At 38.5% G+C, this 72,089-nt stretch overlaps 1 long non-coding RNA gene and 1 pseudogene across 1 annotated transcript; one reads left to right on the top strand and one right to left on the bottom strand.

The window, feature by feature from the left end:
• Nucleotides 1-42,499: 42,499 nt before the first annotated feature.
• On the bottom strand, nt 42,500-59,319 carry LOC147524603 (non-functional NADPH-dependent codeinone reductase 2-like; annotated as a pseudogene).
• LOC147524604 (uncharacterized) lies at nt 47,846-48,962 on the top strand. Its single transcript, XR_015197040.1, has 2 exons — nt 47,846-47,979; nt 48,707-48,962. It is a non-coding gene; the product is annotated as an uncharacterized LOC147524604 (long non-coding RNA).
• Nucleotides 59,320-72,089: the final 12,770 nt, after the last annotated feature.

The following is a 72,089-nucleotide window of genomic DNA, read 5'->3' as shown; positions in this document are numbered from 1 at the left end:
TTGAGATGAAACCCGATCCAGAACTTAAAAATTTAATCGAATCTCTAACTAAAAAGGTAGAGGCTATTTCTATTCAACAAAAGCCTATTCCTGTCATGAATGTCAACTCCAACCCATGTAATTTCTGTTTGAGTTCTGAGCACCCTGACTCCTATTGTCCTCTCGCCTATGAACAACAACAAGTAGAGCAAGATAATGTTTGCTCCATTAATAACTATCCTATTCCTAATGCCCCATGGAGACAACATCCCAACTTTAGTTGGCGAAACAATCAACAAGTTACAACTTCAGTCTTTAATAACCAAAATGTTAGGCAAGCAAACAACTATAATCAAGCTCCACCTAGGCAAGGACAGGGACAAGGTCATGGAACTTATAATAATTATAACAACCAAAGCCGCTTGACCACGACAAGGTGTAGCACAAGGTCGAGAATAATTATAATAGTTATAATACCAATAGAGGTCTCGTTCGGTTAACAATAGTAACTATCAAAACCCACCCATAAATAATCAACGTGAGATAGTTCCAGTCGCACCACCTGTGACTACTACACCTACACAACCGGACCGTATCGACGTCTTTATACAGGTTACCCAACAACTTTTCCAATCAATGACTCAATCAAACTAACAGATATTACAATCCATAAATCAGGGCATACAACAGTTAGCCCAAGAGAAAGCCCAACCAAAAGGCGTGTTTCCAGGACAAGCTATACCAAACCTTAAAACAACAAACACAGCCTTTGAGGTAAACGGTAATACTAGTACGGAAACAACAATAGTAGGTGACCTGAATGCCATCACCACTCTCCGTTCGGGAAGAGTGGTTGATAACAAAGTAACTATGCCTATAGTTACCCCATCAGTACTCCCTACATCGGATATCGAACTAGATACCGAAGTAGAAACTGAAGAGCCTACCACTGTAGAGGTACTAGTTAAACCACAACCTAAGAAACAGAAAGCCAAGGTTACACATCAAGTCGAGCCATACACTAAATATAGAGCTAAACCACCGTTCCCTAAAAAATTAGCCATGCTAACCAGGGATACAAACTTTGACGAGATTAGGAACGTTTTCAAGAATCTAACGATAAACCTTCCTTTTCTCGAAGCTATTAAAAAGCTACCTAATCACGCTAAGTTTCTTAAAGAGTTGTGCACTACTAGGCGTAAAACCAACATACCTAAAGATGCCTTTTTAACTCAACAATTCCCAACTTTATCCGAAAATAATGGAATTGTTAAGTACAAGGACCCTGGTCGTCCTACTGTAAAATGCACCTTAGGAGATTCCCACACGATGACCGCTTTATTAGACCTGGGGGCGAGTGTTAACTTACTCCCGTATTACTTGTATAAACAAATAGGTCTACAGGAAATGCAACCTACAAAAATAACGTTGCAATTAGCGGACAGGTCAATTAAGTATCCTAAGGGTGTAGTGGAAAACGTGCTTGTTAAGGTTCAGGATTTCTACTATCCTGCTGATTTTGTTCTCATCGATACAGAAGTCGCTAATGACTCTGTACCGATCATCTTAGGGCAGCCCTTTTTAGCAACTGCCAACGCACTTATTAATTGCCGCGATGGTAAGATGTCCTTATCTTTTGGCCATCTCACAGTTGAGGTAAATATTTTCAAGATGATGAAACAATTACCAGATTCGTCTATAGATGGGGAGGTTAGCATGATCGAGAGCTTAGCTCAAGATTATTTTAACAACACATTTCCTGAAAGTAATATGTACAAATTCCTTTCCTTTGGAAAGTCAAATTTTGTAAATGACTCCTACTTAGAGGAAGTTAACACCATCCTTGAGTCCACACAAGTTGTAGACCGCCGGTTGCTCCTTATATCGAAAGTAGTATGAAGACTTGCTACCTAAGCAAGTCTTCATTATGCAAAATGAAGACCCCGAAGAAACATCTAGTGATTTTCCTTCCACTCGATTAGCAAACCCCTTCCCCGAGTTAAAATATATACAACTTGATCCGGATGGTAATCATCCGGTAATTATATCTTCTCTGTTATCTAAGGATGAAGAGACACGTTTAATCCGGGTGATTAGGGAACATCGGTCTGCGATTGGTTGGTCCCTAGCTAACATTAAGGGAATTGACCCTAATGTTTGCACTCATCGTATCCATTTGGAGGATAACGCGAAGACTTCTCGCGAACCTCAGCATTGCTTGAACCCTGCCATGAAAGAGGTGGTTAGGGAAGAAGTCTTACGATTACTAGATGCGGGTATCATATACCCAATCTCTAAAAACCAATGGGTCAGCCCCATTCATGTAGTTCCTAAGAAATCAGGAGTTACCATGGTTCGTAATGGAAAGGGTGACTATGTTGTCACACAAGCTCCTATGAAATGGAGGATCTGTATTGATTACAGACGTTTAAATGCTATGACACAAAAGGATCACTTTCCTTTACCTTTTATAGATCAAATGCTTTCGAACGCCAAAGGTGGTCATGGTTTTATTGTTTTACGGATGGCTACTCGGGCTATTTTCAGATTATTATTGATATTGATGACCAAGAAAATACTACCTTCACATGTCCCTTTGGAGCGTATGCCTATAAACGAATGCCTTTTGGCCTTTGTAATGCTCCCCGAACCTTCCAAATGTTGTATGCTTCATATATTTAGTGACATGGTAGAGCTTTTATGGAAGTTTTCATGGATGATTTTTCTATCTATGGAGACTCCTTCATAGACTGTTTGTCTAACCTGTCTAAGGTTTTGACAAGGTGTGAAGAAAAGAGTCTCGTTTTAAACTGGGAAAAGTGTCATTTCATGGTGAAAAAGGGCATAGTACTAGGTCACATTGTATCTAGTGATGGCATCGAAGTAGATAAGGCCAAACTAGATAAGATAGCGACTCTACCTAAACCACGGACTGTCCGTGATATTAGAGCCTTTCTAGGCCATGCGGTTTTTAGGCGATTTATCAAAGACTTCTCGAAAATAGCTAGGCTTTAACTAATCTGAAACTTTTGATTTTAATTTTAATCGTAGCGTGCTTTTGAAACTTTAAAAGCCTAACCTCTCGCACCAATTATACAGCCTCCCGATTGGTCTAAACCTTCGAACTCATGTGTGATGCTAGTGACTATGCAGTTGGTGTAGTCTTGGGACAAAAACTAGATAATAAGTCCACTTTGTCATTTATTATGCTAGTAAAACATTAAACAATGCTCAACGAAATTATTCAACTACTGAAAAAGAATTCTTAGCCGTCATTTATGCTTTAGATAAGTTTAGGTCCTTATTTAGTTGGTTCTAAAACTTTAGTTTACACGGACCATGCAGCCGTTAAGTACCTTCTTGCAAAGAAGGATGCTAAGCAGATTAATCCGATGGATCCTTCTCCGCAAGAGTTCACATTAGAAATAAAAAGGACAAAAAAGAGGGGTCGAAAATGTAGTTGCCGACCACCTATCTAGACTCACAAACGGCGATCGGTGATTCGAGTCCATACCGGACTCTTTTCCCCGATGAGCATCGTATGCCATTTTTAGCACCATGGTATGCTGACATTGTAAATTATTTAGCGGCTGATGTTATGCCTTATAATTGGTCAAGAAACGAACGTAAGAAGTTTTTGGCCAGAGTTAAGTTATACTACTGGGATGAGCCCTACCTTTTTAAGTATTGTGCGGATCAGATTATTCGTCGTTGTATTCCCCAGTGGGAATATAATGAAGTTCTATCGTTCTGCCATGACAAAGAGTGTGGTGGACATTTTAGTGGGATGAAAACAGCCGCTAAAGTTCTTCAATGTGGATTTTATTGGCCTACCCTTTTTAAGGATGCCCAAGTGCATTGCAAGACGTGTATTCGTTGCCAACAACTTGGGCGAATTACGGAACGTAATATGATGCCATTAAATCCAATCTTGATAGTAGAAATTTTCAACGTCTGGGGCATTGATTTCATGGGTCCTTTTCCAATTTCCCACGGTTTCATTTATATTCTAGTTGCCGTGGACTACGTGTCTAAATGGATAGAGGCCCTAGCTTGCCGTAGCAATGACCATAAGACCGTGGTATTTTTTATCAAAGAATATATTTTCTCTCGGTTTGGCATTCCGAAAGCTATCATTAGTGATGGTGGAACACATTTTTGCAACAGAGTTGTTGCATCCCTAGTGAAAAAGTATGGAGTTATACACAAAGTAGCAACTCCTTATCATCCACAAACTAGCGGACAAGTAGAAGTTTCTAATAGGGAAATCAAAAAGATTTTAGAAACAACTGTAAACCCTGATAGGAAAGACTGGTCAAAGCGTTTATCGGATGCCTTATGGGCGTATAGAACTGCTTTCAAAACTCTTATAGGTATGTCTCCCTTTAGACTTGTTTTTGGGAAACCATGTCATTTGCCCATTGAATTAGAGCACCGTGCTCTATGGGCTATCAAAAGCTTTAACTTCAATATTGATGAGGCAGGTGTCAAACGCAAGTTGCAATTGAATGAGCTTGAAGAAATCCATAGCGATTCATACGATCTAGTGAAGGATTATAAAGCTAACATGAAACGTGTTCATGATAAGCATATCTTGCGCAAAAAGTTTGTGGTCGGTCAAAAGGTTTTGCTTTACAACTCCCGTCTACATATTTTCCCAGGAAAACTAAAAACCCGTTGGTCTGGCCCCTTTCTGGTTACTGAAGTCACCCCTTACGGGGCAATCACCTTGGTAAATCCAAACGACAACAATACCTTTCAAGTTAATGGTCAACGGTTAAAACATTTTCACGAACTTCTGTCCCCTGATGTAGAGGAAGTCCTTTTACAGACCCCTCGCCTATGAGGATCGACCCTTTGTCATTTGGTGTACTTACTTTCATTTCCATATACTGATAAGTGCACCATTCAGGTAACCGGGCCCTCCCTATGGAGTGTGTGGTTGTAAGTACCGGATCCTAAGTTCACGGTTAACATAATTCACGTTTTCCACTTTTGCATGTTTTCTCGGTTTTTGAGTCATGTTCCTCTAATGGGTTGAATTATGTATTTATTGTTTTTCGTGTTTCTTATAATAAACAAATTAAAATAAAATTAAAATTCTTAAAATCATAGAAATAGCAATCCAACAAGTCTTGGGAATCTGACTTTAAACGACCCACGTTGTAAACAAATTTTGTGTTTAAAAATTCGTTTGGGGGTGGGCAGTCAATCTTTCCATCGGGATTGCTCGAACTTTCCATTGGTTTTGTTTAGGCACATTACTTGTAGTTTAATTGGGTTGACTTAATCTAAACTTAGATTTCTTTCGTTCGCATAACTTACGTCACACACGCACTTCGAGGCGTTCTTCCACCCTCTTATACGTCACCCATGGTTGGAATTGAGTGTTTTATGGATCGTTGGATTGGAAATTCTCTACTGATCATTTCCATAACTCATTCGCCAAAATCGGGCCAGTAACGAAGCGGCAAATTGAGTTTGAATTTGCGCGAAAAATCGGAAATTTCAGAATTCAAACTAGGCTTGGGCCCAAACCGCACGCACGACGGTGCGTCACCTTCCTTCCCAAACCGCACGCACAGTGTTTCCACTTTCATCCCGCCGGTTACAAGTTAAATAAAATTTTGGAAACCAAAATAAAAAAATAAATATAGAGAGAGGGAAGAAAACCTAACTATACCTACACCAAGGAAATCATATCCACCTAAATCTTCTCTAAACAATCATCACCACCAACCCAACTTCGAAAAACAGCCAACAATTATAGTTTCCACCACCACCACCACGGCCACCAACGCCATTTTTAGTAGTTTTCTTCAAAACTCGCCTCCCCCACAGTCTACAAACCATTAGTAGTCTAAGAAATTTCAATGGCGCTACGACGTAGAATTTTTGTCGAACACGCGTTTTGCCGGCGATTTTAAGCCATTTTACTGCGGAGATGTTCAAGAGACATTGAACGGACTGTTGTACTCAACCGAGGAGTTCTATCACTATGATTTGGTAGAACAGTTTTATAAAAAGCGAGAATTGGAAGGGATAGGATTTTCATAAAGTTAGGAGGAACGCCGGAGAGAAGTAACGAGGCAGGTTGTTAGGAATCATTAGGAATTACGCTTTGAAAGCAACCTAGTAATCGACAATTTAGGAATCCCATTATACCGGAGTTCCCGCTTTGATGAAGGATACCGTCGTGGAGGGTGAATACAATCCGACATCCCATTCGTCCCGCCGATCACCGAGAACCAATCAACCGGGTCAGTAGCTCGGTGGATTGGTAGAACGCCCCTGAAAGACAAAGTCGATGATATCGGCCTACAATGTCCGCGCGTTCTCGGATTTTGCAAACAAAGAAGTATAATTTCTGCATCCTTGATTTAATGTTTAATGTGATTCGAGGAGTGGGGAAGAGTTTAGCGCTCTTCCCCGTATTGATCACTAAGATCATGCTCTCCTTTAGAGCTGTCGCAAGATCTGCTCCTATTAAGATCAAATTGCATTCTAATGCAAGTATCTATCTGGATTGCATCCAAGAGACTTGGCCGTTGTCCGAAGAAAAATGGATGAGTCGGAGGATGAAAGGGAGGATATGACATGTCCGGATGAAGATGCATTAGAGAAGTGTAATTCTAATGTGGAACGATGCAAGTGTTGCAAACTGCCTTTATGCGTTTATGGTATTTGTGGAGATATCCGAAATAGACGGATAGTTGTTCAAAAGAAGCAAGGGAACCTTCGGAGGAGATTTGAAATGCTCGAAGGGTTCCGACGATATCTTGTCTAACATGGAGACTATCCACCAAAGAAACAACAAACCCAAAGATGCGATTACTTTCGATGATTGAGATGGAAGCCCAACGCTTGTTCCGAATAGAGATGCTACGACGCATGCCACCCATGGAGGACTCTATTTCAGCCGAGCCCGACAGGCATGAGCGTCGTCGCCGAAGGACAGATGGTTCAAGTCATTCTCCATCTTTATCACACAACTAGGTGTTCACCATCAGTTGTGTTCGCTGTTATTTCATGGTTTTGATTGTTTTATTAGTTGAATTTTAATTAGGTAGTTAAATTTAAATATTAATTTGTTTGTTTTATGTTGTTTGGATTTAAATTTTATTTTTAATATAATTGGTTATTTTCGAGTACTTCTTGTTTTATCATTAATTCCACCTTCCCGACTCGTTTGGGGGTGGAAATATTTAGACCGAGCATAAGTCGTGATATGATCATATGCTGTAAGTTGTCTTGGAGGGAAGGTTGATAATTTGGCCGATATCGGCATATCTATGACTTGTGTGGTGATAGCATGAAATCTACAAGAGTTTAGAAGTTACTATTCTAAATCCAGTATGAAAGATACCAGGATTTTTAGAAAATCATGGAAATGGTTTGTTTCCGTTTTCGGTTTTGGAATTTTCCTATTTCCAGAAATTGCCTTCAAACAAATTGGGAACTTCCTAATTCATTTTGGTAGCTCAGAACCTATTTAAACTCCTTTCTTTCTACACTAACAAACCACACTACATCCCACCATCATCCCGCACCTTCCACTCCAAGTTTTTCTTTCTTTTTGCTATAAACTCCGGTTTCAGCCCGAGCGCTTTTCAAGCTCGAGTCGAGGCCACCGCCTTTACATTTTCGAAAAATTTTGTCAGAGCACGACCCGCGCCCTCCTTGAGCGCGACCCGCCCAAAACACTGTAATTCTAAAACCCACGAGCGCGACCGCGCCCTATGTGAGCGCACCCATTCCACCCGCCTTCGCTAACGCGTGAAAAATTCAATTTTCGACGGTCATTCCAGGATTTTTGTGGAGCTATTCAAAGAGTTATTGTGATGACATCTCCTATAGTCATACCTGAACAGTCCTTCAAAGATGTGTTGGGCACCGAGACCTATGGACATTGGTTCCGACAAAGAATCCTGCAGTTAGGATGGCGTCATCTACTGGTAAGTGATGACGATTCATATTCACCACAGCTTACTGCTTATTTCTACGACCATGTTAAATTCATTTGTAATCAGGATGGAGAACAAGAATTCTCTGTCGTAGTCGAGGACAAGACACATCAATTCGATAAAAATGTGGTCGCTCTAGTTTCAGGATTACCAATACCTGATCCTGTTCACACATGGGCGTATATGACCGATAATGCATATCTTTATGATTATACATATTTCCATGAGTATTATGGGGGAGGGGTATTTCGAGTAATGGACCAGGGGCGATATAGCATTGCCCTTGGTAGCCTTTCCCTAAACGTAGGCACCACCATGTTATTCATCCTGATGAATATTTTGGGGAATGGCGCTTCATTTCAAAAAACAAGATCTTCTTTGGTGACATTTTCCTAGCTTTAGGCGAGGGGACGTCCGCCGATATGACATTCCCCGAAGTTTTAGTCGCTAGTCTTAAGAGAGCCCAAAGCATGAGGCATAAGTATCTTCTTATGCCTATTTTGGTAAGCCGCGATCATCGCGTTTGTTTACCTCAGATTCGTGCACAATTCACGATTGGAAAAGGGTTGAAGTCATGAGACCCACCAATCGGGTGGTTCGCTTCGTTAAGCATAATGACTTGGCCGATGGCAGGTGCAGCTCATTTGGTTGCCCCAGACATCCCATCAGACATGATAACACTTAACAGGTTAGCATTAGTAGATGATAACTGGCGGCAAGCTTGGCAAATTACAATGGACTGGCAGGATGTGAAGGAACCTCGTCTCACTAATGAGGAAGAGGATGCTTAAAAGGGAGATATGGTAAGTTTTAGTTTCAGTTAGTGTCTGCTTATGTCCCAAGCAATTTAATTCTGTTAACCACATAATGGGTGGAACTCTTATAGAGTTGCGTCAGTTTTTTATTTTCTATATTAGTATGTTCTAACCTTGTTTTGCAGATGTTCCAGAATTTCACGCGTTTCCATGGTATTTTTCCTACCCTCTTTATTTACAATACTTTGAGGACAAAGCATGATTCTTGTTTGGGGGCATAGAAACACGTGTAATTAAGGCATCTGTTAGGATATAAATATGTATAATATGCATTTGTTTTCTAGTTAAAATTTTTAAAATTCAAAAATATAAATAAATAAGTTATGCTATACACTTAGGAATATTGGTATTGTTTTCTTTCTCTATGCTCTTAACAATCTAGAAGTGTCACGTAGCTTTTGCATTAGAATAATTGTTAGAAACTTAGGTTAATATGTAGATAATAATCTCTGCATCTATCTATAAATATAGTACATGAGTATCTATGATTGTTAGCAGTAAGTTTTTGAAATCTAGGCTAGAGTACTTATTCTACAAATCCTGTGAGAATATAGCCGAAAGCCGTATATGAGCAAAACATTTTAGAAATGACACAAGGGAGAAGTAAAATCCGGATAGAGATATCACACGTCCACTTGCTTGATCACTATGCCATATCCTAAGCGAGAATTTAGGCCCTCTTTGGATCGATATAGCCAGAAATTCAAACCTATGAATTATTCCGCTAGTCGCCCCTCTGAGCCTTTCTTTAGCCTTCCATAAACCACAAATCCTTTACCCTGTTACAAAAACAGAAACAAAATAAAAAATAAATCAACCTACCCAATTTAGAATAAGTCTGAGAATAGAATGAGTGAAGAAAGAAGAAGAGAAAAACCTGTGTAAACAAAAATTAGTTAGTTGCTTCCGAAAAGAAAAGAAGTTTCCATCCAAGGAAAAGAAAAAATAGAAATAAATAAAAACTCCAAAAATAGAATAAAAGGGAGTCAAAAGCCAAAGAAAAGAAAAAAAGAAAAATATGGCTAAGGATGGAAACAAAGTATAGAAGAAAAAGAAAATAACAAGGTTTTCTCTAAGTTACATAATATGAAGACTCTATTATCTCAGACTTGTCCTTTTGAATATCCATTTCCTTCCTTCTTAAACCATCTCCTAATCCCCGCAACACCTAATAAAGACCTCTAGCTCAATTAGGAATAGGTTAGTGTGATAGTAAGTGGCAGATGTGTTTGATCGACTCGCATTCCTTGTTGTCATTGAGATTGTAGGTAAAACCCACCGCATTAAGTGGAAAAAAAAATCGAGTGGTTTTGTCTTGACATTTATGTGAGGACCTACTTAAGGACGCTTATTCCGAAGTTTTCAAAACTAACCTGCTAGGCATTTCATAGTATTACTCATAGTATATATATTTGTATCATAGATGATTGATTATTATGCATATATTAGTTTAGGTTTGTGACTTGGTTATTCTTATTCAATTGCTAGTGAGATGTATAGATAGTTGGGACATGAATGAGGAAACAATAGTTTTATTTCTTAGTCGTTGTAGTATAGTTGAAGTTTGTGAGTACCTTCACTAAAAACTCTCACGAGGGCTATAACTCGGCCCACTAGGGAATTCCTAGTGGTTTAAGGCCTTATTGCATATGGTCAATGCAATCACACTCAGCGAAACGAGAGTAGATAAAACTCCATTTTTGGTCACTTATTCTAATTTCTCATCTTTGCTTGAGGACAAGCAAAATGCTGTTTGGGGGTGATTTGATAAGAGCCCAAAACTGTAGTTTTAACCATGTAACAGTCATACTTTTATACCAATTATGTGAGTAATAATTAAGAGTTAACACTGATTACGTGTTTTTATGCATTTCAGGTTTCAAAGTCCATTATGTGCAGAAATGTGCCACTTTAGCAAGATAAAGGAGCAAAGGTCGGTTACTAAGTAGTTCCGTGATTAAAGGCCAAGATTCAAGAAGACAAAGCCTTCCTAATGCCCGGTCAAAAGCTGAAAAGTCGACACGGGTCAAAACAAAGACACAAGTCAACAGAACTTCCGAAGGCCAGATCTTTGGACTCGTGACCTGAATGGGGCCTACCTTATGGCAAAACGACCGGATCGGAAAGAGCTTTCCAATGGTCCAAGACTTGACCCAATCAGATGAGAAGAAGTGGAAGAAAAGTCTATGGAAGCCAACTATAGCTGAAGAGGCCTTTTTGATCGAAAATTGGGTTTTGGGCACGATACTGCCCAAAAACATGGCTCCAAGCCCATGCACGATTTTGGATCTGAAAGTATAAAACCAAAGCTTAGCTCTTTGTTAATGGTAGCTAGTTAGACCTAAAATAATATAGATAATTCTAGATCTGTTTTCATTAATTAAATTAAGCTTTAGTTCCATTTTCAATTCTTGTTTTAGATTAAGTCTTTGAATCATTGTTCTTGATTGATTAGATAAATAAAATAGTTGTTTTAGCAATTTCGAATTGTGTTATTTCAGTCTATTAGATCTAGTTATAATTATTGTTGGTTACCATCTCTTAGTTGTTAATTAGAATTTAATCATTGTTTAGTTTAGATTAGTAAATTTCGAATCTTGATAATATGTGTAGTTTAGATTCATATGGGAATGATTGCGGAATGATTCAAGGCTAAAACCTCCATTAGAGGGGTTGATGAAGCCTTGATGAAAACTTGGTGGTATAGTGTAGAAGCATTGTAGAATCTATTCCAATCTAGAAGGTTGTGATTCGCCATGAGAATGGGTGGACGACCTCACATTCTAGTTAGTACTCGGTAGAAATGCCATGAACGCTAGGGATTAGAACTCGAATTTCTTGCCGTAAGAACATAAGAATCGAGATACAAGAATCAATACTAGGTTATTAAGTTGGATTCGAGGTGGATTCAATTCCCCTCTAATCCTTTATCTAGATTCAAAACAATCATATTTCCATAGCATTCATAGTTAAATTCAAGAAATCAAATTCAGTAAGTATCGTAGTATATCACCTTCGTAAAGCTCTCATTGACTTAAGACTAATTAATTAGATTAGAAAACAATTCCATGCTAGAGCACTAGGAGTGGAACGAATTTGTTACTCCACTCTATTTCGATAGAATTGAGAGTAGAAACTTTGATAAATATAGACACGTAAACAGTTTAGTTTTCTTACGTTTTGAGTTCATCATTCATTTCGTAGGGAAACTATTCAATTTTTTCGTTTATCACTAAGCGAGCGCACCCGCGCCCTAAGCTAAATTTTCCGGATTTCTACAGGTTTGTTTCGAACTTCGATTTTTTAAGTTTTTCAGTGTTCTAACTTGTTATTTACACTGAACACACGTAAACAAGACGCTATTCATAAGCTTAAGCAAGGACGCTTATAAGGTATTCCTTTCTTCCATACCTCGCATCTCCGCTAGAGGTTTATACTAAAATATCAAGATTGTTTGGAGTGTTGTCGTGTTTAGACTTAGACTTGCATGAGATTAAGGTCTGGTCGGAGAAAAACACCGAACGTAATTAACCGTCAACGTCAACAAACAAATCTATCGAGTATACCAATCACTACACCTCTAGCTACTATTCCACCAACCACACCTGACATAATGGCTGAAGAAAGAGAGACTCCTCTTTCCGACTTTTACAAAGCCTTGAGCGATAGCCCTAAATCTTGCATCGTTCTAGCAGACCCAGTGGGGGATTTTTGAATTCCCCCAAACATATTTAATGTTACCCGTTTTCCATGGTTTAGACCATGAAAAACCTTATCAACACATGCGTAGGATTGAACAAGTCCTTACAACATTCCATCATCCTACGGTTGGTGCGGAACAAATTAAACTGAGGGTATTTCCCTTCACCTTAGCCGATAAGGCAGCGTCTTGGTTAACTGCCCAAGCGCCTAACTCTATGGACTCGTGGGCTAAGCTTGTTCAGCTGTTTATGGAACATTTTTACCCACCCCTAAAGACGGATGAGATGCTTTCCAAGATTCATTTTTTCCGACAGAATCCACATGAATCATTTTCAGAGGCTTGGAATCGTTTCACCGATCTGCTTATAGAGTGTTTACACCATAACCTGGGGGTAGTTTCCTAAGTAAAGGAGCCTCGGAGGCTTACAAATTTTTAGAAGAGCAAACTAAACCCAATAACAATTGGGGTAGTGATGATATCCCCGCCTCGCTAGTTCTTCTTCAACAGCTTAAGGCCACGGTATGTTTGAGATGAAATCCGATCCGTAACTTAAAAAATTTAATCAATCTCTAACTAAAAAGGTTGAGGGTATTTCTGTTCAACAAAAGCCTATCCCCGTCAACAAAAGCCAACCCATGTAATTTCTGTTTGAGTCCTGAGCACCCTGACTCCTATTGTCCTCTTGCCTATGAACAACAACAATCGAGCAAGATAATGTTTGCTCCATTAATAGCTATCCTATTCCTAATGCCCCATGGAGACAACATCCCAACTTTAGTTGGCGAAACAATCAACAAGTTACACCTCCAGGGTTTAATAACCAAAATGTTAGGCAACCAAACAACTATAACCAAACTCCACCTAGACAAGGACAAGGTCGAAATTATAACAATTATAACAACCAAAGCTTGAACCACGACAAGGTCTAGCACAAGGTCAGGGTAATTATAATAGTTATAATACCAATAGAGGTATCATTCCGGTTAACAATAGTAACTATCATAACCCACCCATAAATAATCAATGTGAGATAGTTCTAGTCGCACCACCTGTGACTACTACACCATCACAACCGGATCGTATAGATGCCTTTATATAGATTACCCAACAACTTTTCCAATCAATGACTCTATCAAACCAACATATCTTACAATCCATAAATCAAGGCAGACAACAATTAGCCCAAGAGAAAACCCAACCAAAAGGCGTTTTTCTAGGACAAGCGATAACAAACCCTAAAAAAGCAAACACAGCCTTTGAGGTAAACGGTAATACTAGTATGGAAACTACAATCGTAGGTGACCTTAATGCCATCACCACTCTCCGCTCTGGAAGAGTGGTTGATAACAAAGTAACTATGCCTATAGTTACCCCATCAGTACTCCCTACACCGAATATCGAACTAGATACCGAAATAGAAACTGAAGAACCTACCAGTGTAGAGGTACCAGTTCAACAACAAACTAAGAAACAGAAAGCCAAGGTTACACATCAAGTTGAGCCATACGCTAAATATAGAGCGAAACCACCGTTCCCTCAGAAATTAGCCATGCTAAGCGGGGGATACAAACTTTGAGGAGATTAGGAACGTTTTCAAAAATCTAACGATAAACCTTCCTTTTCTCGGCTATTAAAAGCTACCTAACCACCCTAAGTTTCTTAAAGAGTTGTGCACTACTAGGCGAAGACAAACATACCTAAAGATGCCTTTCTAACCCAATGCCTCCCAACTTTATCCGAAAAATAATGGAATTGTTAAGTACAAGGACCCCTGGTCGCCCTACAATTAAATGCACCTTAGAAGATTCCCACATGACAACCGCTTTATTAGACACGGGGCGAAGTGTTAACTTACTCCCCGTATTATTTGTATAAACAAATAGGTCTACAGAAATGCAACCTACAAAAATAACGCTGCAATTAGCGGACAAAATAATTAAGTATCCTAAGGGTGTAGTGGAAAACGCGTTTGCTTGTTAAGGTTCGGATTTTTACTATCCTGCTGATTTTGTTATCCTCGATACAGAAGTCGCTAACGACTCTGTACCGATCATCTTAGGGCGCCGCTTCTTGGCAACTGCCAACAAGCTTATAAAGTGTCGCGATGGTAAGATGTCCTTATCTTTTGGCCATCTTACTGTGGAGGTAAATGTTTTTAAAATGATGAAACAGTTACCAGATTCGTCTATAGATGGGGAGGTTAGCATGATCGAGAGCTTAGCTCAAGATTATTTTAACAACACGTTTCCCGAAAACAATATGTACAAATTCCTTTCTTTTGGAATTTCAGATTTGGTAAATGACTCCTACTTAGAGGAAGTCAACACCATCCTTGAGTCCACACCAATTGTAGACCCTTCGGTTGCTCCATAAACTGAGTATGAAGACTTGCTACCTAAGCAAGTATTCATTACGCAAAATGAGGACCCTAACGAAACATCTATTGATTTTCCTTCCACCCCAGTGCTTAAACCTCTTCCCCCGAAGTTAAAATATATTCAACTTGATCCGGATGGTAGCCATCCGATAATTATATCTTCTCTGTTATCTAAGAATGAATAGACACGTTTAATCCGGGTGATTAGGGAACATCGGTCTCGCGATTGGTTGGTCCCTAGCCGACATTAAGGGAATTGACCCTAATGTTTGCACTCATCGTATCCATTTGAGGATAACGCCAAGACTTCTCGCTAACCTCAGCCGCTTGAACCCTCGCCATGAAAAAGGTGGTTAGGGAAGAAGTCTTACGATTACTCGATGCGGGTATCATATACCCAATCTCTGATAGCGAATGGGTAAGCCCCATTCATGTAGTTCCTAAGAAATCGGGAGTTACCATGGTATGTAATGGAAAGGGTGACTATGTTGTCACACAAGGTCCCATGAAATGGAGGATCTGTATTGATTACAGACGTTTAAATGCTATGACACGAAAGGATCACTTTCCTTTACCTTTTATAGATCAAATGCTCGAACGCCTAGCTGGTCATGCTTTTTATTGTTTTCTGGATGGCTACTCAGGCTATTTTTAGATTATTATTGATATAGATGACTAAAAAAAGACTACCTTCACATGTCCCTTTGGAACGTATGCCTATAAACGAATGCCTTTTGGCCTTTGTAATGCTCCCGGTACCTTCCAAATGTGTATGCTTCATATATTTAGTGACATGGTAGAGCTTTATGGAAGTTTTCATGGATGATTTTTCTATCTATGGAGATTCTTTCACGATCGCTTTGTCTAACCTGCCTAAGGTTTTGACACGGTGTGAAGAAAAGAGCCTCGCTTTTAAACCGGGAAAAGTGTCATTTCATGGTGAAAAGGGCATAGTGTTAGGTCACATTGTATCTAGTGATGGCATCGAAGTAGATAAGGCCAAACTGGATAAGATAGCGACTCTACCTAAACCACGGACTGTCCATGATATTAGAGCCTTTCTAGGCCATGCAGGTTTTTATAGGCGTTTTATTAAAGATTTCTCGAAGATAGCTAGGCCTTTAACTAATCTGCTTTTAAAAGATGCAATCTTTGATTTTAATTTTAACTGTAAGCAGGCTTTTCAAACTTTAAAAGCCGCCCTAACGTCTGCACCAATTATACAGCCTCCCGATTGGTCTAAACCTTTCGAACTCATATGTGATGCTAGTGACTATGCAGTTGGTGCAGTCTTGGGACAAAAACTAGATAATAAGTCCAATGTTATTTATTATGCTAGTAAAACCTTAAACGATGCTCAACGGAATTATTCAACTATCGAAAAAGAATTCTTTGCCGTCATTTATGCTTTAGATAAGTTTCGTCCTTATTTAGTTGGTTCTAAAACTTTAGTTTACACGACCATGCAGCCTTAAGTACCTTCTTGCAAAGAAGGATGCTAAGCGTAGATTAATCCGATGGATTCTTCTCCTGCAAGAGTTCACATTAGAAATAAAGGACAAAAGAGGGGTCGAAAAAGTAGTTGTCGACCACTTATCTAGACTTACAAACGACGATAATAGTGATTCTGAGTCCATACCGGACTCTTTTCCTGATGAGCATATGTATGCAATTTTTTCAAAGACCATGGTATCTCGACATTGTAAATTATTTAGCGGCTGATGTTATGCCTTATAATTGGTCAAGAAATGAACGTAAGAAGTTCTTGGCAAGAGTTAAGTTATACTACTGGAATGAGCCCTACCTTTTAAGTATTGTGGGATTAGATTATTCATCGCTGTATTCCCCAAAGGGAATATAATGAAGTTCTATCGCTCGCCATGACAAAGAGTGTGGTGGCCATTTCAAATGGGATGAAAACTGCCACTAAAGTTCTTCAATGTGGATTTTATTGGCCTACCCTTTTTAAGGATGCCCAAGTGCATTGCAAGACGTGTATTCGTTGCCAACAACTTAGGCGAATCACGAAGCGTAATATGATGCCATTAAATCCAATCTTGATAGTAGAAATTTTTTACATTTGGGGCATTGATTTCATGGGTCCTTTCCCTGTTTCCCACGGTTTCATTTATATTCTAGTTGTCGTGGACTACGTGTCTAAATGGATAAAGGCCCTAGCTTGCCGTAGCAATGACCATAAGACCATTGTATTTTTTATTAAATAATATATTTTCTGTCGGTTTGGCATTCCTAAAGCCATCATTAGTGATGGTGGAACACATTTTTGCAACAGAGTTGTTGCATCCCTAGTGAAAAAGTATGGAGTTACACACAAAGTAGCAACTCCTTATCATCCACAAACTAGCGGACAAGTAGAAGTTTCTAATAGGGAAATCAAAAAGATTTTAGAAACAACTGTAAACCTTGATAGGAAAGACTGGTCGAAGCGTCTATCGGATGCTTTATGGGCGTATAGAACTGTTTTCTAAACTCCTATAGGTATGTCTCCCTTTAGACTTGTATTTGGGAAACCATGTCATTTGCCCGTTGAATTATATTAGAGCACCGTGCTCTGTGGGCTATAAAAAGCCTTAACTTCAATATTGATGAGGCAGGTGTCAAACGCAAGTTGCAATTGAATGAGCTTGAAGAAATCCGTAGCGATTCTTACGATCTCGCGAAGGATTATAAAGCTAACATGAAACGTGTTCATGATAAGCAAATCTTGCGCAAAGAGTTTGTGGTTGGTCAAAAAGGTCTTGTTTTACAACTCCCGTCTACATATTTTCCAAGGGAAACTAAAAACCCGTTGGTCCGGTCCTTTTCGATATCAAGTCACCCCTTACGGGCAATCACCTTGGTAAATCCCACGGACAACAGTACCTTTCAAGTTAATGGTCAACGGTTAAAACATTTTCACGAACTTCTGTCCCCCGATGTAGAGGAAGTCCTTTTACAAGACCCTGTCTATGAGGATTGACCTTTGTCATTTGGTGTACTTCCTTTCACTTCCATATAGTTGCAAGTGCACCATTCAGGTAATCGGGCCCTCCCTATGGAGTGTGTGGCTGTAAGTACCGGATCCTAAGTCCACGGTTAACATAATTCACGTTTTCCACTTTTGCATATTTTCTCGGTTTTTGAGTCATGTTCCTCTATGGGGTGAATTATGTATTTATTGTTTTTCATTTTTCTTATAATAAACTAATAAAAAAATAAAAAATTCTAAATCGTAGAAATAGCAATCCAACAAGTCTTGGGAATCTGACTTTAAATGACCCACGTTAGAACAAATTTTGTGTTTAAAAATTTGTTTGAGGGTGGGCAGTCGGTCTTTCCATCCAGATTGCTCGAACTTTCCATTTGTGCTGCTTAGGCCCATTACTTGTAGTTCATTTGGGTTGACGTTATCTAAAACTTAGATTTCTTTCGTTCACATAACTTACGTCACACGCACTTTGAGGTGTTTTTCCACCCTCTTATATGTCACCCATGGTTGGAATTGAGTGTTTTATGGATCATTGGATTGGAAATTCTCTACTGATCATTTCCATAACTCATTCGCCAAAATCGGGCCAGTAACGAAGCGGCAAATTGAATTTGAAATTACGCAAAAAATCGGGAAATTTCGGAATTCAAATTGGGCTTGGGGCCCAAACTTCACAAGACTAGCAGCCGACTCGCCCTTCCTTCCCAAAATCGCACAGTTCTTTCCTTTCCAATCTCGCTGGTTACCGAAGTTTAAAACAAACCTTGAACACCAAAAAAAAAAAAAAAAAAAAAGAAAAGGAAACCTAACTACACGCACGCCAAGCAATTCAATCCAACTGAAATCTTCTCCAAACCATTACCACCACCAACCCCAACAATTTTAAAACTCCGAAAACAGCCACCAATTCAAGCTTCAACCTGCCATCAGACCCACCATCGCCACCACCGTGGTCTTTGGTTGTTTTACATCAAACTCGCCTCCCCACCGCCTACAAACCATTGGTTGTTTCAAAAACTTCAATTACGCTTATGATTTAAGAATTTTGCCGAGCACGATTTGTTGCCGACACAATTTCCATTTTACGACGCAGAGATGATTAGGAGGGATTGAAACGGATCGTGGTACTTTCGACCGAGGAGTTCTATCACTATGATTTGGTAGAACAGTTTTATAAGAAGTGAGAATTGGAGGGGATAGGATTTTCATAAAGGTAGCGTGGAACGAGGAGGGAAGTAACGAGACAGCTTTTGGTCGAAATGAAGTAGAATTACGCTTTGAAAGCAACCTAGTAATCCACCATTCGTGAATCCCGATAATCGGAGTTCCCGCTTTGATGAAAGATACCGCCGTGGAGGGTGAATACAATCCGACATCTCATTATTCGTCCGCCCGCCAAACCCTAAGAACCAATCAACCGGCCAGAAGCTCAAGAGGGTAGGAACATCCTCGAAAGACAAAGTCAGCGATATCGGGTCCGCAATGTCCGCACGCTTCTCGGATTTTGCAAACAAATAAGTATAATTTCTGCATCCTCGATTTAATGTTTAATGTGATTAGAGGAGTGGGAAAAGCTTGACGCTTCTTCCCGTGATGATCACTAAGATCATGCTCTCCTTTTAGAGCTGCCGCAAAAATCTGCTCCTATTAAGATCAAATTGCATTCTAATGCAAGTATCTATAATGGATTGCATCCAAGAGACTTGGCCATTGTTTGAAGGAAGGGTGGTTGAGTCGGAGGATGAAAGGGAGGATATGACATGTCCGATGACGATGTATTAGATAGTCAGTAGTTCTAATTTAGAACGATGCAAGTATTGCAAACCGCCTTGCGTTATGTTTATGGTATTTGTGAAAATATCCGAGATAGACAAATTGTAGTTCGAATAAGCAAACGAACCTTCGACGAGACTTGAAATGCTTCGAAAGGGGGTCGACGATATCTTGTCTAACTTGGAGACTATCCACCAAAGATCGCCAGCCCCAAGATGCGATCTCAGATCGAGATGGAAGCACAAATGGCTTTGTTCCGAATAGAGATGCTACGACGCATGCCACTCGTGGAGGATTCTCGCTTTTAGCCGAAGTCCGAAGGCATGAGCGCCGCCGCCGGGCGACAGATGGTTCAAGCCATTCTCCATCCCAGGGCCAATCTCCATCTCGTGGTCCATCTTCATCACATAACTAGGTGTTCACCATCAGTTTGTGTTCGCTGTTATTTCATGATTTTGTTTTATTAGTTGGATTTTAATTCAGTTGTTAAATTTAAATATTAAGGTGTTTGTTTTATGTTGTTTGGTTTTAAATTTTAATTTTAATATAATTGGTTATTTTCGAAGTTCTCGCTTGTTTTTATCATTAATCTCACCTTCCCGACTTGATTGGGGGTGGTAATATTTATACCGAGCATAATTCGTTATATGATCATCTGCTGTAAAGTTTTCTTGGAGGAAAGGTTGAGAATTTGGCCAATATCGGCATATCTATGATTTTGTGTGGTGGTAGCATGAAATCTAGGAGAGTTTAGAAGTTACTATTCTAAATCCAAAGATAAAAGATACCGTGGATTTTAGAAAATCAAGAAGATGGTTTGTTTCGCTTTTCGGGTTTGGAATTTTTCTATTTCCGAAATTGCCTTAAAACAATTTGACAACTTGCCGATTCATTTTGGAAGCTCGAAACCTATTTAAACTCCCTTCATTCTACACTAACAAACCACACTACACCCCACCATCATCCCTCACCTTTCACTCCAAGCTTTTCCTTATTTTTCCTCTAAACTCCTCGCTTCAAAGATTTACGAAAGCACGCCACGCTTTTAGTAGAGCGCACTACTGCATACACTTTTTCAGAAGTTTACTCAGAGCGTGACCCACGCCCTCCTTGAGCGCGACTCCCGCCCAAACACTGTAATTCCAAAACCCACGAGCGATCACGCTTCAAAGCGAAGCGACCCGCCACCGCCATCCGCGAACACGAAAATTCCAATTTTTTAGGGTCATTCCAGAATTTTTGAAACTATTCAAAGAGTCGTTGAGATGACATCTCATATAGTCATACCTGAACAGTCTTTCGAAGACGCGTGTTGGGAACCGAGACCTATGGACATTGGTTCCGGCCACGATCCTGCGCGATTTAGGATGGCGCCATCTACCGGGTAAGTGATGACGATTCATATTCACCACACTTCATTGCTTATTTCTACGACCCACGCTAAATTCTATTATAATCGGATGGAGAACAAGAATTCTCCGTCAGAGTCGATGACACGACACATAAATTTAATAAAAATGTGGTCGCTTTAGTTTCGTGGATTACCAATACCGATCCTGCTCACACATTGGCATATATGACCGATAATGCATACCTTTATGATTATACATATTTCCATGAGTATTATTATGGGGAGGGTATTTCGAAAGTAATGGACCGGGGCTTATATAGCATTGCCCTTTGTAGCCTTTCCCTAAACGTAGGGCACCACCATGTTATTCATCTTGATGAATATTTTGGGGAATGGCGCTTCATTTCTGCAAAACAAGATCGCTGGTGACATTTTCCTCGCTTTAGTGGGGACGCCGCCGATATGACATTCCCCGAAGTTTTAGTCACTAGTCTTAAGAGAGCCCAAAGCATGAGGCGTAAGTATCTTCTTATGCCTGTTTTGGTAAGTCGCATCATCGCGAGTTGTTTACCCTCAGATTCTGTGCACAATTCACGATTGGAAAAGGGTTGAAGTCATGAGACCCACCAATTGGGTGGTTCGCCTATTGCTAATAATGACTTGGCCGGGATGGCAGGTGCACCCTCATTTGGTCGCCCCATACATCCCATTAGACATAATAACACTTAACATGTTAGCATTAGTAGATGATAAATGGCGGCAAGCTTGGCAAGTTATAATGGACTGGCAGGATGCGAAGAAACCTCATCTCTTTAATGAGGAGGAGGATGCTTAAGCGGGAGATAAGGTAAGTTTTTAGTTTTGTTGTTGTCTGCTTATGTCCCAAGCAATTTGATTCTGTTAACCCCATAATGGGTGGAACTCTTATAGAGTTCAAGTCAAGATTTTTATTTCCTATATTAGTATGTTCTAACCTTGTTTTGCAGATGTTCCAATTTCACGCGTTTCCATGGTATTTTTCTACCCTCTTTATTTAAATGCTTTGAGGACAAAGCATGCTTCTTGTTTTGGGGCATAGAAACACGTGTAATTAAGGCATCCGTTAGGATATAGATATGTATAATATGCATTTTTTCAAGTTAAAATTTTCAAAAATATAAATAAATAAGTTTATGCTATACACTTAGGAATATTGGTATTGTTTTTCTTCTCTATGCTCTTAACAATCTAGAAGTCTCAATGTAGCTTTTGCATTAGAATAATTGTTAGAAACTTAGGTTAATATGTAGGTAATAATCTTTGCATCTATCTATAAATATATTACATGAGTATCTATGATTGTTAGCAAGAAGTTTTCAAAATCTAGGCTAGAGTACTTATTCTACAAAACCTCGTGAGAATATAGCCTAAAAGCCTTATATGAGCTGAAAACATTTGAGAAATGACACAAGGGAGAAGTAAAATCCGGATAGAGAAATCACAGGTCCACTTTCTTGATCACTATGCCATATCCTAAGCGAGAATTTAGGCCCTCTTTGGATCGATATAGCCAGGAATTCAAACCTATGAATTATTTTCCGCTAGTCGCCCCTCTGAGCCTTTCTTTAGCCTTCCATAAACCACAATTCCTTTACCCTGTTACAAAAACAAAACAAAATAAAAAAAAAAAATCAACTTACCCAATCTAGAATAAGTCTGAGAATAGAATGAGGAAGAAAGAAGAAGAGAAAAACCGGTGTAAACAAAAGTTAGTTAATTGCTTCAGAAAATAAAGAAAAGAAGTTTCCATCCAAAGAAAAGAAAAATAAAAAATAGAAATAAATAAAAACTCCAAAAATAGAATAAAAGGGAGTCAAAAGCCAAAGAAAAGAAAACGAAAAATATGGCTAAGGATGGAAACAAAGTATAGAAGCAAAATAAAATAACAAGGTTTTCTCTAAGTTACATAATATGAAGACTCTATTATCTCAGACTTGTTCTTTTGAATATCCATTTCCTTCCTTCTTAAACCATCTCCTAATCCCCGCAACACCTAATAAAGACCTCTAGCTCAATTAGGAATAGGTTAGTGTGATAGTTTGTCTTGAGTTTATGAGGACCTGTGTTTGATCGACTCGGGTTTCTTTGTTTGTCATTTTGAGATTGTAAGGTAAAGTGTGCCCATTGCACATTGAGTAGCTTAAACTTGAGCGAAAAAATCAAAGTGGTTTTTGTCTTGACATTTATGTGAGGACCTATTTAAGGACGCTATTCCGAGTTTTCAGAAAGGAACCTGCTAGGCATTTCATAGTATTACGCATAGTACATATATTTGTATCATAGATGATTTATTATTATGCATATATTAGTTTAGGTTTTTGACTTGGTTATTCTTATTCAATTGCTAGTGAGATGTATAGATAGTTGAGACATGAATGAGGAAACAATAGTTTTATTTCTTAGTCGTTGTAGTATAGATGAAGTTTGTGAGTACCTTCAACTAGTGAAAAACTTCTCACGAGGCTATAACTTCGTCCACTAGGGAATTCCTAGTGGTTTAAGGCCTTGTCCATATGGTCAATTTCTAATTAATAATTAGCATGTGAACGATTAAACCCATTCTCATGGTGAACTAAACGTTTCTAAAATGAAAGAGTAGTTAACTCTATTTTTGGTTTACTTATTCTAATTTTCTCATCTTTGCTTGAGGACAAGCAAAATGCTATTTGGGGTGGTTTGATAAGAGCCCAAAACTATAGTTTTAACCTAATCAAATGAAGAACAAGATCAATACTTTTAGACCAATTAAATAAAACAATTAAATAAGTAATAATTTTCTATTCTAAGAGTTAATACCGACATTTTAACACGAGTTTTTATGCATTTCAGGCTTCAAAGTCCATTATGTGCGTAAATGTGCCACTTTAGGCGATAAAGATAAGATAAAGGAGCAAAGGTCAGTTGCTAAGGAGTTCTGTGATTAAAAGCCAATTTTCAAGAAAGACAAAGCCTCTCATTGATTCATGAAAGCCCGGTCAAAAGATGAAAAGTCAAAGTCCATGGGGTTTAGCGATGAAAAGTTTAAAGTCACAAAGTCAATGAAAGTCAGAACTTCCAAAGACCATATCTTTGGAATCAGACCTCGGAATTAGGCCTACCTTATGTCAAAACGACCGACTCAGAGAGAGCTTTCCAATGGTCCAAGCCTTGGCCCAATCAGAGGAGCAGAAGTAGACAAAAAGTCTATCAAAGCAAACTGCAGCTGAAGAGGCCTTTTTGGACCGAAAAGTATTGGGTTTTGGGCCTAATTCTCTGGCCCGAAACATGGATCCAAGCCCATGCACGATTTTTGGATCTGAACATATAAAAACGAAAGCTTAGCTCTTTGTTAATGGTAGCTAGTTAGACCTAAAATTATATATAATTCTAGATCTAGTTTTCAGTAGATGAATTAAGTTTAAGTTCCATTTTCAATTCTTGTTTTAGATTAAGTCTTTGAATCATTGTTCTTGATTGATTAGATAAATAAAATAGTTATTTTGTCAATTTCGATTTTTGTCATTTCAATTTATAGATCTAGTTTTAATTCTCGTTGATTATCATTTCGTAGTTTAAGTAGATTGAAACATTGTTAGTTAAATTAGTTAAGTTAAATTTTAATATGATGTGTAGTTATAATTCAATGGGAAATGATGGGTTGATGATTCAAGGCTAAAACCTCCATTAGAGGGGTTGATGAAGCTTTGATGAAAACTTAGTGGTATAGTGTGGAAGCGTTGTAGAATCTATTCCACTCTAGAAGGTCGTGATTCGCCATGAGAATGGGTGGACGACCTCACATGCTAGTTAGTATTTGGTAGAAATGCCATGAACACTAGGGATTAGAACTCGAAATTCTTGCCGTAAGAACGTAAGAATCGAGATACAAGAATCTATGCTAGGTTATTAAGTTGGATTCGAGGTGGATTCAATTCCCCTCTAATCCTTTATCTAGATTCAAAAACAATCATATTTCCATAGCATTCGTAGTTTAAATTGAACATAATAAATTTCATATTGTATCGTAGTATAACACCCTTCGTAAAGCTCTCATTGGACTTAAGACCGATTAGTTAACTACGAAAGCATTCCATGCTAGAGAACTAGGAGTGGAACGAATTTGTTACTCCACTCTATTTCGATAGAATTGAGAGTAGAAAACTTGATAAATATAGACACGTTAAAGTTTTAGTTTACTTACGTTTTGAGATTCATCGTTCATTTCGTAGGTAAACTATCATTTTCATGTTTTATCAGATGGTCTTCATCGTGAGTAGATGATATCCACAAAACATTGGGTTTGAATTTATTTTCTAAGTGAAGTTTTACTTAAGTACTTATTTTAAGTTAAAATAAGTATGTACTTCTAAGATCCGGACTGTATATATATATAAACCCTACTCCTAAAAGGACCTTAAATAAGGACCAAATCTAAAACAACCCACAACTTCACCTACAAAATGATTTAAAACCTAATATTTTTGTCTATATAATCTACTAACCACAAAGAACATCTCTACAAAAATTCAACTTGTTTGACAATTTTTAACATTGGTAAAGATGATTGCAAAAACTAGACATTTCTTGACTGTTAGATACTTTTTCAAAATTGGACAACAATTTTGATCTAACTTAGAGGATATCAAACGGGTTGAATTTTTGTAGAAATGTTCTTTATGGTTAGTAGTCATATGCCCAAAAGATTAGGTTTTAAATCATTTTGTAGGTAAAGTTGTGGGTTATTTTAGATATGGTACTTAAGTTTGGTATTTATTTAAGGTCCTTTTAGGAGCTGGGCTATATATATATATATATATATGTACAGTCCGGATCTTAAAATTACATACTTATTGTAGGTGAAGTACATACTTATATATATATAGCCCGACTCGTAAAAGGACCTAAAATAAGTACCAAACTTAAGTACAAAATCTAAAACAACCCACAACTTCACCTACAAAATGATTTAAAACCTAATATATATCATAACCAAATAACGGTGACACTGTCCATCTCTTTCTTCCAAGGATACTTAGAATTCTTTGGACCTTTTATTCCACATTAAGTACTTTGATATAGGTTTCTTTGAGTATATAGAAATTAGGAAAAGATTTCATGTTTCTGGTCTCTGTGATTAATGAAAAAACATATATTGCCTAGAGAGTTAACCTGCTGAAAGTTCTGAGTTAAGCTGGTAGTATGTTATGTTCATGTACTTCCTTTGTCATTAACGTGTAGAGCACATGCATTTTGCTAGTATGTTTAATTTAATTATGTTGATCATGCATACCAAATTTTTTCCATTTTATATTTGCTAATAAAAATAACTTAAATAACCCTAGCGAAGCTCTTTGCAACAAAGGCAACTTCTCCAAGCATTAGTGAGAATCTTATCAGCAATGCAACCAAGGCAGAAGGTACTATCTATACTGAGAAATGCCAATATTCCCATCCCTACAATATGAAGACACTATTTGCTTATTTAGCTTGTTTGTTGTTCTTTCCATGACATGAAGGCGTCTTCTTTTTTTCTCTCTCTACTTTCTTTAGAGTATACGCCTTCTCTTTCCCTTTGTTTATTTTACCCAAAGTTGTGCCAGACTTTGATGAGTTTGATGTCCGATTTCTTAACTGTGATTGGTTTATAAATGCTTTTAGTGAATTATTGTTTATAAAGTATACATCAGGTACCCGACTTTAATATCCAAACACTATGGTTCCAATATAATGAAGTTAGTCGAGTGAAACATGTAGATTGAGATTAAATTGATGCACAATGCCTTCCATTCTATTGAAGTATGTAAAGTATCCCACATTTCTATAAGTGTGGATACGTAATTAGTAGTTGCTATTTTGAGTAGCTTGACACCCAAGTAATTCAAGTATAAATATATGAACTAAGGTGTACAGAAACAACTCTCTAACCCTATTATTCTCTCAGCCTCCATTTTTCTCCTTCTTGGTTCCCCCATTACAATCATTTTTAAACTCTTCTAGCATCACCACTAATATGATATCGGAACATCAGGTTCAAATCTAAGTTTAGTAGTATGCTAGGAGAGATAACCCCCAAAATAAGTATACAAGAAAAAAATTAATTCTTTTTCAGTTTTCAGTATAGTATTCAATTCAAGTTTTAAGCTTAGCTTTCTCACAAGAAGTTTTCCCTGGTGTTTAAATTTTGTTTGAAAAATGCTAGGAGAGAGATCCGAAGTTTCTTAGTATTGGTTTCTTAGTATTGTTTTGCTTATGTAGTATCCTTCTTCCGCAATCTCTCTGTCATAGTATTGATAAGAGGGGCACAACCTCTCTGGATCTCGCAGTCTTTGAAGTTAGTATTGCACGAGGTGCGCACAGGCTTGATTTAGCCTTCTGCTAGGCGCGCATGCGCTCTAAGCTTTGTATCTCTCAATTTTTAGTGGAAGGAAAACTATTGCGCGCGCTTCGTTTAGCCTTTTGCTTTAGCCAAGACGCACGCCTGACCTCCAAAGAAACTTAACTTGATTTGCATTTTCTTCAGTTTTCTATTTGAGAGCGCACGCGCCCGAGTAAAATTCCCAAGGCCCAGCCCATCAGGACGTATCCAAAACCACTCGAGAAAAAGTTTCTAAATTTTTTTACATAGTGCGCCCACGCCCTTTGAAGCGATTATCAACCCTTTTACAGTTTCTAGCACTGCTGCAGAAGTTCTCTTGGTATATCGTATGAGTAGTTGAAGTTCCCACTTCTATCTCATCTTGGTTTTCTCAGCACCTTCCACATTTCAAGTACTTTATTGCAATAGTTGGGTTTCTTGATTGAAAGTATTGGTTCGCAATATCGATTTCGACAGCAAGGAGATTGCCATCACGTCCTTGTAAGTTCCACATCTTTAAAGAAATTGTTAGTTGTTGTTATGCGCTTGAAATCAGTAGTTGGATTGTTTGCTGAGAAGTTCGAAAAGATTCTTTGTTTTGTTATTATTAGATTTCTCTGGAGCCGTATGTGGAAGAGACATCATGCAAAGAGCGTCCGCCCTCTTTCAGTGCTTCTATGTGAGGGGCGCTCGCCTTCTTTCCTCAAGTGCTCGAGATATTTTTTTTTGTCTAGGATTGCACCTTCGGGAGCAGTCAAGCCATTATGGATGTTTGAGGTTCTAGCTTCCGCAGTTGGTATTGATGAACAGAGTATTCGTCATATGTTTCAAGATTGGGTATTGGTTGGTTGTATAACTTTGGGGATGATCAGTTTATTTATTAGTTTGTGATAAGAGCCCAAAACTGTAGTTTTAACACTTTAACAATAATACTTTTAGACCAATTATGCGAGTAATAAATAAGAGTTAATGTTGATTACGTGTTTTTATGTATTTCAGGCATTGGAGTTAATTATATGTAGAAATGTGTCACTTTTGCGAGATGAAGGAGCAATTGTTGGTTGCTAAGAAGTTCTATAATTAAAGTCCAAGATTCAAGGATAAAAACATTTTTAAAGCCCGGTCAAAGCTGAAAAGTCAAAGTCAACACAGGCAAAAACAACACACAAAAGTCAGCAGAACTTCCGAAGACCGTATCTTTGGACTCAGACCTCGGAATTGGGCCTACCTTATGTCAAAACGGCTGTCTTGGAAAGAGAATTCCAATGGTCCAAACTTTGACCCAATCAAAGGAGCAGAAGTTGATGAAAAGTCTATTGAAGTCAAATCCAATTGAAAAGACCTCTGTGGACTGAAGAAATTCGGTTTTAGGCTCGATTTTCTGGCCCAAAAGATGGCTCCTCAGCCCATGCATGAAAAAGTGGATCTAGTCTCCTCCATTTGAAGACACAAGACTGAACTCTTAAGGATAGAGTTGATTAGCTAGACCTAGATTAAAACTAAATTAGTTAGACTCCATTAATTAGATTTTATTTACTTGTTTTTAATTCAGTTGTTGAATCAATACTATTTTATTTCATTAGATCAATAAAGTTAGTTTGTTACTCATAATCTAATTTTAATTATTAAATCACTTGGACCTAATTTCGATCATTTAGTTATTAATCATTTATTAGTTGTTAATTTAATTTTGAATTCTTGATTAGATCAATATAGTAAATTTATAATCTTTATATCATGTCTTGCTTAAATTCATATAGAAATGATAGTTCAATGACTCAAGGCTAAAACCTCCATTAGAGGGGTTTGAGGAAGCCTTGATGAAAACTTGATTTTGTTAGCTTAGAAATCGTTGTGATAATCTATTCAATTATAGAAAGTAATTAGTTCACCATAAGAATGGGTTTGATTGCTTCACATACTATTTATTATTTGGTAGAGATTGTTATGAATAACTAGGGATTAGAAATACCAGTTTGTTATACAAAAGCATTGAAAATTGGATTACGGCATTTCTTTATTAGTTGATTAAGTTGAATCAAGGTGGAATCGAATTCCCCTAATTCATTCTCTATTGTCAAGTTAGTATTTGAATTCTGTCATTTCGTTATTCGCATATTGAGTAGTAGTTTCCCATCGTAGTATATTTCTGTCGTTACTCTCATTAACTTTGATAGACTGATAATTATAGTTAACTTAGAATTCTAAAGAACTAGGAGTGGAACGAATTTTCTATTCCAACTATATTGCAATAGCATCGAGAGTAGAAAACTATGATAACGAACCATAAAGAAGCTTTAGTTTTACCTATCTTGTCATAATTGTATTCGTAGGTAAAACTATCATTTTCCCGTTTATCAAATGGCACAGCTGCCATCTTAGTTCCCTTTAGAATTGTTTTCATTTGTATTGTTAGTCTTCCCAAAGTCCCATTAAACCCACCCACCCTTGTTTGCTTTTAACAATGATTGTCTGGTTCAGAAACTAAAAATTTTCAAAGAACAAGCCTCGAAGAACCCAGCGCCTATAGAAGGCTAACCCGAAATACCTAGTAATTGAGCACTGAACTCGAATTGGACTTGAGCGCGACCCGCGCTCTACCAAAGCTAAGTTCGAGCGCCCCCCGCGCTGAAGCGCCTAGAACTTGAGTTGGACCTGAGTGCGACACGCGCCCTCTTCTGGAAAAGCCCAATTTCACTGGTTAGTTCAAACTTCCATTACTTCAAGTTATTCAGTGTTCCTAACTTGTTAAACACACTGAGCTCGCGTATACAAGACTCTATTCATAAGCGAAGCAAGGAGGCATTCAGGTACTTCTTTCTTCCACTTCTTGCATCTCCTGTTAGAGGTTTATACTAGCATATTAGGATTGTTTTGAGCGCTGTCGTGTTTAGTTAAGATTGGTCTTAGCCTTGCATGAGATTAAGGTCAGGTAGAAGAAAAACGCCTAACGTAATCAACCGGCAACGTCAACAAACACGTCTTTCTAGTATACCACTTACTACACCTCTAGCTAATATACCACACACTACACCTGAAATTATGGCTGAAGAAAGAGAGTCTCCTCTCTCTGACTTTTACAAAGCCTTGAACGATAGCCCAAAATCTTGTATCGTTCTTGCAGACCCAGTTGGGGATTTCCGAATCCCCTCAAATATATTTAATTTGTTACCCATTTTTCATGGGTTAAACCATGAAAAACCTTATCAGCATATGCGTAGGATTGAACAAGTCCTTACCACATTCCACCATCCTACGGTCGGTGCTGAACAAATTAAACTAAGGGTGTTTCCTTTCACCTTAGCCGATAAGGCAGCGTCTTGGTTAACTGCCCAAGCGCCTAATTCTGTGGACTCATGGGCCAAACTTGTTCAACTATTTATGGAACATTTTTAACCACCACTGAAGACAGATGAAATGCTTTCCAAGATTCATTTCTTTCGACAGAATCCTCATGAATCATTTTCAGAGGCTTGGAATTGTTTCACCGATCTTCTTATAGAGTGTCCACACCATAATCTCGTGAAAGACACGTTAGTTCGTGCCTTTTTCAAAGGACTTTTACACAACCATAAAGAGGTGCTTGACATAATGAATATTGGTAGTTTCCTTAGTGAAGGAGCCTCAGAGGCTTATAAATTCTTAGAAGATCAAACCAAGCGTAATAATAACTGGGGGGTAGTCACGATATCTCCCACTCCGCTAGTTCTTCTACAACAGTTAAGGCCACCGGTATGTTTGAGATTAAACCTGATCCTGAACTTAAAACTTTAATCGAATCTTTCACTAAAAAGGTAGAGGCTATTTTTGTTCAACAAAAGTCTATGAATGTCAACTCTAATCCATGTAATTTCTGTTTGAGTTGTGAGCATCCCGACTCCTATTGTCCTCTCGCTTACGAACAACAAACATCACAACAAGATAATGTTTGCTCAATTAATAGCTATCCTATTCCTAACGCCCCTTGGAGACAACATCCCAACTTCAGTTGGAGAAATAATCAACAAGTAACACCTCCAGGGTTTAATAATCAAAATGTTAAGCCAGCAAACAATTACAACCAAGCTCCACCATGACAATGGCAAGGTCAAGGACAAGGTCAGGGTAGTTATAATAATTATAACAATAATAATTATAATGCTAGTAGAGGTATCCTTCCGGTAAATAATAACTATCACAACCCACCCATTAATAATCAACGTGACATAGTTCCTGTCACACAACCTATAACTAACACTCCTCTACAACAGGCTCGTTTTGACACCTTTATGCAATCCGAACAATAGATTTTACAAGCCATCCAACTTTCCTTACCACAGTTAGCATAAGAGAAAGTACAATCTAAAGGTGTGTTTCCAGGTCAAGCGATACCTAATCCTAAAACAACAAACACAGCCTTTGAGGTAAATGGTAATATTAGTAAGGAAAATACAAACGTAGGTGAGCTAAATACCATCACTACTCTCCGTTCTGGCAGAGTGGTTGATAACAACGTAACAATTCCTATAGTTACCCCACCAGTAATCCCGACACCAGATATGGTACTAGATACCGATGTAATAATTGAAGATCCTATCCCAGTAGAGGTACCAGTTAAACCACAACCTAAGAAACAAAAAGTCAAGGTTAAACATCCTGTTGATCCATATACTAAATATAGAGAGAAACCACCGTTTCCCTAGAGATTAGCTATGTTAAACAAGGATACAAACTTTGACGAAATTAGGGAGGTTCTTAAAAATCTAACGATAAACCTACCTTTTCTCGAAGCAATTAAAAAGTTACCTCACCATGCTAAGTTTCTCAAAGAGTTGTGCACTACTATGCGTAAGACAAATATTCCTAAAGACGCCTTTTTAACTGAACAGTTTCCAACTTTATCAAAACATAATGGAATCGTTAAGTACAAGGACCCTGGTCGTCCTACTGTACAATGCACCTTTGGAGATTCCCACACGACGATCGCTTTATTAGACCTAGGGGCGAGTGTTAACTTACTCCCGTATTATCTATATAAACAAATAGGTCTACAAGAGATGCAACCTGCTAAAATGACGTTGCAATTAGCTGATCGGTCTATTAAGTATCTTAAGGGGATGGTTGAACACGTGCTTATTAAGGTTCAAGATTTCTACTATCCTGCTGATTTTGTTATTCTTGATACAGAAGTCGCTAACGACTCTGTTCCGATCATTTTAGGGCATCCTTTCTCGGCTACTGCCAACGCGCTCATAAACTATTGCGATGGTTCGATGTCCTTGTCTTTTGGCTATCTATCTGTTGAGGTAAATGTTTTTAAAACGACAAAATAGTTCCCAGATACAATTTCTAATGGAGAGGTTAGCATGATTGAGAGTTTAGCTCAAGATTATTTCAAAACCACGTTTTCGGATGATCAGATGCACAAATTCCTTTCCTTTGGAAGTTCCAACTTCAACGAGAACTCCCTGGAAGTCGAGGATGATTTCCTTCATCTCTTTTGCAAATCTTCCTTGCCACCTCGCGAGTCCCACCCTGCCAACATCCATTCATCCCTTGACGCTATGACGGAAGATGAATTTTTCACCCTCTATCCCTGTGATTCTTTTGACCCACCTATTGAGAAATGTCTTGCATATCTCAAGGCTTCTGATGATCTAGACTTGAGAGCTCTAGTTGAGCCCATTCATCCACCTCACATCATCCTGTCACTCATTCATCTTCCATCACCAATTTTCCCCACCTTCCACCTTTTCAAAGGAACCTTGAGTTTGCACTTGACCCTCTTCTTTCTCCTGTGCTTCATGATTTTCTAAATCCTCCTAATACGGAAATAATTCCCAATGAAATGGCACTTGACACCTTCATTTTCAGAATTGAGACAGTTCCTACCTACACCATGAATGAGTTTTATGCTAAACCCGCATTCCCATTCTTTCCATTCTTTCCTTCTAAAACTTATACATATCCAATATATCTTCCACAAACATTCATTTTCTCACGATCATTCACTTGGACACCCTTTCATTCAAATATGAAGAAGAAGGTGTATGCTCGGTTATGTTCTAGGTCTATCAGACTTCGCTTTCATTTCACTAAGTTGCGTTGTAGGAAATCTTTGTGCTTGATTCTATTTGGGGGTGCATTCCATGTTAATTATTTATGGCAAGATCCACAACTATTTCGGTTGTTGATATATGGTAAACTGCATGTTCATTATATACATATGTTAGAGATGAAGTCTCGGGAATCTGACTTTAAAAGACCCACGTTTAAAACAAATTTTCTAAACTCTGTTGTCTAAAATTTGTTTAGGGGTGGGGTGTCAGTCTTTCCATTTGTGATTGCTCAACTTTCCATTTTGTTGCTTATGTCATTTAATCGTATTTTGATTCGGATTGACATGATCTATAAATTTAGATTTCATTTGTTCGCATAACTTACGTCATGCCCACATTTTGAGGCATTTTTCATCTTTTTATATGTCACCCACGGTTAGAGGATCGTGTTTTATGGATCACTGTATTAGAAATTCTCTCTTGATCGTTTCCATATGTCATTCACAAAAATTGGACCGATAACGAATCGGCAATTTTAGTTTGAAGTTACGCGAAAAAATCAGAAAATTTCGAAAATTAAATAGGGCTTGGGCCTAAATACCGCACACACGTGTGCGGCATGTGCTTCTCCTTCCTCACAACAAAAACAGATCGCGAGTTTTTGTTTCCATTTCCGCCATTAATGATTTTAAACCCTAACCAAAAAAAAAAAAAAAAAAAAAAAAAAAAAAGAAAACCTAAATACCACCATGCAAAAGTTTTAACCCACTTAAAAACTTATCCACAATATCTTCACCACCATTACCAATAGTTTAACCCACCAAAATACAAAGAAAATCCAAATAATTTGAACCACCACCACCACCACCGCGCCACCTCCCAAATTTTTAGTGAGTTTGGTTCAACACCTATTCTCCACCTTATTCAAACCCACAAATCAACTCCAAACTTCAATGGCTCAAAGACAAAGAATTTTGCTGGAACAAGTTTTTACTGCCGACCACTTTGCACCGTTTTACAGTGACGAGATGATTTGTAGGGATTGGACGAAGTTATAGTATTCAACAAATGACTTTTATCACGACGATTTGGTCCAAAAATTCTATAAGATGAGGGAGTTGGATGGTAATAATTTTTTTGTGAAGGTGAATAAAATAAGGAGAGAAGTTGATAGAAATTTGTTGGCTCGTATTTTTGGCATGGAGGAAGGACGCAATCTAGTAGCCACATTGCAGGAATCCCAAATTGGTGGGATCGAGCCTTTGATGAGAGAGACGGTTTTGGAGGGAAACTACAATGTGAGTTCGCATTGTGTTCGCCAGTCATCCCTGCGAACCAACCAGCTGGCTGTAGCTCAGTGGATTGGTAGGAACGTCATCGGGAACGAGAAAGTCAGTGACATCAGTTTAAATTGTCTTCACATTCTATAAATACTCCTGGAGAGGAAGTATGAATTTTGTATCCTCGAGTTTTTGATAAATATGATTAGAGGAGTTGGGAAGAGTATTTCACCTCTCCCTATTTTGATAACAAAGATCATGATGAATTTGAGAGTTACTCTGAAATCTGATCGGATTATGTTGAACTCGCATTCAAATGTAAGTATTTACACGCAATGTATCCAGAAGACTTGGAGGTTGCCGACTGATAGGGTTGTTAGTTCGGATGATAAGGAGGAGGACATGGGATGTTTTAATGCTGATGCCTTAGAGAAGTGTACTTCTGATGTAGAACGCAAGTCAGTGCTTCATCGTGGCATGCGTTTTCTTAATACTATTTGTGAAGATCTTCAGACTCGATAGACTACCATACATCAGAATTATGAGACTCGTGCCCAACGTGAGGATGAGCGTTGGGAAAAGATGAAAGCATTTATGGAAGTACAACGAAAGTTTCGAGTAGAAATGCTAGAACGCTTGCCACCCCAGGGGGGTTCTTCTTCTGAGGAGGCGTCTGTGAGGCATGAGCGTCGTCGAAGAAGGACGACTGACTTTGGCCCATCTTCATCTCAGGGGCCATCTTCATCTCGTGGCTAGCTGTTTAGGAATTTGTTGCTTTGATATTTTTTTTTATTATTTTTATTGTTTTTATTTAGTTCGGATGTTAAGTTGTTGAATTCAGTAGTTTAAATTTGATTTCAATAGTTAATCGTTATTTGAATTTCGATTTTAATTTAATGTGGCTATTTTCAAATTATGCGATGATTTTTGTGTTAATCCCACCTTCCCAAATTGTTGGGGGTGGTATTATTTCTTTTAGCATGTTTTTATATGATCTACGATTTTAGCAGAAATTTTGCGATGATTGTTGGGAATGTTGCCGAGATTGGCATGGCTATGATTAGATATTGTGGTAGGATGAAATTTCAATGAATTAGGAAGTTTCTATTCTAAATTCAACCTAAAAGATATTAGGTTTGTTTTGGAATAAGGAATATGGGTTGTTTCCATTTTAGGTTTTGGAAATATTTTGTTTTCGGCAATTGCCTTAAATTTTTTTGGCAACTTCTTAATTCGTTTTAGAAACTAAAACCTTATATAAACTTCCTTCATTCTCCACACAAAACCAACACATCTCACTTTCATCTCTCACCTTAAACCTCCAATTTTTCCTTTTATTTTTCACTTCACCCTACTCAGAACACACGGAGCGCGACCCGCACCCTCCCAAGAAAAATTATGAGCGCGCCTAGCGCTGACATGCCTATTACTCCATTTACACTTGAGTGCGACCCGCGCCCTGCCAAGGCTAAATTTGAGTGCCACCCGCGCCCTGACCTCTGTAGCCTCAAAAAATTCCGATTTTTTGTGGGTTGTTCCAAGATCGTTTGCAGCTTTTCTAGAGAGTAGTTTTGTGATGACATCTCCTATAGTCATACCTGAGCAGTCTTTCGAAGACTTGTTGGGAAGCGAGACCTATGGAGGTTGGTTCCGTGACAGGATCTTGCAGTTAGGATGGCAGCATCTACTGGTAAGTGATGACGACTCGTATTCACCTAAGCTTACTGCATATTTCTACAATAATATTAATTTCTATTGTAACCATGATGGAGAACAAAAAGTTTCCCTTACAATTAATGACACGACAATGGAATTCAATAAGAATTTGGTAGCTTTGGTTTTGGGATTGCCTTTGCCTAATCCTACACACACGTGGGGATATATGACTGATAATGCATACCTTTATGACTATGCATATTTCCACGAGTATTATGGGGGGAGGGGTGTTTCATATAATGAACCAAGGGCGATATAACATAGCCCTTGGTAGCATGTCCCTGAATGTAGGCACCACCATGTTATTCATCTTGATGAATATTTTAGGGGAGTGGCAGTTTACTTCTACAAATAGTACCGCTGGTGACGTTTTCCTTGCTTTAGCTGAGGGACGTCGCCTATATGACATTCCCAGAGTTTTAGTGGCTACTCTTCAGATATCCCATAGCATGCGGCATAAGTATCTTCTTATGCCTGCTTTGGTTTGCCGCATCATGCGCGGTTGTTTACCTGAATTATGTACCCAGTTCACGGATTGGAAAAGGGTTAAAGTCATGAGACCCACCAATTGCATGGTTCGTTCATTTCGAGTTATGACTTTGTCGGGATGGCAGGTGCAACCTCATTTGGTTGCTCCTTACACCCCATCAGACAGAGTAACACTCGACAGGTTAGCACGGGTGGATGACACACGGCGAAAGGCTTGGCAAGTTATTATAGCGTGGCAGGACGCAAAAGAGCCTTGGTCCTATGAAGAAGATGAGGATGAGGATAAGGATGATGCTTAAACGCGGGAGATAAGGTAATTTTTTAGTTTCAGTTAGTGTCTACCTATGTCCCAAACAATTTGATTCTTGTTAACCCCATAACGGGTGGAACTCATATAGAGTTGCATCTGTTTTTCTTTTTCTATATTAGTATGTTTTAACCTTGTTTTGCAGATGTTCCAAAATTTCACGCGTTTCTATGGTATTTTTCTACCCTTTTTATTTCAATACTTTGAGGACAAAGCATGCTTCGTGTTTGGGGGTGACATAGAAACACGTGTAATTAAGGTATCTGTTAGGATATATATATGTACAATAAGCACTTGTTTTCTAGTAAAAATTCAATAAATTTAAAAAATTCAAAAATATAAATAAAAAGTTTATGCTATACACTTAGGAATATTGGTATTGTTTTCTTTCTCTATGCTCTTAATAATCTAGAAGTCTCACGTAGCTTTTGCATTAGAATAGTTTTTAGAAACTTAGGTTAATATGTAGATAATAATCTATGCATCTTTCTATATATATATTGCATGAGTATCTATGATTGTTTGGCAGTAAATTTTTGAAATCTAGGCTAGAGTACTTATTCTACAAATAATCCTGTGAGAATATAGCCTAAAGCCTTATATGAGTGAAACATTTAAGAAATGACACAAGGGCGAAGTAAAATCCGGATAGAGAAATCACACGACCACTTGCTTGATCATTATACCATATCCTACGCGAGAATTTAGGCCCTCTTTGGATCGATATAGCCAAAAATTCAAACCTATGAATTATTTTCCGCTAGTCGTCCCTCTGAGCCATTCTTTAGCCTTTCATAAACCGCAAATCCTTTACCCTTTTATAATAACAAAACAAAATAAAAAATCAACCTACCCATTTTAGAATGAGTCTGAGAATAGGATGAGTGAAGAAAAGAGAAAAGAAAAACCTCTGTAAACAAAAATTAGTTTGTTGCTTCAACAAAGAAAAAGAAAAAAAGTTTCCATCCAAAGAAAATAAAAGAAAAATAAAAATAGAAACAAATGAAAACTCCAAAAATTGAATAAAATGAGTAAAAAGCCAAAATAAAAAGGCTAAGGATGGAAACAAAGTGTAGAAGCAAAAGAACAAGGGTTTCTCTAGTTACTTAATATGAACACCCTATTAACTTAGACTTGTCCTTTTTGAATATCTATTTCTTTCCTTCTTAAACCATCTTCTAATCCCCGTAACACCTAATAAAGACCTCTAGCTCAATTAGGATTAGGTTAGTGTGATAGTAAGTGGCATATTTGTTTGATCAACTTCGACTTCCTTGTGTGTCATTGAGATTGTAAGGTAAAGTGTGCCCACTGCATAATGGAGTAGCGAAACTTAAGCGGAAAAATCGAGTGTTTTTGTCTTGACATTTATGTGAGGATCTACTTAAGGACGCTATTCCAAAGTTTCAGAAACGGATATGTTAGTGCATTTCATAGTATTACTCATTGTATATATCTTTATTCGTAGATGATTGATTATTATGCATATATTAGCTTAGGTTTCGACTTGATTATTCTGTATTCATTGCTAGTGAGATGTATAGATAATTGAGACATAAATAAGAAAATAATAGTTTTATTTCTTAGTCGTTGTAGTATAGATGAAGTTTGTAAGTACCTTCACTGGAAAACTCTCACGAGACTATAACTCGTCCACTAGGGAATTCCTAGTGGTTTAAGGCCTTGTTGCATATGGTCAATGCAATCGCACTCGACGAAACGAGATTAGTTAGAACTCCATTTTTGGTCAATTATTCTAATTTCTCATATTTGCTTGAGGACAAGCAAAATGCTGTTTGGGGGTGGTTTGATAAGAGCCCAAAACTGTAGTTTTAACCCTTTAACAATAAAACTTTTAGACCAATTATGCGAGTAATAAATAAGAGTTAATGCTGATTACGTGCTTTTATATATTTCAGGCATTGGAGTCAATTATGTACAAAAATGTGTCACTTTTGCGAGATAAAGGAGCAAGGGCTGGTTGCTAAGAAGTTCTGTGATTAAAGGCCAATATTCAAAGAGAAAAACCTTTTTAAAGCCCGGTCAAAGCTAAATAATCAAAGTCAAAGTGGGCAGAAACAAAGCACAAAAGTCAGTAGAACTTTCGAAGACTGTATCTTTTGACTCAAACCTTGGAATTGGGCCTACTTTATGTCAAATCGACCGTCGTGGAAAGACCTTTCAAATGGTCTAAACCTTGACCCAATCAGAGGAGCAAAAGTGGATGAAAAGTCTGTTAAAGTCAAATCTAACTGAAAAAACCTCTTTGGACTGAATAAATTGGGTTTTGGGCTCGATTTTTCGGCCTAAAACATGGATCCTAAGCCCATGCACGAAAAAGTGGATCTAGTCTCCTCCATTTGAAGACACAAGACTTAACTCTTAAGGATTGAGTTGATTATCTAGACCTAGATTAGAAAATAAATTAGTTAGACTCCATTAATTAGATTTTATTTACTTGTTTTTAATTCAGTTGTTGAATCAATACTCTTTTATTTCATTAGATCAATAAAGTTAGTTTGTTACTCATAATATAGTTTTAATTATTAAATCACTTAGATCTAATTTCGATCATTTAGTTATTAATCATTTCTTAGTTGTTAATTTAGTTTTGAATTCTTGATTAGATCAATATAGTAAATTTATAATCTTTATATCATGTCTTGCTTAAATTCATATAGAAATGATAGTTCCATGACTCAAGGCTAAAACCTCCATTAGAGGGGTTTAAGGAAGCCTTGATGAAAACTTGATTTTATTAGTTGAGAAATCGTCGTGATAATCTATTCAATTCTAAAAATTAATTAGTTCATCATTAGAATGGGTTTGATTGCTTCACATGCTAGTTATTATTTGGTAGAGATTGCCATGAATAACTAGGGATTAGAAATACCAGTTTGTTATGCGAAAGCATTGAAAATTGGATTACGACATTTCTTTGTTAGTTGATTAAGTTGAATCAAGGTGGAATCGAATTCCCTTAATTCATTCTCTATTGTCAAGTTAGTATTTGAATTCCGTCATTTCGTTATTCGCATATTGAGTAGTAGTTTCCCATCGTAGTATATTTCTGTCGTTACTCTCATTAACTTTGAAAGACTGATAATCGTAGTTAACTTAGAATTCTAAAGAACTAGGAGTGGAACGAATCTTCTATTCCATCTATATTGCAATAGCATCGAGAGTAGAAAACTTTGATAACCAACCATAAAGAAGCTTTAGTTTTACTTACCTTGTCGTAATTGTATTTGTAGGTAAAACAATCGTTTTCCCATTTATCAGTTTGGTATTTGGTTTTCTCTGTTTCAAGTTCAAGTCAGAATAGACAAGTCTTTGTATGTTCCAACTCATACTTGTATATTCCAACTTGAGGGGGGAATATGGAAATATGAGGACATTAATTGAGTAGTTTATGAGGCAAAGAGAACATGGAGACATGAGGAAGAGTACTCATCTCTCCATATTCCAGCATGCCTTGGCGAACTTACTTCATGACAAGGCATATCCAAGGCCGTGCGCCCCCTTTGCATCTCAACAGCATGACATCCCCACTATTCCGCACTCTTCAGTATTCAGGTAGCAGTCACGCCTAAACTGCACGTATATTTCAGGTAGCAGTCACTCCTAAATTGAACGTATGTTTCAGGTAGCAGTCAAGCCTAAACTGCACGTATGTTCCAGGTAGCAGTCATGCCTAAACTGAACTCATCAGTATTCAGGTAGCAGTTATGCCTAAATTGCACTCATCAGTATTCGTGCTTGATCAAGTTATAACTGCACCAGATTGATATTCGATGATTCGGGAGTACCCATAATAGTATTTTGTTGACTTCAACAGTGATATTGATAGTAGCAGCCAAGAAGCGCACATCAAATCATTGTTATTGTTAGTAATTTATTATGACAAGCGAATGGAGTGACCAGCAACCAAGTAGCGTGCCATCAAACCGGTGTTATGGTTTCAGTTTGTGACTGTGGTACAACTTCAGTATTCAGGTTTGGCCATTGCCTACACCGACAGTTTCACTTTCCAGAACGTCTCAACAGTTGTTTGAGTTCCTCAACTAAAAACAGTTCTATGCAAAAGGGGGAGCAGTATTCTTATCGTTTATTTTTGCAATCCAAGCTGTAATTTGCATAATTACAGCTTGAGGGGGAGTGTTGAAGTATGTAAAGTATCCCACGTTTCTATAAGTGTGGATACATAATTAGTAGTTGCTGTTTTGAGTAGCTTGACACCCACGTAAGTCAAGTATAAATATATGAACTAAGGTGTAGAGAAACAACTCTCTAACCCTATTAATCTAGCCTCCACTCTTCTCCAATCTCCTTCTTGGTTTTCCTTATACAACAATGTAACAGCTCTCCTAGCATCACCACTAACACATTCCAACATGATCAATTAAGTACTAATTCGTGGAGTTAATGAGAGCTTAGTGACAATCAATAGTTCTACATTTCATGTGCATATACATGAAAGTTTGACGGGATTATAAAGCTTGATTTGCATAATTTTTTTTACTGTAGAAGATCGTGTGAATATAATTAGTGCACATTTGACTGCTGCCTCTGAAGCTCCTACAACCAAACCATCTTAATTGTCTATTAGGACCCACCGTCCAATCACAGCCCATGTCTTGGATGTTTCTCGTGGATCTCCAGCTGCTGGTATTGAAGTACAGTTAGAGATATGGAATGGTGCGCAACCACGCCCGGTTATTGGGGAGCCAGATTCAGGTTGCTGGATATTTTGGTTCCATAACAAACACTGACGGTCGAAGTGCCCATCTGATGGGCATAGTTGACAATGTAAACTCTGGCGTGTGTACCGAATTAGCTTTAACACGGGGAAGTACTTGCCTGATTGCTTCTTCCCATATGTCTCTATTGTGTTCGAGATCAAGGAATCTCAGAACTCGGAACAGTTTCATGTCCCACTGCTGCTTTCGCCATTTTCATTTTCTACGTATCGTGGAAGCTAGAGCTCCTAGTTTTTAACGTTTTGTGTATGAATGAGCTTAAACAATGTCTCCTTATATGTCAGATTTCCCTTTATCCCCCTTCCTCTATAATTTATAGGACTTGGTGCTACCTGCAAAGCTTCATCTTATCTTGCTTGATACTGTTTGTGTATATGGCATTTCATCTTTATTAATGAATGCGCAACTATAATTGTCCCACAGACGAGCTTGTCCTTTAGATGGACTCCTTTTTATGCATCATCTTCATGGCAATGGATATATATAACCAGGAGTTCTTGGTTCCCCAAATTTAATGTTTGCATCCAGGAAATACAGAGGCAATATGGGATTGTCAAATTTTCCGACAATTTTTATTAAAAATGAAAATGATAATCTTAAGCCCTGGGCACATTTCATGTCGAATGGTTAAACAAACCATTGGAGTTCTACAGGAATCTCTGAAATTATTACATTCATAAATCTCCACGGAGGAATGACATGCAGCAATTATTCATGTTTAAGGGAGCGTCAAATTGCATATCTAGCTAATTATTTCACAATCCCATAATTCCGCTACGGTTTTGTACTGCCCATGAGGTGAGACCAGATACTCACCTGTGAAAATCTTTCCTTGGGGGAGGCAACTAATAATTTGCAAATCATCCTCACTCAATTCCCAGTCAAAAATTTCCATGTTCTCTTTCATTCTTCCCTTATGGAAGCTTTTGGACACAAAGCTCACCCCTTGCTCAAAAGCCCATCTCAAGATGATCTGAAAATTGGAGGAAGTTATTTATTTTTTATTATTTTGCCATTAAGAAACGTGTTATTTGCCATTAAGTAGTTCACACGTAAATATGTAATCTCGTTTTTTACCTGGGCAGTGCTCTTTCCTTTAGCATGAGCAATCTGTTGAATTTCTTTGGTGTCAAATAACAAGTTGGATCTCCATACTGTACCCTTTCCTCCCAAAGGAGAATAAGCACTCACATGGATACCATTTTTTGCACAAAAATCTCTCAGTTCTTTCTGTTGCCAATAAGGGTGCATTTCCACCTACCATGACCATCACAGAAATTGAATTTAAAGTAATTATTTCAAAAATCAAATAAACTATTCTTTATTTTCAAAGCAACTATTATATATTTGATTTTTTTAAAGAATTTTTCAGCCACAAAATATGTTTGCCATGAGATATTTTTCTTTTATTATAAATCATATATATAGTCAGTCAGTGGCTATGCATTTCTGTGGTACATCTGAGACAGAACTATAGAAGTGAAGAAATTTCTGCGCTAAACCACGGCGTACACAGCGCAATCCACAAATTGAATATTATTGAGCTGATCTAACAGTAAACTTGACTAATAACCTGATTTACAGCAGGAGAAATGGTAGCATTAGATAAAAGTTCAGAGAGCTTCTTAGATGAGAAATTGCTAACGCCAATAGACTTGACAAGGCCAAGTCGTTGACACTTCTCCATGGCCTCCCAAGTTGTCCTTATATCAAATGGTATAAGGTCTTCCTACTTAAAAGCAAAAATTATCTCCCCATGCTTCAATCTCACTGGCAGATGGATCAAGTACAAATCCAAGTAGTCCAACCCCAAAGTCCTAAAATGCATGCAAATTAAACCAAGATCTCTGTAGCGACCCAAATTAGGTCTTCCGGGAGACTGGCGGCAGATGGACATGGAAATAAGATAGACAATGGAATGGGAGGCATTTTAGCAGGGTTGCGGCCAAAGGAATATAGGGGGAAGGGGATGAACACTGAGGGCTTAGAGACGATAGTGGAAGGCCGCGAATCAGGGGGGAGTAAGCCTAGAGTCAGACAAGCGTGATACGCGCGTGACATAGGGTACAACATGGGGGAAAAACCTAGGGCACGTGTGGAAACCTTACACGTGGCAACCGATGGACCGAGATGGAGGGCCACCAAGGAGGGGAGAAAGGGTATAAAGAGAATAGTGGAGTGAAGAGAAAGAATAAAAAAAAGAAGAAAAGAGGAAAAGAAGAAAAGAAGAAAAGAAGAAGGGGGACTACATGAAAAGAAAGAGGGAGTGTGAGAGGGTGGTAAAAGAGGTTACAACATTTGGCGCCATCTGTGGGGAATGAGAGAGACAAGTAGAGAAATGGCGACGAAGGTAAAAAGAGGCGTGGGCCGACCGAAAAAGGCAGCTGTCACCGAGGAGGACATAGAGTCAGTAAGGAGTGAAGGGGGAGTGCGAGGCAGGGAGGAGACAGTAGTGTCAGATTCAGAGGAAACTAGGTTGTTACATGAGGAGATAGCAAGGTTGAGAGAAGAAAATGAAGGGTTGAGGAGAGAGAAAGAGACCATAGAGGAGTCTGAGAGGGAGGCGTCAGAGGCAGAGAGAGAGGAGGAAGGGAGGTCGGACTTGGCAGATCAGGCGGTGGCTGGACTCACGAAGGAGCAAGTGAGGGAAATGATTGCCAGCGATCTGAAAGATAACTTGGAACAGGCCAAGGGCGTAGGAGGAGCGGCAAGCCAGGTGGTGGCAGGATTAAACCGCAACCTGTTGGCGGACGCAATCTGGAAGTTCGTGGTGCCAAAGAGATTCAACTAGCCTAGGTTCGAGAGGTATGATGGGATGGGGGACCCAGCGGACCACATCCACTATTTTCGGCAGCATATGCCGCTATGGCAGGCGCCGCGGTATGATGGGTTGAGATGCATGATGTTCCCTGCAGGCTTAAAAGGAAAAGCATCAGACTGGTATTACCGGTTATCATCTAAGAGTATCAATAGCTTTCAGGAGTTAGAGCAGGCCTTCATAGACCACTTTATACACCAAAAGAAATGAGTAGTTGACATCGCAGCCTTGTTTAATGTAAGACAAAGATCCGCGGAGTCGGTGAGGGATTTCTTATGTAGATTCAAGGCAGAGACCTCAAAAGTGGAGAACTTGGATGAAAGGACTGCAGTGATAGCTTTTGAGAGAGGATTACGTCCGTGGACGAGGGTACACGAGTCAGTAGCCAAGAATGAAATTGCGACATTACAGGATCTATACCCGAGGGTGGAGAAATATATTAGGTATGAAGACACAATGCAAAAGGAGATGAAAAGGCCGGGGAAGGCAGTGTTATCATTGGATAGAGGCGAGGACTGTCGACGATATGAGTCATCTGATAGAAGAGGCAGCGGATACCGAGGGTATTCGTTGCGGCCCGTAAGGGGCAGAGAAGAGGCTAGGAGGGAGAACCGAGAGAGAAAACCTTATCGCGAAGTAGAACAAGTGCCGTTGAACAAGCCGCTAAGCGAGATATTGCCACTAATTTAGAATTTGCAGGGGTACGAGGGGCCGCGAACCAAACCAGTGGAGATGCAAGGCAAGCCCTATTGCGCATACCATCAGATACATAACCATGAGACGGACGGCTGTTACGCATTGAGGTGGTTAATTCAGAGGATGATAGGGAAGGGATTGTTGAAGGAATTTATAACGGATCGGAGGAGGAGAAAGCAGAGCAAACACTGACTCAGGGAAGAATATTGGGAACGATCAATGTAATTTTCAGTGGAGAGATATTGAGCCACAACGCACACCGAGACAGGATAAGACGAGCTGCGAGCATATAACAGGTCCATGAGTCAGTAGGCCATTCGCGGGTAACCCCATGGTCCGCGAGCGGTAGGGGAAGCATAGTGTTCACCGATGTAGATCTCCAAGCAGTTGATTCCCTGCATGAGGATGCATTGGTAATCACGGTGGCGATGGGAAATTACATGGTGAAAAGGGTGTTAGTTGACTACGGCAGTCACGGTGGATTTGCTGTTTAGAGGGACAATGGAGGAAATGAAGATAGAAAAGAAGCAAATGAAGCCCTCGCCGACAAATTTGTATGGTTTCAACGAAAGCATGACTGAGCCTCTAGGGGAGCTCTTACTCCCAGTGACCACGGGACCGGTTACAGTGTTCTCTAGGCTCAAAGTGGTGGATGCCGATTCACAATATAACGCCATCTTGGGAAGAAGGTGGATTCATGAGATGAAAGAGGTTCCCTCTACCTACTACCAAGTGATCCGATTTCCCCCTGGGGTGTATGAGATCCGCGGGGATCAGGTGACGGCCAAGAACGGTCATCATAGTACGGTGAAGAGATTGGTTCGTGGATCAGAGGGAGAGACTTCGCTTCCCAGGAAGAGGCAAGCATCACTACTAAAAAAAAGACATATTATGATGCATGTTTTTTTATCTATTTTGACAACTTTATTGAAAACCGTCAAGATAGGTATTTTGGCATAATTTTTATGACAGTTGTTGCAACATTATGTCAGGTATAACATAAGCGTCAAACAAATATGATGGTTTTATGACAGCTGTTACAACATTATGTCACGTATAACACAAGCGTCAAGAAAATATGATGGTTTTATGACGGTTGTTACAACATTATGTCGCGTCTAACACAAGAGTCAAGAAAATTTGATAATTTGATGACGGGTGTCCTAAAACAGTCAAGTCAGAAATATAATAAACCAAAGTACTTAAAAATTTATTGGTTTTGTCCAATTTTGACGTAACCAACACAGGTGTCATTATAATTTATGACTTACTTGGCAAAACCATCAGCTGATATAATTCTATTTCTGACGAAAGTAAGATAGACCCATCAAGAATTATTTTGACGGTTCTAGCACAACCGATAACCCCCATAGTTCCTAAACTGTCAATACATTTGGCAGGTTAACATTTTATTCAGAGACCCTTAAATTAGTGTTTCTATTTTATAGTAAAACGTCAAGAGTGGTCAAGGAGTCGAGAGAAATACCCAAGAAGAAAAAGTGAAAAACTTACGGGTTGCTGGTGCGTTTAATCGAAGCATCAACAACTCAAGGATCGAGTCCTTAGAAGAAAACCCTTAATCAGTAAAAACAAAACCAAACAAAAAATCAAAGAAAGCCCTTAATTATTCGCCGCCTTCTTCTTGAGATTAAAAGGGAACCCCCGACTCCACCTCCGTAACAACAAAATCACCTCCTCTGCTACTTGAAACCCTAGCTAAGCTCTCTCTCTATCTAAATCACACTGGTCTTGAAACAATCGAGAAGAAGGGGATTTGCACTTGAACTTAAAATGGGAAGAGGCAATTTTGAGAAGAACAATTCGGTTTTTGCCTGAAGGGGTTTTCAAGCGTAGGAGTGGAAAACAGAAAAATGAGAGGTAAAGATGTAGAGAATAATCAAAAGCCAAAAATATCTTATCTTCAAGCTAATTGTTGTTTTCATAATTACTTGCCCTAAATTCTAAGGTACCCACCACGAAACCCCAACTGAAATCTCACCCTTTTTCTGTGCTTGTTTGTTATTTGATGTTTTTTTTTTATTTCATTACACCTTTTATCAACATGAATTTCGTATTACACTAACACCATACTGATCAAATACTGATATGAATTATTGATTTCTATGGTATTTAGATGGACAAATAAAAAATTGGAGTATGGGGGCTTATTAGCTTTCAGCAGTGGAGTTGAATCTCTTACACTAAAAGGGTTAAAAAAGATCAGTCCTTTCTTCATTCCCTACCCTATCACCAACATGGGATCAACACTATTACCCATTGACACGGGACTAATGGGTCCTAATTATTCCATCTCAACAGCTTGTGCAACTGCAAATTACTACTTTTATGCAGCTGCAAATCACATTAGAAGAGGGGAAGCTGATATCATGGTAACAGGGGGGACCGAGGCTACTACATCATTGCTCTTGAGGTTGGTGGGTTCATAGCATGTAGGGCTTTGTCTCAAAGGAATGATGAGCCCCAAAGAGCTTCAAGGCCTTGGGATAAAGATTGCGATGGTTTTGTCATTGGTGAAGGTGCTGGTGTGCTGGTAATAGAATACTCTCATTCTCTGTCTTTAATAATACTGCGTACTAGTGTTGTTTCTATATTTTCTTATGATGGTAATAGCCAGCCCTCTGTTTATCAATTTGTGTTCTAATAGTCACAATATGATTAAATTACGTCCACCTAGAGCTCCCCCCTCGCCCAAATTAGAGGCACTAGTATAGTTGCCAATACACTAGATTATGTATCATAGATTCCAGCTTTATAACTTTATAATAGTTATGACATGAAACATGAGATATAAAAGAATAATTGGGATATGTACGAGGTTCACCTTGGTGGCACTAGTCAGACTAACAAATATAAAGCCCTTAGGAATGCATTTCAGGTTTGTGCTCAAAGGTCTCTTCCTATTTAGCTTTTATCATGTCCTAAGATTTTATATTCACTTGGGCATAAAACAAATGCAGGTTGACACAGTGGCGTACCATTTCTCTATTTTAAAAAGTTTTTCCCCCAATGGAATCACATTATTATCTTTTTTTTTTTGGGATTGGAGGTGCGGAAGTTGCGCTACATAGACTCGGTATACTATTGATGACTGTTGTTTCTGTAGAAATATCTGTAGAAATATTGGAGGGCAACGACTGTTGTTTTAGCTAGCATTGTTTTTGGATTCTTATATAATTACATTTTTAGTATACTTATTAAACAAGCTAACATATAATTACATTTTTAGTTTAATAAATCTTCTTCACATTGTTTTTTAGGTTATGAATCAATGGCGTTCGAGAAAGGAAAGAGTTATAAGGAAACACCAGCTTGGTATCTCGCTTAAGTTTGTTTGAGGTGGATCAGTATCATCAGTTGCTTTGTATTTTGTTGGATGAGTTATTTAAATTGAATTATTAGGATTATGCGACTTTGTTCGAATTATTTATTATTTTCTTTGTGAATATGTCATGTAATATGAACAAGTTGTTGGAGTGATTTATGTTGGTAATAAAAGTATATATGATTCTAGTTTCTATAATGGAGTTTGATTTGTTAGGGTGTATGTATGCATGGGTTTACTGGGTATCTCTAGATTTGTATGAAAATTTGTGGTGCCAATAAAGCGGTATTTGCATGGACGATTGAGGAGGTCATCGGATTGGACCCAGAATTCGCATGTCATTAGTTGCACATGAAGAAAGATGCTAAGCCGGTGAGACATAAGATGTGAAGCATTAGGCCTAAGTACGCTGAAGGAATTTGCGAGGAGGTTGCAAGGTTGAAGGGGGCTGGTATAATACGAGAGGTGGCGTTCACCGACTGGTTGTCTAATGTGGTTGCGGTACCGAAGAAGAATGGCAATGTTCGTATGTGTGTCGACTTCACTGATGTGAACTAAGAATGTCCTAAAGAAAGCTACCCTTTGCCGAGAGTGGACGAATTGGTGGATAGAACCGCGGGGTTCAAAATATTCTCTTTCATGGACGCATCTATGGGATACAACCAAGTCACGATGTATGGGCCTGATCAGGAAAAGACAGCCTTTGTGGTAGAAGGCGATACATATTGTTATACTAGAATGCCGTTTGGATTGAAGAACGCTGGGGCTACATTTCAACGGCTAGGGGAGAAAACGTTTGAAAATAAGATCCGAAAGGGGATTGAGATATACATAGATGACATGGTGGAGAAGAGTATGTCAGAGGAGGAACATTTAAAGGGTTTGAAAGAGACGTTCGATATACTTTGGACACAGAATTTGAAGCTCAACCCAAACAAGTGTACATTCGGCGTGACCACGGGGAAGTTCCTGGGTTACATAGTTACTTACCGGGGAATAGAGGCTAACCCTGAGCAGATAAGAGCCTTGGTGGATATGCCGTCGTTGCAGACATCAAAGAGGTGCAGAGACTTGCGAGAAGGGTCGCGACCTTGAACAGATTCATCTCAAAGTCATTGGACAAGTGTAGGCCGCTATATCGGTTGCTAAGAAACACTCCCAATTTCGTATGGACCACAGAATGCGAGGAGGAGTTTCAAGAATTGAAGAGTTATTTGGGAAAGTCCCCTTTATTGTCGCGACCTGAACAGGGATAAAAACTTTACTTGTATCTGGGGGTCACGGAATATGCAGTTAGCTCAGTGCTAGTCCGAATCATTGGTAAGATAGAGAAGTCGGTGTACTTCCAAAGTAAAGCATTGTTGGATGCCGAGACCCGGTATAGTAGAGTAGAAAAGTATGGTTTGGTATTGGTTTTCTCTGCCTTGAAGTAGAAATCGTATTTCGAAGCACACTCGGTAGTGGTAGTAAAAAATCTACCTTTAAAACAAGCGGTAAAAGCGGAAAAATCTGGGAGAATGTTAAAGTGGGCAGTAAGTTGAGTTCATACGAGATACAGTATCAAAAAGAGGGCGGCGGAGAAGGCGCAGGTTATGGCAAAATTCCTAGCATAGTTCCTAGCGGAGGATCCCACCTGGGGAGAAGAGATGGTCATGGAGCCGGAGACAACCATTGAGCAGGATTTGTTGGACCCTTGGGACAAGAGAAATGGGTGGAGAGTGTTCGCCGACTGGTCGGCCACAGACGCATGCAGTGGGATAGTGGTGGTATTGGTTACACCAGATAACAGCAAGATGGAACTAACTAGGATTTGCGACATCCAACAATGAATCAGAGTATGAGGCAGTGATAGCGGGTTTGAGAATGGCTGAGGATGTAGGGGTAAAAGAGCTGACGGTGTATTCGGAATCGAATCTGGTAGTGTGTCAGGCAAATGGAGGGTTTGCCACGCGGTGTCTATGGATGGCAAAGTATTTGAAAGTGTTACAAAAGAGATCTACCAGGTTTACAAAGATCAAGTTCGTGCATCTGGGTGGCGGCGAGAACATACATGTTGATGCCTTAGCATATGTGGCCGTGGCAATACCCGGATCTGAGGAGAGAGTGATAAAGATAAAGCGATTGGAAAGACGCAATACCGAGGAAGTGGAAGAGGAAGGGGCGGAGATATGTCAAGCCGAGGAGGAAGAGGAGAGTTGGTTGAATCCTATCAAGAGCTTTTTATCTGGGGACTTGGTGACGGATAAAAAGGAGAAAAGAAGATTGGAACAAACTTCTCGAAGGCACATTCTATTAGAAGGAGAGTTATATTGAAAGAACTTTAACGGACCTTTGTTGAAATGTCTCGGACCGATGCTGGCCTTAGAGGTGTTGGCGGAGTTACATGAAGGAGATTGTGGAAGCCATTCGGTGGGCAGAACCATGGCGCACCGATTGATAACACAGGGCTACTTTTGGCCCCACATGAAGAGGGATGCCGTGAAATATGCTAAGTGGTGTGATATATGTCAGAGATTTGCTCAGGTGATCTTTGCGCCAGTAGAACCACTACATAGTGTGTCTAGTCCGTGGCCATTCGTGATGTGGGCAATGGATATAGTGGGTCCATTGCCCATGGCCAACGACAAGAGGAGGTTAATGCTAGTGGCCACAGACTATTTTACCAAATGGATAGAGGTTGTATCCCTGCAGCAGGTGAAGGAAACACAAGTGATTAAATTCTTATGGGAGAACATCATCTGTAGATTTGGATTGCCATATACAATCATTGTGGACAATGGAAACCAGTTCACGGGATCAAAGGTGGAGGCGTTCTTACAAGTGTACAAGGTGAAACAAGGGTTCTCGGCTCCATACAATCCTGAAGGCAACGGGCAAGCAGAATCTTCTAATAAGACTGTTATGATCAATCTCAAGAGAAAGCTAGAGGATAAGAAAGGTGCATGGGCAGATGAACTGAATCACGTTCTCTGGGCTTATAGAACCACGCCTCGAACGTCCACCGGTGAAACTCCCTTCTCTTTAGCTTACGGTGTCGAGGCCGTGATCCCCTCGAAAATGGTGGTAGCCACAACGGGAACAAAAGTGGTGGAAATGGGTGTAAACGAAAGTATACTGGCAACCGATATGAATTTGGTAGAAGAGAGAAGTGACGCGGCACGCATCAGACTAGAGGAGTATCACCGACGCCTTTAGAGACAGTATAACAAGAGAGTCCAGCTGCGATAGTTCAGAATATGGGATTCAGTGCTGCAACGAGTGACTCCCAATACCAAGAAAGAGAATGATGAAAAGCTGGGCCCAATCTGGGAGGGGCCCTATACAGTGGTCGACGTGGGAGGGGCTGGCACATACAAACTACAGACCAGGGAAGGAAAAGTAATAGAAAAGTCGTGGAATGTGAGAATGTTGAAAAAATTCTACACTTGAATGTAATGGAGATCCAGGACAAAACACTGGAGCTGTTTGTAAATATATAATACAATAGCACTTTTGAGGAGAGAATATACCTTGTCATACATACTTCAAACAATCACGTTAGATACTGCTTGGGGAAAGGAGTCTGACACGCGCTCCTTTTGTGTGTGGATGAGATGGTATATGGATGATGTAGATAGATGATGGTCATTGAACAAAATAGAAGCGTATCAAAACCTAATTATCCCTCAATAAGTAAAGGATGAGTAGGGTATCGTTCCACTTTTAAGTGTATGTTATGTGAAGGACAAGACTGGAAAGGGGGGTTGAGGGATTAAAAACTATGATTGTAGAAATTTTAGATTCTAATGCTAAACTAAACTAAATTAACTAAACTATTGAGAATTTATAAGAGAGGGAATTCAAGAGATTAGAATCCACCAATACTTTTGATCTATGACCTCAGCTTTATGGTTTTTCTTACAAGTAGACAACAATTAGGCAATCGAGCGAGTGTTGATGCCCTCTTGGATGAAACATCGTTAACAATTAACTCTATTTAAGGTTGTTTCTATGTTTATACTATTAATATCTTCTTTCCTTTTATGTAAGCTCGAACAGCCATTCAATGTATTACCGAGAGCAATATCAAGGAGTACTTACTAATAGGGCGGCCATTCAATGAATCACCACTTAAGGCAAGCACAAAGAATACTTCCCCTAGGCAGCCACTCCCTGAGTTACCCCTTCTAAGGCAACACAAAGAATACTTCCCTAACTCTAAATAACTATATTAATAGAAGAAAAGTAAAGAACACTAGCATGATATTAATATTGCAAAGCATAAACCTTATTCTATTCTTCCATCCCCTGGTGTGGGCAATGGAACTAATAACTAAAAACATAAAGAACTAACCTGATTGAAGAACACCATGAACCAGAAGAATCATTAAACCTTAAACATCGGCTTCATCTCCTTCCTTGAAGGAGAAAATTAGCCTTCCATAAAGAAGGAAGAACATGAAGAACAAGAAGAAGAAGAGTCGAAGAACATAAGACTAGAAAGACTAACTTATTAAGACTCGACTAGTTAAAACTGAATATTTTATTATTAATCTCTCTCTGCCTCAAGTTCTGGAGACAAGAATATAAGTGAATTGGCAAATTATATGAGGCATTTAGGTCCTCTATTTATAGGGGTTACAATGAGTTCTAGAAGCATTCTAAACCGCCATTTGTTTTCTAATACAAATCAACTTCTTTCAGAGTCCAACTTCGTCTCCAAAACTGAGAAGGAATTGGCTATAGTGTCGTTTCATGCATCTGGACGCACGATCCTTGTGTCTCAGACGCGGGAGCAATGCGTTTGAATGCGCGATCCATGCGTCCCAGACGCGGAAGTCTATTTTGTCTTTTCTGCTCTATCCTTATATCCTCTTTTGCGGGCTTTGGTCCAAGCAACGGATTCTTTGGCCTTGGGCTTCCAAATAGGCTTTAAAATAGGTCCAAGTCACATCTTTAATAGCTTCAATTCATTGGCCCTCTCCATGATTGTTCACGTGCTTCCCATGTGATCCTTAATACTCTGAATTGCTCCGTTTTACCACTTTTTCTCTAATATTCCACAAAACTCTCTTTTTCACCTGTAGAATCATAAAACATAACTTATAAACACTATTAGTCCACTAAGATAGCTAAACAAGAGGCATAATCGAGAGTTAAATTGCACTTTTTGAGCACTTATCAGAGTCCTTCGCCGGCGAGCGGCTGAAGGCAAATTGGGGGCAGGACGAGTTGCCATCAAAGGTCAACGCGGCCTATTGGATTCCACAAAGTGGGAGTAGCCCTTCACAGATGAGAGGTCCAAAATGCACATGGGGGCATAGAAAAGACCCCGACAATCTGTTATAGGGACCACGAGGGGGAGGAGCCCTTCCCGGACGAGAGATCCAGATCAAGTTCGGGGCAGGAAGAGTTGCCCCAACGGGGTGCATGGATTGCTAGAGCTTGCGAAGCGGGAGGAGCCCTTCGTGGAGGAGGTGCCTGAGGCACACATAGGGGAACCACATTCAATACCATAATTACAACAAATAGAGATAAGAACAAGAGAGGGGAACAGAGCATTTCAAATCGGGTAATTAAGCGTTATGAAAATAACAACTGAGTACTACCAATGTCAAAGTCAATTACAAAACAGCTAAGGTACATTCAAAATATAATTTGAGAGGCAAACGGAGAGCCAATAGAGAGGCTAATCCAAATCTTGAAGTGGGTCTTCGACAGGGGCGATCTGTTCATTGGAGGTTGCAGCAGGATTTGGAGGAGTACTTGCTTCAACAGGATCCTCAGGTAGCAGGGGGAAGTGGTTTCAACGGGTCCGCACCATCGTTGGTTTTCGGTAGGGGAGACGAAGGGTTGGGTGGGAGGAGGCGTCCTTCTTTAACCAGGCGGGCATGTTCTTCACAGAGTTTTTTAGCCACCCGCTTATCAGCTTGAACCTTGAAACTTATCCGCAGCTGCTCCATGTCTTGGGTGTGCTACGAGAGAAGGGCGTTGGTGCTTCCGGTGTGCTGGAGGAAAAGGGCTTCCCGCTGCTTACTCAAGCGATCGTTTACTCTATCCATGAATTTCTGATGGGCAGTTTCCGTGGTCCTCAGCTCATCTTCGGCTCAAAGTTTAGCCATAGCCACAGCCTCAAGGTCTGTTTGGAGGCGGGCGCAGGTGGCCCTTAACCCACTGGGACCGCCAACCTCCTTTTCAAGGCACTCAACGGTACTCAAAGAAGAGAAGAGGTCGTGGATCATATAGGACATATCCAGGCTCACCTGCAAATGGTGGGGAGATTAGAATATACAAAGGCAAAAGAGAATACGGAGCAAAGAAAAGGCTGGATACCTTCTCCCAACCAGCATAGAGTGAGGTGCGGTGCTGTTCAAAGGTGCCAGTATCTGTGTAGGCCAAGTCGGGGAGATGAGCACCATAGAACATGGCAGATGGCCACAGCCAGATTTTCCAAAGAAGAATCCAAGACGTTGATGTGATGACCGTGGACTTTGAAGATAAGGCAAAACATCTCGGGGGACGCAAACACTAGTGGTGGTTGAGCAGAGTCTTTGCTGAGACGATGGGGTGGGGCCAGTGAGTGGAGCCATGGCGGCAGGTGTAGGAACCATTATTTCATAATGTAAATTTCTACAAACCGTGAAAACCATGCACAACGTAATTAATGGGGTTCACGATTTTGATTGGAAAACATACCTGTAGATCAGCTGTGATAACTCTGAGAATCCAGAATCAGCAACCTCTTGATCTTCTATTGTATTCCTATGCACAGAGTGGACGTTGTGTGGGCAATGATCTTCCAACCTCTTCTTTCTCTCTTGGCCTCTCTCACTCACAAAGTTTGGAACCGATTTTAGATCTACTTTTCTTGAGCAAAACCTTGAGAAAAACAGCCAGAGAAAGAGGTTTCTATTTATAGGCTACAACAGGGACCATGAGGAGAAATTAGGGTTGAGCCTCCTGACAGGCTTGGGCTTCCCATGTTCGCCCAGAACACACAGCCCAAGTCTGTCAACAAATGGCTTATTCCACGAAAGGCCATTGTTGCACTACCGCCCTAATCTCAAATTATGTGTTACGTTTATAGGCTCCATATTATATGCTCGTTAATCTCCCCGTGTTTAAGATATCGAATGCCCGTTGATTAAGTCAAATTACTGACAACTACATCAATCAACTTCTTATGTCCTTGAGTAGTACCACTCGACCTCATTGTCATGTCAGAATAAATCCACCTGCAGGGTTTATATGACAATCCTTATGAGCTCCTCAAGGGGACATCATCAACCCGACTTCCTACGGGTTACGGATTCCTTCTATAATCAACAACACACCTTACATACAATGTCATTACCCAATCCATCAAGTTTATTGATTCGCAAATGAATCTCACTCATTGATGATTTAAAGCAATGTACATTGCACGTAAGTGCCCATTATTATATCCGGATTAAGAGGACAAACATCCATAATAACAGATGTGTTTGTTCTCTTATATAGTCAGTATAAAGAGAAATAACCTCACTTGGTCCTGTTCAATACATACAAAGTGTACTAGTGTAATCTTATAGTCAAGATAGACTAATACCAGATTATACTACAACCTTACCAATGGTTTATCCAAATCCATCTAGGTTGTGAACATTTACTTATACTTTATAAAGATGCGATGATATGATCTTACGTATGTCACCACACACCATATCATCTACAACATAAAGTATTAGACACATGCATATAACTAATAATATATATAATATGCATAACATTTGCCCATATGATTCTCATTCAAAATATAAAGAATTAGAGTTAATACAAAAGTAATGCTTTTAGTATATAACCCTATCAGCAGGTTCAATGGAGGGGGAGGGCCTGCTGCGCTTGAGAGGGGGGTTCACCGGAGGAAGGATCCGCAGCCGCAGAGGGGTCAAGTGGAACAGAGACTGATGGGACAGCGACAACCTCTATCACTTTGTCATCTGAGTCGCTGCCAAAAAGGCTGATCTTAGTGATATCCATGGGAGGAGGGGATGAGTCTGCGGGAGGGGTATCTGGGGAGATGTATTGATCCTCCCAATCAGAGATAGAGCGAAGGGACGAAGAGGTGTATCTACAAGACTGAGAAGGAAGGTCAGCGGTGGATTTTTTTACTATCTCTTTGAGGGCTCGGGCCTTGGCCTGGGAAGTGGTGGTTTTCCTGGTAAAGTCGCGGTTGTGGGATTTGCATTTGGTAGGACAGGGTACTGATGAGGGAGGAGGAGAGGGTCGTGGCTTCCGTTCTTTAGGTCGCGGTGGGCGGTTGAAGGGAGCAGAATATTTGCCTAAGGTGTGTAAGCCGGGTCTGCCAATAGGGGAGTCCGTAAAGAGGGATCAATGCTAAGAACCTCATCTTCAAAGGGGCCCAGATTGCGAAGTTGCTCAAATACCGTAGAGGTGACCCCAGTGTAGAAGCTGGATTTAGAGTTGGTCTTCCAACCTGTGCAAGAGAGAGATAAAGAATTAGTCAGCGGCATAATGCACATAAGAGAGAGAAATATGTAACGGAACTCACCACTGGTTAGAAAGGTGAGGTGATTAAGAGTCACGTCGGGAGGTATATCTGCGGATAGAAAATTACCAGAGATGTACAAGGGGTAATGATGTCAGGTTTTATCTGAAGAGGTGATTCGAAGAACAAAAGATTGTTTGCCGGGATGGACACAGAATGAGTGATAGCCCACGCTCACGTCCTTGGTGCCCTTTCATATGTAATAGTGTGAAATGATGTCGCGAAAAGGACTATCTTGGGCTCACGGCTTTGGTTGTAGTTATTCACGGCATACATGATACGACAGAAGTTGCCTATACCTTGGCAAAGGGGAATATTGAAATGATTGCACACTTCAACATCTAATAATGACAACAGGAATCTCAAACCCGAGATAATTTGACCGATCATGGCCACTAGACACCCCGGTCTATTGGGAACAAGATGAGGGAAATTAGTCACATCAGGCACATGCTCGATGAGGACGTCATCCAGTATGCCATAGCCAACCCTAATCACCTCTAAATTAGGTTGATGGGATCGAGGAGGAGGCGGTGGCAACTTAAAGGCCACCCAGAGGTGGAGGGGCCGCGGTGGAATCCGCTGGAGGAGGGGCCGCCACAATATTAGATCACAAAGACGTCGGATCCTCTAATTGAGAGTCCGACAAATGGCAGAAGAAATGGAAGATGAACTGTTTCGCAAAAAGAAATGTAAGAATGAAAGGACAAGAAAAACAACCAACCTGATGCGATGATCCAAAGGCAAGGGCGAGCGTCTGGGCAAGTGCGGGGAAGAGAAAGAGGGAGGAAGAGGAACTCCAAGAGGTAACACTGGATACCAGCAAGGGGGAGGCGAAGATAGTAAAGGAAGAGTGGGAGCGATAAAAATGGCGTCTGATACAAAGCTAAGAGGAAAGTGAGAGGTGAATGAGAGAGGGAGAGAGACCGAGCGAGATTTGAAGAAGGAAAGGGGTAAAAGGGTAAAAGCAGCAGAACAGAAACCAAGGGGCCGACAAATAAACCAGAGAAAAAGCGACACATGGTGGAGCAAGAAACGAGGTAATTCAAACGGTGCACGCATGGGACACATGTAAGAGGGGTAGTTTAGCGTGGAACAGATGCCAAGAAAAAAGGCGGGAAAAGAGTGGGTCTTGAATCCACAAACATTCATGAGGTTCGTGGACTCGAAAGGGGGAATTGTAGCGACCCAAATTAGGACGTTTGGGAGACTGGCGGCAGATGGACATGGAAATAAGATAGACAATGGAATGGGAGGCATTCTAGCATGGTCGCGGCCAAAGGAATATAGAGGGAAGGGGATGAACACCGAGGGCTTAGAGCCGACAGTGGAAGGCCATCAATCGGGGGAGTAAGCCTAGAGTCAGACAAGCGTGATATGCGCATGACATAAGGTATGGGGGAAAAACCTAAGGCACGTGTGGAAACCCTACACACGGTAACCGATGGACCGAAAAATTGAGGGACAGATGGAGGGCCACCAAGGAGGGGAAAAGGGGTATAAAGAGAATAGTGGAGTGAAGAGAAAGAAGAAAAGAGGAAAAGAAGAAGGGGGACTAGAGGAAAAGACAAATGGAGTGTGAGAGGGTGGAAAAAGAGGTTACAACAATCTCATCAACATGGGGATTTATATTATGTGAGAACATATTAACAACATTCATCAAGAAAAAACAAGAAACAAGTTTAATGGTATACGTAAATACGTAATTACTTGAAAGTTTTATGGAGAGCTGGGAGAACAAGGTCATGGTGTGCATCAGTGCACCATAACTTAGAGGTAACGTGGAGCTCACTTCGGCTTGAAATGAGGCCTCGACGTACAGCTTCCGAGATGGCACATCCTACAGGTCCTTCAGATTGATAAAAACTAGCTGTGTCCAAGTGTCTGTAGCCCAATTTTATTATGTTAATAACAGCAGACTCAACCACCTCCAGAGGTGGAATAGGACCAGATGTTGTTCCCATCCCCAATACTGGGATCATGCATCCTGAACTCAACGTTATGTCTGGAATTCCTGTCATGTTTTTTGCCCTTTACACAGAAAGAGGAAGGGAAGGGCATGCATGTATATATAGTTGAACTTTTTTGTTTATCAAAAAGATTTTCCTTTGTCAATGCATTTAATTCGTACATTAATATAATTCTTAAAAAAAATTATATCCACATGACCACATGAATATGAATATAGGGTTGATAGTTTGTTTGAGTTTGGCTGGTTTTAGGGTTATTACCATAGTTTTCCGTTGCCATTGGGTTGTTTTAACTGAAAATTGGTTTTCCGCGTGAAGAAACTATTTTTGCAACTTCCATTTCACTTTTATTTCCTCCTATCTAGGAGTCAATGGTAGTTGCGTTCAGCTATGGTTTTCCTTTGCAAATGGTAACCTATTTGTTTTTTTGTCACATATTGATGCATTTAGTTAGTTGGTGAATATGTCCAAATATAATTATTAACAACTGATCTAGTTGTTTTTTTGACAACTGATCCAGTTCTATGTTCATATACTAACACGTTTTCCTTGGGGTTAGAAAAAGTTGCAATTAATAAGTTAGCGGTCGTGTCTGGAGTGCGAATTTGTTGCACACAATGAATTAGTGTGTTTGTTGACACTCCATCTGAACCGTCCACGTACACCAATTGCCTTGACTTACCAAATTAAACTACTATACTACATAGCAGTGGGGACGTGAGCGGAGCCCCTCATATGCTATGGTTATTTGACAAAGTTACTCGTTGAACAATGGTCCAACCATTGGATTGGATGCTATGACAAACTCCCCTCAATATCTAAAAGCAATAACTCTATTACCTACCCATCAATTCCAATCTAGTTCATCGATTTGTTTAAACGTTCAATTAGACAAGTACCCCAGAAATTTGACTGAAAATGAAATTCGATAACCACAATAATATAATCATTTCTTCTGCTTAAAAATCATTCAATAGAATCAACACTTCTCAATCACTTGAAACACCTCTTAATCACCAGAAAATATTAACAATACAAAGGAAAATGTAACAATATAACTTGGTCATAATCTTATACTATTCCAACTCCAAATTATATTCCAAGCGACTGTTGTGCTGTGTTGTGCGGTGCTATATCACCTACTACATATCACTTCAGAAGTAGTTTCCACTGCATTTCTCCAGTATTACCTAGCCTAGTTCATTTAAAGACTGTTCCTATTTCTTATTTTATTAGCAAACATAAGTACAAGGTTCATTTTTTCTACTTGAAACCATAAATCCATATAACATTAACACATTCAAATTTTCAATAACTCTAAAATCCCCAAATGCACCAATTCAACAATTAAGTACTCAAAATAAACAAATGCTTAAATAATAATAATAAAAATACCCGAAAAGTACCTTTACTATCATCAACAAGAAGTCGACGAAACCGTACCGAGAACATGAACCATTTTGACCTGATTCAACAACAACCCAACAATAAAAAAGTCTGACCTAAAATCTCAAGTCCTTAAACCTTAACCCCAAATCTCTCTTCCCACCACTACTTTTAAAACAGAGGGGAGTTATTGAGATGAAAGGTTGGAGATGGAGAATTGGAGACGAAGGTTTGTTTTTGGAAGTTTTTTTTTTTGGAAGAGGTAGAACACTTAATGGTTGAAAAAGAGAATTGGAGATAGAGAAGAGAGAGAATTGGAGAATTGGATATGGGATTTTAGGATATGGAGAATTGGAGATGAAGATTGAAAAGGCGTGGAGAGTGGAGAGGGAGGAGTTACTGACGAAGAGAAGAAAGAGTGGAGAAAAATGAGAACGGATAGACATAAACCAACCAAATGACATTTGGTGACACCCCTCTGCCCAGAACGTTCGCTCCACTCACTTTATTATATAAAATACTAAAAAAAACAAAAACAAAATGAACAATCAAATCATTCAAAGCGGTTCTTCTTTCTTCTCTACTAATCAAATCATTCAAAGTGATTACTTCATTACTTCTTCCCAAAAAATCCAACTGAGTTTACTAAGGGCTGGATGAGATTGGCATGGGGACAAAAAAAAGGCTTGGTTATCTTCAAACTAAATTCGGTCCATAAACTACACTCTCACTTTAACTCAAATTAAATAATGAATGTGCAAATTCAAGAGAGAAAGTTGGGTTTTGGGTAACATGTCTTTGTTTTGGGTTTTCTAAAAGAGTTGGTTGAATTAATAGAACTTTGTGTTGGTTTTATAATTATGTGTTGAGTTCTTAGAGTGTAAAAGTTTGGTTAATGACAATTTTTTCTGACCAATCCCGTCTACAGTTGGATGAAAAAGAAATAGAGAGGTGATTAATGGAGAAGAAGAAGATCATCATTATTCAATTTTGTTTTCTATTTACTTTGGTTTTTCTGCTTAATTATTATTTTTAATTTACTGAGTCAAAGCAAAGTCTTATGTATCACACATGGGCGAATATGGTGGAGTGTCAACAAGCCCACAGATTGACCGTGTGCAACAAATTCCCACTTGTCGTGTCTGATTGCAAGAGTACGATGGTCAGTGTGAAGCAGTCGGAAGATATCAAAGTGTCAATCCTCAATATCAGGAAAATTTTGTTTTTTATAGAGTCGTTTTTGGGCCTACGAATGTTACTCATGCCCATCTTCTTGCTAAGGCTGGTAAAAGTAAAGCAGAGTTGTGTTGTTATGGTACAATGGTACGGTGGTATCTATGTCAGTTGGGAATATGTCTAACAAGAAATTGGGTCAAAGGCCTAATTTCAATTCAAAACAACTCTAGAAGACAGTGTTTTGTGATAATCACTCTCAAACCCATTTTCCATGTCAAAACAACTCACGGACCCAGTTTTTCTATTTTAATAACCCTCAAGGACAAATTAAGTTGGCCCAGTCCATTATAATTTTATTAAATACCCCTTTTACCCTTTTGTGTGTTAATATATAAATCAAAGATGTTTTCAAATTAGAAATAAACAAGTCGTTCTGGTTTCAATCGATTACTTCTTCTGCCTGAATTGAAAATTGTGTGGGTTCCTCAACTGAAGGTTTCAATCCATAGCTTCTTCTTCTTGCCGTCTAAAAAGGTTCTTATTCATTTGATTTATAACCTATATGTTTATAGTATTTTGAAATCTTCACTTGATTTTGTTTTGAAATCATCTATTGTTTATAGCAATGATATTATTTGTTGTAATGATGTCTAAAAACGTTAGTTTTTATATCATGTTTTGGTTGTTCATATTTTAGATCAGATCTGTGATTTTGAGATATAATTTATTTATAGCAATGATATAGTTTTTAATATCATGTTTGTTTTGAAAACATTGTTTTATGTACTTTTCTTAATTGAACTTTAGGTTTCGATTTTGATTTTTGATATGAACAATTATTGTTCATACGTATTTGTTGTATGAACAATCACTGTTCATACACAAACAGCTATGAACAACCAATGTTCATAGTAGTTGTAAATACATTTGCCGATGAATTTTTTCTTAATTGAACTTTAGGTTTTGATTTTAGTTTTAGCTATGAACAATTATTGTTTATACGTATTTGTTGTATGAACAATACAAACAGCTATGAACAACCAATGTTTATAGTAGTTGTAAATACATTTGGCGATGAATTTTTTATTATGATTTTGCAGTTTATATGATCATAGTGTGATTGAAGTTTTTTGTTACAATGGTGGTAGTCTTTCCATTTGTATTGGGTTAGATTCTTCTATTAGTGGTGTTACACAAGAGTTACATGAAAAATGGCCTGATTTGGGATTAAAATGCTATAATATGTGTTTCAAGCATGATGAGAAAGATAACCTGATTGAATTTGATGGGGAGTTGCATTATTTGGCTTGTTACCATTTTGCAAAGAAGATTGCAATTGTTGAGATCAGAGTGGTTGTTTGTGTCACTTCATTGATTACCTCTAGTTCTTTAAGTTCATTAAGTTCTTCAGTTGGTGGTGGTGGTGGTGGTGTGGTTGTTTTTCGTAAACCTTACAAGTCTGATTTTTGGGCATGAAACTTTGATGGTGGTGTTGTGCAGCGATTTGCTTTAGGTGCGCCTGAGTTTTGCTATAAATTGATAGAGCATTCAATTGTCAGTGGTTACAAATATGAATTAATCAAGAATGACGAGTTTAGAGTGACCGTGGTTTGTGAGAATAAGAAGGAGGGAAACTGTGAATGGTGTATACACTCTTACGATACATATGCAAGTTTTGAAATTAAGAAGATTAATCTCACACACACTTTTGGTTTTGCATTTAAAAACTACAACCATCCTCCTCTCACTTCTTATCTTGTAATGACTCATATTTTGGATTTTGCTAGAGATAAACCATCTTTGTCATTGGGAGATATAACTTCTTTCTATAGTCGTGAGTATGGGCTTAAGATTTCTAAACATATGAGTTATGTGGGTAAGAAGTTGGCATTGATAGAGTTGTATGGTGATGTTGTTTTATCCTATAATGAACTTTTCTGGTATACGAAGGAGTTGAAGTGAAGAGATCCTGAGAATTGTGGTGATCTTCAGGTGAATGAAGAGAGTGGGAAAGTTTGAGAGGGTGTTTGTTGCTTTTGAATCGAGTATTAATGGTTTTAAATACTGTCGAGAAATGGTGTATTTAGATGGAACCTTCTTGAAATCAGAGTATAAAGGGTGCTTGTTGGCTGCTACTGCCAAAAATGGAGATCAAGGTATTCCTTTATTTTTACTTTCATGTTTTATTGTTGAACATGTATTATTGTTCATATCTACTTAGTATTATGAACAATGAGTGTTCATACTCTAATAGGTATGAACAATCATTGTTCATGTCTGTTGTGGGTATGAACACTCATTGTTCATATCTGTTTTGGGTATGAACACTCATTGTTCATATCTGTTTTGGATATGAACATGTATTGTTCATAACTTTTCAGTTATCTCATATTTGGTTATTTTTTGTGGTTTTGTAGGATTATTCCCTCTTGCTGTTGGTTTTGTTGATATTGAAAATAAATCCAATTGGTTTTAGTTTCTCAATATGTTTAAGAAGGATTTTGGGTATGAGAGAAGGTATACCTTTTTGAGTGATAGACATCATGGTTTGCTTGTGAGCATTCCTCTTGTATTTCCTGATTCATATCATAGTTTCTGCTTGTGGCACATGGAGAACAACCTTCGAACAGCTTTGTCAAAGACATGTGGTGCTTCAAATATTTTGGTGTGCTTATTCAAGAAATGTGCTTATGTTTCCATGCATGAGGAGTTTCAGGAGCACATGGCTGAATTATTGAATATAGGTGGAGATGCAGTATCTAATTTTCTATCTAGGGCACCTTATGATAATTAGGCTAATGCTTACTTCTGTGGCACTCGGTATGGTGAGATGTGCTCTTCTTTGGCAGAGTGTTTCAATAGCTAGATAGACAAAAAGCGTCATCTGCCCATCACAGCCATGTTAGATGAAATTTGCATGAAGATGATAAAAATGGCACTAGACTGGAGGATGGAGTGTAAGAATTGGAAAACTATTCTTTGTCCTAAAATGGAAGTGAAATTGGCTGAGAGGATTGAGGATGCTCGTTCTGTGACTGTGGCAAGGTTAGATGAGCACGTGTTTCAAGTTGTTATGGAGAAGCATGAGTATTAGGTTGACTTGCTTAGTAGACATTGCACTTGTAACAATTGGGGCATAGATAGGTTTTCTTGCCGGCATGCAATTACGAGTATTTATTGCAAAGGGGATTCAGTGTATTCATACATTGAAGTTGCATTTCTCGCCACTTCGTTCTACAACACGTACTCTCATGGCATCACTGCAATTAGCCGCAATGAGATCTGTTCGAATGTTTCTGATGAAGTAGAAATTTTTCCCCCAGATGTGAAGAGGACTCCGGGTAGACCACAAGTTAAGAGGATTGAGAGCACGGATGCTATGCATTATACTGCCCACAAATGTAGAAAATTCCACAAAACTGACCAGCACGACCGAAAGATTTGTCGTGGGAAAACTTCTAACACTGCTGATGTGGAATCTAGAGCAAGGGATTAGTTGGCTAGTGCAAGGGATAAGTTGCCTAGTGGTAGTGGTGATATGGTATTAAGGTTTTGGCAATTTTTTGGTGTGGGAAGCACTAGTGAGGCTGTTTGATGTGTTTGTATTAATTATTTTTTGATTGAATGATAGTTATTAATATAGTTTTAGAATCCATTTTTAAAGTCTCTTATGATTTCATTCATTTATTTAATTTTGATTGAATGATACCTATTTAGGGGTATGAACAACCAATGTTCATACCTATTTAGGGTATGAACAATCAATGTTCATACCTATTTAGGATATGAACAATCAATGTTGATATATCAATTCAAAGTTCAATGTTCATTCATGGATATAACAATTGGTGGGTATGAACAATCAATATTCATACCTATTTATGAACAATGAACTTTGATTTTTCATACCATTGTTTGGGAATGAAATAGTGAGAAACACAGTGATTGTTTAGGTATGAACAATAAGTGTTCATACCTATTTTGTGTATGAACAATGTATGCTCATACCCACCAAATTTTGGGTATTACGTGTCATGTCCTAAATAAATGGTTTCGTGTCCATTTCAAATACGGTTCCTTTTTAAACTACAAACTAACTTCTCATTTTGCACACATTTCCAAAAAATAGCGAAAACAAAAACAAAACTAACACAAAAACTGTAAAACCCTAGATTCCTTTTTAAACCAAAATCAAAATCAAAATATATCAAATGGATGAAAATTTGTGCAATACTGAAAATTGCATGAACCCTAGGTATGAGAACGACATTTACTATGAAGAACACAAACAAGAAATATCAAATGTCGTACAAAGTATTGTAAATAATATTGTTCAAGAACAAGGTGGAGGAGACGAGGAGGAGGATAGAACAAAAGAAGGAGTTGTTGAGAGTGAAGATGACAAGAAAACAGATCCCGGTGATGATGATGGAAATGCAGAAGAAGATGAAGAAAAAAAAGAAGAACAAGAACAAGAACAAGGAAAAGAACAAGAACAAGAAGAACAAGGGGAAGAAGATGGAGAAGAAGAATAAGATTTAGAGGTTTTTTTTTTTTTTTTAAATTATAGATTTTTTTTTTTGCAAGAAAGTGGTATGAACAATGAGTGTTCATACGTCTATTTTTGCATGTTAGGATTTGAATATGTTTGGACCACGTAAAATAGGAAATAGGCATGAACTTTTATTGTTCATACTCATATTAGACTATGAATACTCATATTCATGTAGTATAGCATGATAGTAAATATGTATGAATACTGATTTTTTCATAACTTTGTTTTGCATGTTAGGATTTGAATGCCGGAAATCAAGAAGCACAGCAACAACAAGATGGAGGAGAAGATGATTTGGAGGTTCCATTAAAGGTATATTTACATTAGTGATTACTTATAACTCTGTATGAACAATAATTGTTCATAGTACACTGGGTATGAACATTAATTGGTCGTAGTCCATTGGGATGAACATTAATTGTTCATAGTCCACTGGGTATGAACATTGGTTACACACTATGAACAATTATTGTTCATAGTCCCTGGGTATGAACATTGATTTCATACCTTTACAATAACAAAACTATGTTTATAATTTGCATGTTTGACCTTTAATTATTTGCAGTCTTTAATCTGAGGAAGGAAGAAAAGCAATATGGAGAAGAAGAAGAAAGTCGATAAGTCCCCAATGAGTAGAAGGTTATTTTTGAGATCTGACACACCAAACAAAAAGTTATGTTTGAGATTTGCATCCAAAAAAACTAAATCGGAGTCGAGCAGCGCTGCCGACCAATCTAAAAAACTTAAGGCAAAGAATACTAGTAAAGGGAAGTTGCTGGAAGAGAAAACTAGTAAAGGGAAGGTTGTGGTCAAGAATACTAGGAAAGGGAAGCTGGTGGAAGAGAAAACTAGTAAAGGGAAGGTTGTGGTCAAGCATACTAGGAAAGGGAAGGTGGTGGAAGATGAGGAAGATGAGAAAGAGAATGTTAAAGGTAACACAGTAGCACCTGTGTAGCTACGAAGTACCTTCTCACACATGATAAGTTTGGTACAAAAACTCAAAGAAGTGGAAATTCCAAAAAAGCATGTCGATGAAATGAATAAGACACCGTTCTGGTTTATGTTTTATGAGTTATACAACAGTGGAATTGTTGAAGGAAACAAATTCAAGCCAAACAAAGAAATATTCTATGTCTTGGACAATTTCAAATCAGTACCTGAGGAAGCATTTGAGATTGGTAAAAAAATGGTAAAGATAACTGTAGAGGAGGTTAATCTCATGTTTGGGCTGCCTATCACAGATACTTTGGTTCAGTTAAATAGAACTGTTGGAGATGATGAAAAGAAAACCAACTTCATTAAAAAGTACTTTGGTGATGCCAACACCAGGTATTCTAATTCTCATGTTGAAGATGGCATAATGAGGACTTTGGTAACCACTGATGAGCAATATGCAACTGAAGATTTTGCAAGGCTGATGTCGCTTTTTATGTTGGTTACATGTTTTTTCAACAATGCCAATTACATAGCATCATGACCATTGATCAAGGTTGTTGACAGCTTGGATACACTTAGAAGCCTTTCTTGGCCAACTGCCATACACAAGGAGTTAATTGATGCTGCCATTGAATACAAAGAAGCAAAAAAACAAACGATCAATGGATACACTATAATTTTTTGGTATATTTATTTAACTCAATATCCTTAATTTATGGTTGTTTGTCTGTTTTTATAACAATTGGTGGGTATGAACAATAAATGTTCATACATGGATACCTATTGGTGGGTATGAATGACCAATGTTCATAGCTAATGATGGGTATGAACATTCAATGTTCATATCTATTGGTGGGTATGAACAATGAATGTTCATATATGGATACCTATTGGTGGATATGAACAACCAATGTTCATAGCTATTGGTGGGTATGAACAACCAATGTTCATACATACCTATTGGTGGATATGAATAACCAATGTTCATAGCTATTAGTGGGTATGAACAACCAATGTTCATATATATTATTAGGGTATGAACATTGATTGGTTTAATATTTTGGTTTATTGGTGTGTGAACTAATATGGCTTTTGTCACGTGCGTTGCAGTTTTGGTTTTGTGAGCACTTTGTAATCATCAAGAAGGTAGAGAACCATGAAACCAAATTCCCAAGGTGTGCAAGGTGGAATTTGAAGATCTTGCTTGATGCATTTTGAAAGACACCAATAATAGAAATAGCTGCAAGTTAGATTATTGTTGATGCTGAAGCAGCAACGGAGGCTGAAAAGACTTTACTTCATGACATGTATAGTGATTTAATCACAAATAATGAAGTAACAGTCCAGTCTACTGCAGAAAACATTGATGCATTAAAACTGGAGAACAAAGAACTGAAGGAAAGGGTTATCAAGCTTGAAAAGCAAATTATATCTTCCAGAGATGAAATTGAAAAGTTAAAGGAGCAGCAAGAGATGGATATGTCTGATGAGGTTGAATTACAACGTAATGAAGTAACAAATGAAGTTGACCCACCTAAAGAAGTGCAGTAGGGGCATCATGATGAAGCCATGGATGCAATCAACCAGGCAGAAGTATAGCAGGGGCATCCTGATGAAGTCACTGATGCAGTCAACCACGCTGAAGTGCAGCATGGGCATTCTGACAAAGTCATAACTGAAGTAGTGGATAAAGTTCACCCACCTAAAGAAGTGCAGAAGGGGCATCATGATGAAGTCACGGATGCAATCCACTTGGCTGAAGTGCAGTAGGGGTATTCTGACAAAGTCACAATTGAAGTTACGGATGAAGTTCAACAAAGTAAGATTGTCGCAGACCCCTTTGATGGTCCATCATTTGATCTTCACCTAACCTTGTCACCTCCAGATAAAGAAGAGGAGAAGGATGTTGAGGGAGCCAAGAAACCTTGCTCACTTGTAAACCAAGTGAAGCAAAATAAAGAAAGTAAAAGTAAAGTGATTGGCGAAGATTTCACTGGAGATGGGCGAAAAGAGAAAAAGAAAGGTGACATTGGCAAGCAAACTCTTGTTGATGACAGTACCGTTCGTCCTCTGCTTGAGCTAAAGACGTGTCGATACTATGTGGGTTTGGAAGAAACCCATTGAGAAGTCATTGATACGTTCTTCAAAATTGCAGACAGTGGGTAAGTTTAAGTTACCAAAAAAATAATATTTTGAGTAAATATCTTGTTTGACTAATGGTTATTTCTTATGGTTTTTGAAGAGCTATTGCTTGGTCAAATGGAACATTACAAATTCAAGGTGTTCTAGTTGAAGATATTCTCTTTGATAGAGAAATTGATCACCAGGTAAATTTTATTCATACCACAATTGGACTATGAACAATTATTATTCATAGTCTTTAGCTATGAACAATTATTGTTCATAGTCTTTAGCTATGAACACTCATTGTTCATACCTACAATTAGACTATGAACAATCATTGTTCATAGTCTTTAGCTATGAACACTCATTGTTCATACTCCAGCAATGGGTATGAATAATCATTGTTCATACTCGAGCAACTTGCCAAGAATCTGGTAGCTATGAACACTCATTGTTCATACCACAATTGGACTATGAACATTCTTTGTTTATAGTCACAAGCTATTTATGTGATGCCAATTTAAAAAAAAAAAAAACTTATCCATTCAATAGGTCATCGGCCGGTGGGCGATAAAACTTCAACAAAGGAAGACTGGAAAAGCAGAGACTTGTCTAGTATTTGCAAACTCTAAGGTGAATTTTTTATTACAAAAAAATATTGTTTCATTTATTATTATTGTCACATTCTTATTATTTCACACAATTGTTGACACAAAGATTGTTGGAAGAAGTAGGATTAGAAACCATATTGAGGAGCATCGACTTCTCTTTGAAATTCATTTCCATTCCAATTCATTCGGACAATCATTAGACTCTTCTTGTGTTGGAGTTAGTGGAGGGACAACAAGCAAGATGGTATTACTTCAACTCCCTAAGGCACACAAAAAAAGGGTTGGAAGTTGCAAAAGAATTTGTGAGTTCGACAATAAACACTTAAATTACATAAAATTTTTTATGTTAAAATATAAAGAAATAACTTATTGTAATTTTGTAGAAGAATGTACTAGTTGAGTCAATAAACAATCTTATCAGAAAGGGGGATTTGAAAATCCACTTGTTAGTAATAAAGGAAGAATACTTTCACTAAAATGTCCACAACAAAACAATAGGTAATTATTTATTTATACTCGTGTGTTACATGTGTGAACTATGATTGTTCATACCTATTGGGTATGAACAATGAGTGTTCATACCTTAGATAGCTATGAACATTGGTTGTTCATGCCTCAGATAGGTATGAATACAATGATTCATCATATTTAGAAATGATTGTGATTTGACTGTGTATTCTCTAAATTGACTGTGTACTCTCTAAATTTAGGTATACAATAGGTATGAACAATGACTTTTCATGCATCAGATAGCTATGAACAATCATAGTTCATACCCATAGGAACTATGAACAATATTTGTTTATACTCCAATACGTATGAATAAAATGATTCCTTATATTTTAGCACTGATTGTGTATTCTCTAAATTGCAGCGTTGATTGTGGCCTCCATGTCTGTAAAATGATGGAAATTTTGTATGAACAAGGTCATATAGATTTCTATCAATTTATAAATGAAGAGGAAATACAAAAGTTGCGCCCTCACATTGCATGCAGAAGGCTTTCAGACTTGTCGAGAAGCTGGAGTAAAGAAGATCATGATTTTCAGGAAAATTTTAGAAAGGGAATGTTTGCTGAATGAATGTGAGATTTTAGGGAAGAGAATGTTTTGCTGAATGAATGTGAGGAAGGAAAAAAACAATATATTTTGTGGTGCATTTTGTGCACAATGATATTTTGTTTATGAATAGGGAGCGACTCTAGATATTTTGTGGTGTTTTTTGTGCACAATGATACCTTTTTTTGTGCACAATGATATTTTGTTTATGAAAGTTAAATATTGGTGTTTTTAATGTGTTCTTATTATTATTATTATTTATATTCTGTTTATTTATAACTAATGTTCATATTATTTATATCCTTTTTCATAACTGATGTTCATAATTGGGGCTATGAACATTTATTGTTCATACTTGTTTAAAGGTATGAACAATGAGTGTTCATAGCTCCAATAGGTATGAACAATCAATGTTCATATCTGTTTTGGGTATGAACATTTATCGTTCATATATGTTTTGGGTATGAACAATGAGACAATCAATGTTCATAGCTAATGTTTATAATTGGTATGAACAATCAATGTTCATACCAATGTTCATAGCTATTGTTCATACATAGATAGGTATGAACAATCATTGTTCATACCTATTTTGGGTATGAACATTTATTGTTCATATCTGTTTTGGGTATGAATATTTATTGTTCATATATGTTTTGGATATGAGCAATGAATGTTCATACCTATTATGGGTATGAAAAATCAATGTTTATAACTGGATCAATGTTCATCCATGGATAGGTATGAACAATACTTATTCATAGCTCAAATAGGTATGAACACTAATTTTTTGTAGCTAATGTTCATAATTGGTATGAACAATCAATGTTCATAGCTATTGTTCATACATGGATAGGTATGTTCATAGCTATTGTGGGTATGAACAATCAATGTTCATAACCGGGTTGTTTCGGTTGGGTCGGGCCATTTATTTTTTTTCTTCAGGGGTATACTTGACCTTTCATCTACCTTAGC

This window comes from Coptis chinensis, chromosome 1 (assembly GCF_015680905.1).
Source record: "Coptis chinensis isolate HL-2020 chromosome 1, ASM1568090v1, whole genome shotgun sequence".
In the NCBI taxonomy this organism is placed as follows: domain Eukaryota; kingdom Viridiplantae; phylum Streptophyta; class Magnoliopsida; order Ranunculales; family Ranunculaceae; genus Coptis; species Coptis chinensis.
This window is presented reverse-complemented; position numbering and strand designations above follow the sequence as displayed.